This window comes from Bidens hawaiensis, unplaced genomic scaffold, assembly GCF_021521415.1.
Source record: "Bidens hawaiensis isolate Kalapana, Puna unplaced genomic scaffold, B.hawaiensis_p1.1 tig00036293_1, whole genome shotgun sequence".
Classification (NCBI taxonomy): domain Eukaryota; kingdom Viridiplantae; phylum Streptophyta; class Magnoliopsida; order Asterales; family Asteraceae; genus Bidens; species Bidens hawaiensis.
Window position 1 is genome coordinate 1 of NW_027496318.1, and position 55,470 is coordinate 55,470.

The 55,470-nt window shown below is 37.6% G+C and overlaps 1 protein-coding gene and 1 non-coding gene across 2 annotated transcripts; one reads left to right on the forward strand and one right to left on the reverse strand.

The window, feature by feature from the left end:
* Positions 1-15,420: 15,420 nt before the first annotated feature.
* Positions 15,421-28,104, reverse strand: LOC143588272 (alcohol dehydrogenase-like 7). The gene is made up of 10 exons (XM_077069326.1): positions 28,025-28,104; positions 27,711-27,847; positions 26,604-26,650; positions 26,193-26,518; positions 16,953-17,035; positions 16,690-16,765; positions 16,521-16,585; positions 16,205-16,300; positions 15,743-15,907; positions 15,421-15,605 (listed from the first exon to the last, which is right to left on the reverse strand). Exons 1-10 carry the CDS (start codon positions 28,074-28,076, stop codon positions 15,489-15,491), a joined length of 1,164 nt encoding a protein of 387 aa, XP_076925441.1. The 5' UTR covers positions 28,077-28,104; the 3' UTR covers positions 15,421-15,488.
* A 19,391-nt stretch (positions 28,105-47,495) lies between these two features.
* LOC143588278 (small nucleolar RNA R71) lies at positions 47,496-47,599 on the forward strand. The gene has a single exon (XR_013145077.1). It is a non-coding gene; the product is annotated as a small nucleolar RNA R71 (small nucleolar RNA).
* The last annotated feature ends 7,871 nt before the right edge of the window (positions 47,600-55,470 follow it).

Genomic DNA, 55,470 nt, shown 5'->3' on the forward strand with positions numbered 1-55,470 from the left:
TATGCAAAATATGGTGTTTTCATCTAGTCCTTCCGTTTTGTGTGAATTAAGACTTCAATAGATATTCTGAAAAAACTCATACACTGGATACTTTTGAGTGAGTCAGATATTTCTTGTAGGTTAGAAATTGTCTTGAATATTCTATTCGAGATTAGACGAAATGCTGCATAAAAAGAAAGATAATATATTTTCAACAAAAAACACAAGTAACCACAGTCAAAATCATAGCAAAACAAACCATATTCCTATCACCAAAATGCTAAACCTACCCAAAACCTTATCCTAACAAATTACCCTTTTCACCGGTAGAATTCAGCATTGGTCTTTTACCGGCAGACCCTAAATAACTGGAATGCATTCTTTCAATTTCAATTTACTTTGTTGCCTACAATTCGCAAAACCTATGTTGCCTCTAGAATGTAGGGAGAGAATCTTTCTCTTTAGCAATGAGCTGAGAAAAAAGTGATGCCAAAAGGAACAAATGTCACTATTTTATGGGATTTCCAAAAGCGCAATGAAAAGATAAGCAAAAAGATATGAACGATGTTTGGACAGTGGAAATTGGTCTCATTAAGGAAGATGTAGAGTAAGTCTAATCCAATCCCAATACGGATATACCGAACTAATGAAGGTGGGGCTATTAGGCTCAAAGCCGAACGATATATTAGAGTTGGAAGTTATGTTCAGAGCAGGGTTGAGGAAGAACTGATCCACATCTTAGATAAAACCGGTCTTGATGATCTGACCTTAAAGGAGTCATTAGGTTTGTAAAAAAAAAGCTGCTGATTCACCACACTTCGGGACGAAGAATGGAGCAAGAGAAAGAAAAAGAAGAAAATATCAAAGAAGAAGCTCGACTAGTCGTACCCCTCCAAACGCCTTTACCAAAATACCCGACAAAACCTATCTCCCACATACCAAAACCTTTAGAAATATAATATCTTTAAACGTATGCAGCACTTCACAAAGTGGGTGAATAATTGATCTCTCGACAAGCATATTCTCTGTAAGTCGTATCTTGGCTAAGAGTGTTTATACACACAACAGTACATGAATGTCCAGATATTAAACCGAGTGTGTATGAACATTGCGAGCATGTGACATTTTGCATTAGATGAAGCTCATAAAATTAAACCATAGATTTATATATCATTACATATACTAACACGTTTTGCTCTTATGAATTACTGGGACTTTCTGAAATTTCTCTGGATGTTTAGCTTTGGTTTACGTTCTGCTCGAAGAATTTTTCCAGAGTTTGCTTGAAGACAAACAAGGTTCAAGTGTGGAGAGGTTTGATGTATTAAGAATTAATACATAATATCTCCAAATATGCGTAATATCGGAAATTATATTAGAATAAATAACCACTAATATTTATAATTTCTATCTATAGGTAAATATAGCCCTAAGGAATAAAATAAGCTGATATATGAAGAAAAACAGAGATAAACAGTAAAAACAGACTCAATATACCCCATGGTGATTCAAGACATGGCCATGCCTAAAGCATAAGAAGTAAAGACAAAAATCGGGAAGCCAAAACATAGCCATGTTAACACCAACACACTCATGTTATCAAGAACAAGAGGAAAAGACAAAATAAAAGGTTCTGAAGCTCACCACGGTCATGTTTTCCCAAAACACGCCCAAGTTATTGGTACAAGAGAAACGGACAAAATTTGGACCGTTGTGGACTCACCACGGTCGTGTTAACTGTAGCTGTACGATCGGACAAGAAGCAATTAATGCAACAAGACAAAAAAGTCACCATGGCCGTGTTCTCCCAGATCAGCCTATAAATTGAATGAAAATCTTCCACATTCAATACACTTTACAACCTCATTTACTCCATTTCAACCACCTTTTTTCACCACCATTAATTAGGAAATTATCATATCCATCCAACCATTGAAGATTAAGGAGATTAATCTCTTGGAAGAAGTCATTAGCATCAAATATTAGTCATCCAAATTGGTTAGATTGTTTCAATTTGATCATGTTTGTATCTATTACTTTAATGGTTAACATTATGTTTATTATTAGCAAAACTTTCATAGTATTATCTTGGTTTATAATGAATTTTAATTGAAGTTTAATAATATTAGTTAAACATGTGATCGGTTTTTATTAAGTAATGATTATGTTGCAATTATCACTTGATGAGGAATGTTAAAATACTCTTAAAAGATACCCCAAGTGCCAAGCTCGATGATAAGCCTAGAAATTTCTAGTCTTCTGAGGTCTTGGCGAACCTTAAAATAGACACCAAGTTCCAAGCTTAACGATAAGCCGGGGAACTGCCACTCTTGTGAGGATTTGGTTAATAAATTAATAATCTTTAAAAGAAATGCCAAGTTCCAAGCTTGATGATAAGCCGAGGAATTGTCATTCTTGTAAGGGCTTGGTTGGAGATAAAAATGTAAATCCTAATACTGACATGGACCAAGTGAAGTATTAGTGCTAATTAATCATTTAAAAATGGGAATGACTGACAATATTGTGAAAACAAATTGTTGACGTTCATCCACTAAAATCGACCAATTACTTGTTAAGTGAGTGTGCAACATAACCTACTTTAAGCAACTTTTGGGTGGCAATTACATGAGTTCTATAATTGTTCAAAACTTGTGTGGATTAATACTTGGTAATGCAAGGATAACCCTTTACAACTCAACTAATCTTAATTGGTATTTTATGTATGATACAAAGGTTATTTTTACTAAAATATCAAGGGCAATTCACTTAATAATTTAAGAGACTGCCTCATCTTTAAAGTGAGTTATCTTATAAACAACTATTGTAAACCACTCGCTTACATAAAATGATGTTTTAGTGGAGATCATGAAGTTATGTATATCTCTTTCTTTAATTATCATGGATCAACATGACTTAGGAATAATGTGTTAATCCCACATTTAATCACCATAGCAAGCTCACATCACATGTTTACTAACTAATTCTTGAAACAAGTTAAGAGTAGTTTGAACCAAGATGATAAACCTTTATCTTTGATCTTCTATCTAAAAATATAAAAGACCCAAAATTATTGTCTTTTAATTTATGTCTTTAATTTCATTTTATAAAATTTACTTTTCAAACCAAAGCCAATATGATATTTACTTCCGGTTGAAATAAATACAACGACTTAGTAGTAAAAATCAAAGAAGTGTTTCCGTTGATCGATACTTGGTTCTTACATATACTTTACTACAGATACAATAGGTATACTTATCTATTTGTGTATGGTTTAGTTAAGATAATAATTGGTTTTATTAATTTAAAACTCGACATTGTGTGAACAAAACCTTTGAAAAACTTAACACTTTTTCTACACTACCCAAAAGCACACATCTTTACGTCCATGTTGTTAACCGTTAAGAATGCGAATTTGAAGAACAATCATTCTATACCATTGGAGAACTTTGTACAATTCTAGAATTAAGTTTAACTTTATAAGTATATTGGTAACAAATTTCTATATTCCCTAACTTATAAAAAAATATGATTTAATCATAAAGGTTTACCAAACTTTTAGTATACAATTATAGCCAAAGAATGTGATAGCAATCAATAATGAGCAGCAAAGAATGCGGTTACATTGGTTGCAAACGCTGTGTTGAAAAGTATCTAAACATTGTATTGTTTATTTATTCTTTTCTGTAACTTTCTATTTTTTAGTAGTTTGTTTCCGTAGCAATATGAATTGCAATTACATACCATTTTGTTATCCAAAAAAACATATTACGAAATATGTTGCCGTTTTAAAATTTTATATGTTTATTGGATCATTTCTATATTTCCATATGTGACACCACATGTCACTAACCTAGTATATAACTAATCAATAATAAAAAATAATTACCATAAAATCATCCAATTCAACCAAAGAGAAATAAGTAGTTCTTCTTGTTTAACGATACATTCAATGCAACAAAAAGAAACGATTCTATGAAAATAATTAATCACGAAACTGAATAGGTAATTTGGTGAATAGGTAATTATAATTTGATAAGAAAATTGAACGTTAATGTTTTTTTAATGGATTGATTATTGATATAATACACACATATATACACACACATAAAGAGGTGAGATCTAGAAAGAACTCTTTTTAAAAGAGAACTAATAAAGAATTAATTTTAACTTTTAAAAAAAAAATATTTTGTAATTTTTTTTCTTTCATCATTTTAAAAAGTTGATATTGTTCCTAAAAAAAACTTTGGATGTAGTGCATATGTATTGCATCTATACAATAGTGCTTTATTGCTAAGGATGACGAACCTAATGAGAAAAGCCGAAACCCGACGTAATTGGGACGAGTAATACCCGGCGCATTAGGGTTTTGGACGGGTTTGTATTTAGTTTTGAAATTCTTCGCGGGTTTGAGATTTGTAATATACCCGATTAACCAATAACATTGACCCGTTTATACAATTATATACCCAACATACCCGACATCATTTGTGTGTGTAATATTTATGGGAAAATTCCCAAAATAGCCCCTTTTAGAGATAGAAGTCCCAAAATAGCCTTTTTTTCCTCAAAATCTTTTAAATTTGGACTGTCAAGACGCATTGGGAAAAAATATAAATAAAGACGAGATTTCGAAAGAAAGTCAGGTAAAAGACGAGATTTGGGGAAATAATGTCGGTAAAGTCCAAATTATTTGTAATCTTTGAGCAAAAGTTAAAATTTTTCAAAATTTTTTTTACTCAAAAAAACCGTCTTGAAAGACTGTTTTTTTTATGTCTCCTACCTTTCCCGTTCATATTTTTAAATTCTTGGAAAAATATATTTTTGACAATTATACCCTTGAACCACCACCACCACCTTGAACCACCACCATCACCGTTGATGTGGCCGGATTATTAGATGATGAAGATGGATACGGTTAAGCTTCGTGACGGCGAAGTTATGGTAAAAGTTACGAGCCAACAAAAGGGGACCAGAATGATGAAGATGAAAGTAGCACAAATCTGGTCCCATTCATCCAAGTTGACAGTCCAGCACAAAGCTGGTCCCAAGTTTACATATCCGAGATGTTTACCAACTTTTACTGTGAATGTTACGAGCCGTGAGGTGAAGTTAAGCTTCGTGTTTAGGTGATTCGATGAGGTTAGGTTGAATATCGAGACTTGGAGTGTTGAGACGGTGAACGACGGACAGTGTGGACTGTACAGGACGTAGAAGACGCCGCCAGCGACGGCGGCGAGGATGATGAGGATAAGGAGAGTGAAGGTGAGCCATAAGCAGAGTGAGCAGCAGCTGCTACGGCGGCTCCGGCGAGGCTGTGGACGGTAGACTGGGCGGGCGGGTGGTAGTGACGGTTAGGGGTGTTCACGGTTCGGTTCGAAACCGTGAAACCGCCCAAACCGGTCATCAGTTCGGTTTAACGGTTGGTTTTTTTCTTCAAGTTTCGGTCGGTCGGTTTTAACAATTTCAAACCGGAGTGAACGGTTTGGTTTACGGTTTATATCAAAAACCAACCGTACAAAACCGAACCGGACCGTATAATATAATTATATATATATATATATTTTTAAATATTTTATGTTATATATATATATATATATAATTTCAATATTTATGTTAAATATGAATTAATAGTGCAAATACAGTAGCAAGTTGCAATGAATTGGCCTTTAAATTTCCTCATTAAAGTATTAAACCTTAAATCAAGATATATATTATGATCTCAGGCTCAGAATCTCAAGCCACTTATTCCGATGTATTTTCATATTTCTTGACAGATTGTATTTAAACATGATCATGGACGAATTGTATTTATATATGTTAAACATTTCAAATTATTCGAGACTCAAACCGCGAAACCAAACCGGAACCAAACCGTAATGAACGGTTTTGTTCGGTTTGGTTTAAGAGTTCAACGGTTTGGTTTTGGTTTACAAGAATCAAAAACCGTTACCAACGGTTCGGTTCACGGTTTGACCCAAAAACCGCGAAAACCGGACCGTGAACACCCCTAGTGACGGTGGTGGTGATGGGGTGGGGTCGACGGCGTCGGTGATGGTGGTGGTGGTGGTGGTTCATGGGTATAATTGTAAAAAATATATTTTTCCAAAAATTTGAAAATTTGGACGGGAAAGATAGGAAACATAAAAAAACAGTCTCTCAATACGGTTTTTTGAGTAAAAAAGTTTTTGAAAATTTGAAATTTTGCTCCAAGAATACAAATAATTTGGACTTTACCGACATTATTTCCCCAAATCTCGTCTTTTATCTGACTTTCTTTCGAAATTTCGTCTGTATTTTTATCTTTTCCCAATGCGTCTTGGCAGTCCAAATTATAAAAATTTAAAAAAAAAGGACTATTTTGGGACTTCTCTCTCTTAAAATGGCTACTTTGGAAATTTTCCCAACACTTGTACATATATATTTGAACGTGCATAAGTATAAGTGGATATTTATTTCCTTCTTGGTAACAAAGTTACATGTATCCCGCCCAGGCCTTTCTGCTTCCCATAGTTCTTCACATCTCAATTATTCGCATCTCGACGGCTCGCTCCACAAATCGCCTTTCTGTTTACTGATATGGTATTTGTATATATGTCTTCATACTGATATGGTTTAGTTAAGATGTTAGTTAAGAGTCGATGTTGCATTTCTTGTGGTATATATTTGTGTGCGCCACTTAAATGGTGTATTAAAGATTTTAGATTTAGTTAAAATATGATGTTAAGTTATTATGATATGATCATTTGTGATTATAGTACGATATGATTTAGAAATACAATTATTATTATATATAACATTTTCAGAGTTTGGTGCCGTTAAGTGCCGATTGGATCATTTAGCGGCACCATGTTGGCTGATGATTTTTATTTAAGTTTGGTTCCGCTAAGTGCCGATTGAGCTACTTGGCGGCATCGTGTTGGCCGATCATTTTTATTTTTGGTTTTTTTTTTTGGTCGGTAATGAACATAATGAAAACTGACTGAATATCAATTTTGTTTTTTTATCTCTTTTAATATTTTGTTTTAGTTATGGTACCGTAACGAATGTGACGGAATCCAACTGAATTCGCGTAGACTCGCCACATTTTGTTTTAGCTCCAGTATCATAATGGAAACCGACCGAATACTGATTTTGATTTTTTAGTCCCGGTACCATAAAAGCATGACGTAAACCGACCGAAATTGCGTAGATTCACCGCCTCAACGTCCGGGATCGATAACGGTTGGGTTTTACTAATGATCGAGTTTTTGTTGACCGACGTCACACCATTGGTCAACCCCAATTTCTATAATGTTTTTGTTTTATTTTTTGTCTTAGTTCTAGTACAATAACAAACTTAACAAACACGTAACAAAACCGACCAAATTCGCTTCAACTTACCGCATCAATATGTGGGTTTTACTATCGTCCAAATTTTACCGCCCGGCGCAACACGCCGGGAAGAACACTAGTTATTATTTATTATATATAATAATTAAGTGCCGATTGGGCCACTTGGCGGCACCGTGTTGGCCGATGATTTTTATTAATTTTGGTGCCGCTAAGTGCCGATTGGGCTACTTGGCGGCACCGTGTTGGCCGATGATTTTTATTTAATTTTGGTGCCGCTAAGTGCCGATTGGGCTACTTGGCGGCACCGTGTTGGCCGATGATTTTTATTTGGGAAAATTCCCAAAATAGCCCCTTTTAGAGAGAGAAGTTCCAAAATAGCCCTTTTTTCCTCAAAATCTTTTATAATTTGGACTGTCAAAACGCATTGCATTGGGAATAGATAAAAATAAAGACGGGATTTTGAAAGAAAGTCAGGTAAAAGACGAGATTTGGGGAAATAATGTCGTGCAAGTCCAAATTATTTGTAATCTTGGAGCAAAAGTTCAAATTTTTCAAAAACTTTTATACTCAAAAAAACCGTTTTGAGAGACTGTATTTTTATGTTTCTTACCTTTCCCGTCCATATTTTCAAATTCTTAGAAAAAATATATTTTTGACAATTATACCCCTTAACCACCACCACCTTGAACCACCACCATCACGTCGGCCCCACCCATCACCACCATCGAACCACCACCCCATCACCTCCTCTCCACCACCGAATCACCACCTCGAATGCATTCGAATCCCGTCATACCTCATGCGGAACCACCACCACACCATCACCAACGAACCTAACCTAACCTAACTGCGTCACCGGCGAATGCGGCAATACCCTTAAGTGCACCGGCATCGGAATAAAGGCAACAGGTGGTTTGGTGACTGCCTCCGGAGTTAATGATCTGAATGCTAACTGTCCGCCGGAGTTACCATACCAGCGGTGACAGATCTGCCACCTGTCACTGGAGATGGGTATACCGGCGGTGGCCGACGGCTATGGTGGTAGTGACGGTGGTGGTGATGGGGTGGGGCCGACGATGGCGTCGGTGATGGTGGTGGTTCAAGGTGGTGGTGGTAGTTAAGGGGTATAATTGTAAAAAATATATTTTTCTAATAATTTGAAAATATGGACGGGAAAGGTAGGAAACATAAAAAAACAGTCTCTCAAAACGGTTTTTTGAATAAAAAGGATTTGGAAAAATATGGACTTTTGCTCCAAGATTACAAATAATTTGGACTTGCACGGCATTATTTCCCCAAATCTCGTCTTTTACCTGATTTTCTTTCAAAATCTAGTCTTTATTTTATCTATTCCCAATGCGTCTTGACAGTCCAAATTATAAAAGATTTTGAGAAAAAAATGGATATTTTGGGACTTCTCTCTCTAAAAGGGGCTATTTTGGGAATTTTCCCTTTTTATTTTTGGTTTTCTTTAGGTTTTGTTTGTTTGTTTTTTTGCTTTAGTTTCGGCCGGTAATGAGCGTAATGAAAATTGACTGAATGTCAATTTTTTTTTATCTCTTTTATTATTTTGTTTTAGTTTTGGTACCGTGATGAACGTGACGCAATCCAGCCAAATTTGCGTAGACTCGCCACGTTTTGTTTTAGTTCCAGTATCGTTATGAAAACCGACCGAATGCTGATTTTGATTTTTTAGTTCCGGTACCGTAAAAGCATGGCGTAAACCGACCGAAATTGCGTAGATTCACCGCCTCAACGTCCGGGACCGATAACGGTCAGGTTTTACTAATGATCGAGTTTTTATTGACCGACATTACACCATTGGTCAACCCCAATTTTTATAATGTTTTTGTTTTATTTTTTTGTCTTAGTTCTGGTACGTTAACAAACTTAACAAAACCGACCAAATTCGCTTCAACTTACCGCATCAACGTATGGGTTCTACTATTGTCTGAATTTTACTGCCCGGGGCAACGCGCCTAGAAGAACAATAGTTATTATTTATTATATATAATAATTAAGTGCCGATTGGGCCACTTGGCGGCACCGTGTTGGCCAATGATTTTTATTTAAGTTTGGTGCCGCTAAGTGCCGATTGGGCTACTTGGCGGCATCGTGTCGGCCGATGATTTTTATTTTTGGTTTTCTTAAGGTTTTGTTTGTTTGTTTTTTTGCTTTAGTTTCGGCCGGTAATGAACGTAATGAAAACTGACTAAATGTCAATTTTGTTTTTTATATCTCTTTTACTATTTTGTTTTAGTTATGGTACCGTGATGAACTTGACGGAATCCAGCCAAATTCGTGTAGACTCTCCACGTTTTGTTTTAGTTCCAGTATCTTTATGAAAACCGACCGAATGTTGATTTTGATTTTTTAGTTCCGATACCGTAAAAGCATGGCGTAAATCGACCGAAATTGCGTAGATTCACCGCCTCAACGTCCGGGACTGATAACGGTTGGGTTTTACTAATGATCGAGTTTTTATTGATCGACATCACACCATTGGTCAACCCCAATTTTTATAATGTTTTTGTTTTATTTTTTGTCTTAGTTCTGGTACAATAACAAACTGAACAAACACGTAATAAAACCGACCGAATTCACTTCAACTTACCACATCAACGTATGGGTTTTACTATCGTCTGAATTTTACTGCCCAGTGCAACGCGCCGAAAAGAACACCAGTTATTATTTATTATATATAATAATTAAGTGTCGATTGGGCAACTTGGCGGCACCGTATTGGCCGATGATTTTTATTTAAGTTTTGTGCCGCTAAGTGCTGATTGGGCTACTTTGCGACACCGTGTTGGTCGATGATTTTTATTTTTGGTTTTCTTTAGGTTTTGTTTGTTTGTTTGTTTGTTTGTTTGTTTTTTTGCTTTAGTTTCGGTTGGTAATGAACGTAATGAAAACTGACTGAATGTCACTTTGTATTTTCTCTCTTTATTATTTTGTTTTAATTTTGGTACCATGACGAACATGACGAAATCCAACCGAATTTACGTAAACTCGCCACGTTTTGATTTAGTTCCAGTATCGTAATGAAAACCGACCGAATGCTGATTTTGATTTTCTAGTTCCGGTACCGTAAAAGCATGGCGTAAACCGACCAAAATTGCGTAGATTCACCGCCTCAACGTCCGGGATCGATAACGGTTGGGTTTTACTAATGATCGAGTTTTTATTGACCGACGTCACACCATTGGTCAACCCCAATTTTTATAATGTTTTTTTATTTTTTGTTTTAGCTCTGGTACAATAAAAAACTTAACGAACACGTAACAAAACCGACCGAATTCGCTTCAACTTACCACATCAACGTATGGGTTTTACTATCAGCCGAATTTTACCGCCCGGCGCAACGCGCCGGGAAGAACACTAGTTAGTTATATTTGTCAAAACCCGATAGAAACCCGATGGATTTTGAGTTGGGTATAAATGGCAAGTATTTTAGTCAAAACCCTATAAGGTTTCCCCAAAACTTCGATGGGTTATTACCCGATAAATATCCGACAGGTTTGGACAGGCTTAATAATCGAGTATTGGTTTTGGAATACCTAAACCCGACTCATATCCGACCCATTATCATCCCTATTTATTGCATATAATACAAGACAATTGCATTATACAATACACATTATTGTATATATGAAAATACAAAGTTATTGCCTGTATGTAATACAAACTATTGTATATATGTAACACAACACTAATGCGCATATGCATTATATTGATTTTTTTTATTTTTGTTTTTTGCATATAATATAGCACTATTTCACATATACAATATAAACAATTGTATATATGTTATTTAACACTATTGCACATATAAAATACACACTATTTTTCATATGCAATAAAAAAAAGTCGATGTATTGTATATGTGCACTAAAGTAAGTTTTTTTCATTATTATTTTTATATATATTTTTTCTGGTGAAGAATTACAACACATAAGAAGGATAAAAGAAAAAAAATTAATTGTTTTTTAATTAAATTAAAAATATTTCTTTATTAGTTCTCCAGTTTTCTCTTTAAAGGGCTCTCTCTTAATCATCTCCCTATATATTTATATATATAGGGAAAAGTTAATATACAAATGAAATTAACGTGCTAATTGTGAGAATCAAGTAAAGTAATTACATATACAAGTAGTGTAAGTAATTATGTGATTACATCATAGAGTAATTATAATTACTCTGTGATGTAATATATATTTATATATATAATTATTTTGGGTTCTTATTGTAGATAATTGGGTAAATAGGTCCATATTATTAGGTAATCGGGAATATTAGAAATATCAAACCTGTTTTAAACCCGCAAAAAGTTTCAAAGCTAATCCCAAACCCTTGTGGGAAGGGTAAGACACGTTCCAATTATGTCGGTTTTCAGGTATTCCCGTTGGGTCAGATTTCACTGACATCCCTAATCCATTTCCATATGCTTGGTATGTTATTTCATGTATTATATTACAATATGCCTAGCAACCTGGCTCTCATAGAAAATAGGTGTCGGTATGTCAAAAAGAAGACACATATAACATTTGTAGAAGCCACCACACTCACAAGACTTCGTTTACAGTAGAAGCCAAGGAACGATATCCTGCTTCGACAAAAGAGCGAGAAACAACGACTTGTTTCTTTGTTTCCCAAGAAACAGGAGCGCTTCAGAAAAATACTTGGCACGAGAGCACCTTATGAACTGACAACCAAGCCAATCCACATTACAATATGTTGAGAGATAGTTATTACCTTCATCACGTGGTAGCACGATGCCTTGACCAAGGATGGTCTTCAAGTAACAAAGCACACAATGAGCGGCATAAAGATGACTTTGTAGCAAATCGGCAACGAATTGGCTTAGAACATTGACTGCATAGGTGATGTTCGGTCCAACGGTACCGGTTACTATCGACCTGCAATTCATTTTCTCCCATCCAAATTTTAGGTTGCGTTCCATAGGGAACGGGCAGTGCGATACCCTTGTAGCCCACAATCTTCAAGAATGTCAAGTGTGCATTTCCTTTAACTTAAGACTTACAAAGACTAAGCCTTTAGACGTTCTATATAGCCGCCTCAATACCAAGGAAATATTTAAGGTTCCTTAGGTCTTTGATATTGGACCATTTGTCAAGTTCATTTTTCAAGGCTTGGACGTGCTGACGGGCATTACCAACCACGATAACATCAATAGGTAACGGGGACTGGGATAGACTACAAAATCATGTGAAAGTAACTAGAAATCGACCAGTTGATTGAATCATTTTGGTACCATAATGGGACAAACTTTGCCATTTGGATATTGGTATGCCGATTTTTTTTTATTGTTTTTGACATGATTTTCTAGTAGCGTAATGAATTAAAAGTTTAAAATATGTTCTTCATTTTAACGATTGTCACTCATGTTTGTCATGGTTGTTACTCTAAAAGCTTGTGATACACGAAAAAATAAAGGACAAATGCAAAAAAAAAAAAATGTTTTTGTTGTGGAAATCGTGTTCATTACACGCTAGAATGTCCCAACTAAGATGCAAAGGAGTAATCAATGATGTTCGCATAGGAAAACAATATAGAGACTGGTTGGACTCCGCACTCCGGCGCCCTAAATCTTACATGGAACGACATTTCCTACATGAATGCTTCAAACAAAAATAATATGAGAAACAACTATGATTTATTTACTATGTATTGTTTAGACTAAACTTTTGTGTTGAATCCAGAAAACATGAAAAAGAAAATACGTTTATGAGAGGGATCGGAAAAATTAAATTTATTATTTATGGAAAGACAAAATATGATATGGTTCCTGTAGTTCATAAAGATTATGAAAAATATTTCTTTGTTTGTATTTGTTAGAGATGAACCACAAGTTATCAGCCCAGATTCAAGGGGGGTGGGTCATTTTTCACTCTACAATAATCGTATGTGGCATTAATCTCCTTTAATGGTGTCATTTGAACACCACGCCCTACTCCTTCCCTTCATGCATGATCTGACCCAAATGAGGATGGTCATTACCCTCAATTGAAGGGTGGTGACCACTTTACCAATCACATTTTTTTGCTTATTTTTTTTTCTTCTCTTTTTTATTTTTTTTTATATTAAATAAAATAAAATGATGAAGAATGATGAAGAATAAAGGAAATGAACCATAACCGGGGTTAAGGGTGAGGTTGAACGATGAAGGAAAAGCTGAGTTGATCGACATTGAGGTGACGCAGACGTGACAAAAGAAAGGAAATAAGGGTAATGACCTATACCCTTTAGCCTAAGCCTACTTTGAGCAATTAGACTTTATAACCCAATAAGACATTGCAAAACAAAACCAGTCCTAGGTCAACTTGATTATCCAACTAATATTACTAGTATTTAAGATTGCATGTCTTTCTAAGATATGTTATATGTAGGTATATGATGGAATGGGGAAACATAAGGAGAAGTTTAGAGCATAATTTATGGCTCTAGTAAAGTGGTTCTTAGCAGATTATTTGATGATAACCAACAAGAAACCCATAGCACCGAAACCCAAGAATGGATAAGAATTCGAATTGATTAACTTGTTTAGTTGTTTATGCTAGTTCAGGTGAACAGTAGATTTAGAGAAACTTGCAACAATGTGGCGCATGGTGGCATTTGGGATTTAACTTTGATATTGCAATTGAACTCAAGATGATCTATATAAAGTATTTGGAAGCCCTCGAGTGGTATCATCTAGGGGTGTCAATTTCTGACACGGCCAGATACCCGACACGGAAAAATATAGGTTTCGGTTGGGTTGACATGACCTGTTTTCTTAAAAGGGTCAACCCCCGACACGTTTAAAAAGCGGGTCAACCCAAACCCGACATGTTAAAAAGTGGGTTGACCTGTTAACCCGTTTAATAATTTTAGAGAAGTTAATATTTTGATTTTAGAGATAAAAAGTTTTAAAATTTGAAATTAAATACTTAGATTTTTAGTTTTCCCTGTATCAATTAACATTTAAAAGTAAAATTAATTTCTTTTAAACTACTTTTATCTAGTTTTTACTTCTAATATTTTTATTTTATTAGTTCTAGCCGTCCATTCTATATCATTTTCATTTGTTTGTTCTTATCTTGAACTGAATATATGAATATAAGTTTATTAATTGAGAATGAGAGATAAATACACCGTAACAATTAGATCTATCACAAACTCTTAACAAGTTTTATACGATTAAGAGTAATTAAGTATTTAATTTATTACTAAGTGTATTACTCATATTCGTATATGAACGTAAAATGGGTTGACCCGAAACACAACTCGAACACGGCACGAATTTAAATGGGTCGACCCGACCCGACACGAATAAATATATGGGTTGGGTTAGGGTTGAAGAATCTCAACACGCTAACCCGCTAATCCGCAGACCATTCCCTTCTCCATTCAATTACCGCATACCAAGCAGACCCATAACGTTTATTACTTAAAAGTTATTTGTTTAAGAGTTAAGACTTATGCTATATTTGGCTTATGTAATTCAATATCTACTATTTGGTACCTTGAAACGGTTTAGTAGTAGTCTCTCTACTTGAATCGTAGCATACTTCACCGTTTCCTCAACTATTTAGTAGGATTGTTTCTCTCTTATATTTCATTTTGGATTCTTTGAGTGCCAGCATCGATTTCGAGCTCAAAGAGTTTCTCTATTTATGTTTTTTTTCGCTTTTCATGCAACATTGGTACAATACTAATATTATTATTTCGAAAGTTAAAATTGGAACTATACATAGTCATATTTTGTAAGGCTAATATTTGTGACTTGCGATATCAAATTACGAAACCCATTATTTATTCACGGTCAAGATAATAATTAATGTCAGCGAGAAATCCGGATACGAGACGAGGGCTTCGAACGCTCGTTTAACTTCAACTGGAAAGCTTCTAGTTTATGTGTTAGGAGCTCACCTTGGGTAGGATCGGTTCGTTTTAATATTATGAATCTTTTGTACCGGTTACGAGATCGTTTACCCTTTATTATCTTTACATTATATGTTCGATCGTTTGTTTATACCACACGCGTCTCGAGCACTTATCAAGAACAAAGCCGTTCGTTGTCGGATCCGGTTTCGGGATCTACATATTTAAATACAAATGATGCAAATAATAACAACTCATGGTAAAGAACAATCATTTGTTGTAATGAACTTGGATCATTTGTTCATCCAAATCACACACCGTAAGCTCTTAGCTTCAAGAAGGAGATCAAATGCCTTGTTGATGTCTTCGAAGTTGACCTCATGTGTCACGAAATCATCGAGTTGTAGTTCCTATTTAAAGAGATTACAAAGTATTATGTTCATTCATTCCCCATCACTCAACATTATTAAAAATGAATAATAACATCAACATTTATAACTTAGTTGTAGTCTTATATAATGATTGCTAATTTGCAAAGGCATACTACCTTGGCCATGTAGCGTTTTATGAGGATTGGAATATCAGATTTTGGTTTGAGACCTCCAAACAGGGCGCCCATTAGGGTCCTTCCGTTGTCAAGTACGTCGTAAGAATCGAATTTCAACATTTCCCCCGGCTGGTTATATCCCAAAACAACTGTTTTTCCCCATGCCTAAAGATTTCATTCATAGATAAAGAAACTTTCATTAGTGCATAATATTCACTCTTGAAATGAAGAAAAAACATGGAGGTCAGTATCCCATGTAATATTTATTACTGTGAGGCTAAAATGATCATCATAAAAATACTAAGATCCAAAACAAAAGTCCATCAATATGGAGATGAAAAATTGCGCGCGTAATTGGGGTGAAGAGTAGATACTATAGCTAACGTAAGGACAGTGTTACCTGTTCTTTTAAAATTTTGCTATTTACCGGGTATTCAATTCAGAGAGAGAACAAAAAGAGACCTTTCTACAAGAAGCATAAGCTTCCTGCACTAGTGACGTCGAACCTACACACTCGAAGCAGTAGTCGGCACCCCCATCGGTCATCTCGATTATTATCTGTTTCAAACAACAACTGTATGTTAATTGCATTAAAACTTTCATAATGAAACAAAGTTTAAAGTGCACATGACTTTGAAAAACAAGCATGCATTAAGTCATTCAACATTTTCATTTTATGTTTGTGCATCTCCTTAGAAAGGGAGTTGCACACATAATGAATATAAACAAATAGAACCTAATTAACTAGCACAAACCATGGCTCTAGTGGTTAAGTTACCTGGCTCACAGTTTTGTCCCCGCAACTTCGCGAGTTCACGAAATCAGTAACTCCGAATTTCTTTCCTATGGATACAAATAGGTAGTCACACTTACTAAGACCTTTGTTAATCAAATCCAAGTAAAACTAGATCACCAGACGATTCAGAATGCATATTACATGAAATTACCTATTTCAAACTTGTTCGGGTTCACATCAACACCGATGATCCTCTTAGCTCCACATAGCCTTGCTCCTTCAGCGACCTGATCATCGTTAGAAAAAAGGAAACTTGCATAAGAAATATGTCATGATCGTCGCTATAGGTTCGTTGTATCAGACAAAAAAATGCTGCAGTGTGTGTATGTGTTTATTATGTCCCATTAAGTTTATTGAAGCTTTTATGTGTAAGCTTAAAGGTTTTGAAAAATATACTGGCACACACAATCATACCGCTAGCCCAATTGCTCCCAGTCCAAATATAGCAACTGATGTCCCGGCTTCCACGTTTGCTTTTTTCCACGCGGCACCAACCCCTGAAAGAATTATGTATTTTCTGTTAGACCCCTCAATCTTTACTGCCTGCGATCAAACTTCTATTTCTTGGACACCATAATCAACCAACAAATATAACAACAATATATGGACAATATATATTGAAGAAGCAGGAACTTGGATTTATTTAAAACAGCGTATGTTAATGTTGATGCTTACAAAACCTCCTGAATATTCATCCTATTTATACTACTTGAAAGGACGCGATGTTTCACAGAACGGTTATGAGATAACCGTTTGTAACTGTCATCACTATATTCATGCGTCCGATTGATAATATTTGTTTGTTGGCAAGCAGCCCAAACAAACATTAAACAAGCCCACTATAGGACTACTAAGACAGCCCTTAACGGGCTTCATCAGTTTCTACCCAAACGGGCCCAGACACAAAACCAACTAAAAACAAAGTTAAACGTACTGACAAATAACGAAAGATATTAAAACTAACACCAAACCCAAATGAATTAAGGACTACATTCCCCCCCCCCCCCCAATTCATTTGTCCTTCAAGTTCTTCACTCGTTTGGATCTTCATTAATGAACATTTAGGCGAGGTCGTCTTCATCCGTTTCCTCGTTATCCAAACCTGGCTCCTTTTGAATTTGAACTTGAACATTATTTGACCCACTTGGTCCATAACCTGGCGGAAAATCTCCAACTGTACTTGTGCTATTTTCCCCCATACTTGGTTTGCATCTTTCTTCCCTTTGTTTGTTTCCCCAAACTTTGCATTACTTTTAACAATGTGATAATGCCAATCTATCAAATCGAGATATTTCACATAGGCCAACTTCAAACTCTTTCCATCACCAAACTCACATCCCAATTGAATAGCCATAAGATCCTATTTATGCTCTTCACTTACGTGCTTATAACCACCTTCAATATTTACCAAAACGTATAAATTCAAAAGATCAAATTTCTTTCCATTTTCCAATATCGGTAAGCTTTCTTCTGGCTTTTCAATCTCCAAGTATTCTTTCACGAACCAACTTATTAATCTATCGAATTCTTCTTGAAATACTTGTTCAGTCTTAATGAGCCTCTCATGTATTTTCACCAAATCTAGAAAGTCTATAATACTTTCCCGTGAGATATCTTCATCAAATCTTCAATAGACAAATAAGGATCATTTGAGACATATTTCCAAACATCGTCTCTAAGGATATGATGTGTAACATAAGGTTTTTCTTTGACGGCTTCCAAATACCTTGCCAAAGCCTTCTTTGCCTTCACAAAACAAGCTCATTCCTCTTTACGGGTTCTTCTTCCGGTTCCAACTTAATTTCTTTTTCATGAAACGAACCAAGTTCCTTCATAATCTCGTCGAACTTCCGATTATATGCTTTGGTCACCGACTCATCACTTGATTCAGCCCTTTTAGACTATAAAACCAACACATGTAATCTTTTTCCAATTCAGATTCGTTTCTTTCACCGAAAGTTTCTACCAACCTGTTATTCCCCCGAACATCTTTTACAACACACACCGATCACCAAGAATCATCGTCTCGATTCCTTGAGACAACAAATAATTCATACTTAAGATGTTCTTATCTGTTTCCGGGTTATAAATAACACATGGGATTTTCTTTAACCTTCCATCAACCGGTACTTTTACTTCTCTAAGACCATGAGAAAACACAAACTTTCATGATTTCTCTTGGTCTTGAATTCCAAAAATTCGTTTGAACTTTACAAACAAATTTTTATTACCAGTAAAGTGATTTTTGGCATGAGAATCAACATAGCAAATTTCACTAGGGTTTTTACCATCTGTTCCAATAACGGAAAAATTAATCCCGGGTGGTATCACACAATCATCAACATACTTGCTTGGGCAGAATGCAACGATATGACCGGTTTTCTTGGCAACGAAGACATATTACCTCTGGTTTCCTCGGTCTTCCCATTGATCGGTTTTTTACTATTTTCTACCCTCCAAGATCAAACTCGAACATCTCTCTTTCCTAACCCTAGCATTCCAGTGACTGGTCTCTTCGCTTTAAACCCTAACGACTTAACTCCCGCTTCATAAGCAATCCCTTTTCCCTGTCTTGCGATTTTATCCTTTGTCATGCCCGGTTTAGCCCCAAAAGAACCCTCAACCAAATCCATACATAACAATTAAACACCCATCAGCCTCACGCCATCACTTGGCCTTGCCGACTTATCACAATCTTGGGAATCTTCAGCCATGTGGGAGATTTCACGATCAGAGAGATTGGTATTATCACATTGTTAAAAGTGATGCAAAGTTTTGGGAAACAAACAAAGGGAAGAAAGATGCAAACCAAGTATGGGGAGTGCAAGTACAGTTGGAGATTTTCCACCCGGTTACGGATCAATCGGGTCAAAGAATGTTCAAGTTCAAATTAAAAAGGAGCCAGATTTGGATAACGAGGAACTGAATGAAGACGACCTCGCCTACATGTTCATTAATGAAGATCCAAACAAGTGAAGAACTTGAAGGACAAATGAATTAAGGGGTAAAATGTAATCCTTAATTCATTTGGGTTTGCTGTTAGTATAATGACTTTTGTTATTTGTCAGTACATTTACCTTTGTTTGTTTTTAGTTGGCTTTGTGTCTGGGCCCGTTTGGGCAGAAACTGATGAGGCGCCTTAGGGGCTGTCTTAGTAGTCCTGTAGTGGTCTCGTTTAATGTTTGTTTGGGCTGCTTGCCAATAAACAAATATTATCTATCAGATGCATGAATATAGGGATGAGAGTTACAAACGGTTATCTCATAACCGTTCTGTGAAACATCGCGTCCTTTCAAGTTGTATAAATAGATAAACATTCAGGAGGTTGTGTAAGCATCAACATTAACATACGTTGTTTCAAATCAATCCAAGTTCCTGTTTGTTCATCCTATTTATACTACTTGAAAGGACGCGATGTTTCACAGAATGGTTATGAGATAACCGTTTGTAACTGTCATCCCTATATTCATGCATCTGATATCTGATGATAATATTTGTTTGTTGGCAAGCAGCCCAAACAAACATTAAACAAGTCCACTACGGGACTACTAAGACAGCCCCTAACGGGCCTCATCAGTTCTGCCCAAAAGGGGCTTAGACACAAAACCAACTAAAAACAAACAAAGTTAAACGTACTGACAAATAACGAAAGACATTAAAACTAACAGCAAACCGAAATGAAATAAGGATTACATTTTCATCTACTAGTGTTCCTTTGAAAAACGTATAAATGGTTATTAGTTTATCAAATGTGCTAATTAATAGAACAACACCATAAGTATCTGTGTTCACATGTTTCATCTTCAATAATTCATTTATTCGTCGTGTTCTTGATATCATGTAAAGAACCCCATTAAAAACTCCTTAAGCACTCCCCTTAATGTCCACATCCAACTTGTTGTTGCTACTTGGGCTTTTCACCCCCTAACTCACGGATTGGGCCTGTGGGAAAATTGGATAATGTGAATGAAAATTTGTTATATTATTAATATTAAATTCTTTATGTCACTTATTTGATTTATTAGAATTTATATTAATATTAAAATCTTCATATGGTGAAAAACTCTTGAGTAGAGCTCTTTATGAACTTGATTAGTTTTTATTAGACTTTATGTCTCTAATTAAATTTCTAATTAAGAGAGATTATTCACAATCTATAATTCTTATACATAGTAGGCTATGTGCCTCATTTTTGATAATGCTAGAAAAATATAAGCTTGAAAATACAAGGAAAATGTATGTATACATGAAGAGTTCTTGGTGAAGAAGAAAGTCTTGAATTCCCATATGTTGAGAACCTATAGAGATGATTTTCTCTATTCGATTCATCTACCTTTTCATTCTTTTTTTTTCACAAGTTCTAACACTATAATTACTTGATGTAACCTCGGGCGCGTGGACATCTCCGGCAGTACAAACTGCTTCGGCTGTTGTAACCTGGGAGACAGACGCGTTGTCTTATGTAGAGGTGCGAAATCTGTTTTAAGGGAAGCGTGTTGAACACGTCCTCAGACTCAACCGTCAACTTTTGTTTTGCTCATTCTTGCAGCCAAAGAGACTACTAGAAGTTGTTTTGTCAGAGGGATCACAAGATGTTGCTGAATAACAAGTTGAAGACTTTATCATTTGAAGTTCTTGAGTTGATTCATTTAACATATTTGTTATATGTTCCATTGTTTATTTTTATTTTGTATTACGGTATTTATACTATTTATTTTCTCATGTTAATAATGAGAGTATCGTTATTATTTGTATTAATTTTAATATAGTAAGTGACCCATATTCCTACAATCTTAAAACAGATTTTCAAGAGATTGTTAAGGCAATCTTAAACCTTTTACTAAGGATATTGGGTTCACGTAAATATTAAAATTATTTCGTGATTGTTGCGACAATCTTGTATATGTGTTTCTGAAAATATGCATGTAGTACAAATTATTGTGTATGGATTTATAGATATGTGATACAATCTTAAATCCTATACCATGATACAAGACGAATGATTTATGATTCAATCGTTCGATTTAACACGATTTTTCAATCGTTATTTTTTCTAACTTGTATGTTAGACCAGGTTTATTGGTGTAAATCTATGTTCTTTGTGAACATTAAATTCTCGAACGTGCATGTTAGACCGGATGTATTTTATAAACAATACATTTTGTAAATGTTTCATTCCTAGCATGCGTGCTTGAAATTCTTACAAGTTATAAATATTATGGTTTAGAATGTTTGTCCAAATGTCTCGTTTCTTAAATCGGGTGTGAGAAGTAGTTTATTTTATATAAACTAATAAGCCTCATAATGATTTTTGTAATCATTTAATTCTTAATAAGCGGGCTAGATTTGGTTTATTTTTATGAACCAATAAGTTTTATAACGGTTTATGTAATCGTTTATTTCTAACGAGTGTGTTAGAAAATAGTGCACGGAGACATCCATTGGATGCATTTTGGTGAAATACAAACATAGACTTCCATGTTTGGGTTATAATGAACTAGTACATATGAGACTTTCATGTGTCTATTAAGATTCCTCTCATTAAGTCACCAATAATCATAGCCTTAATTAAGTGTTAATGGAAGATTTAACTAAGTGTCAATGAAAACTTTAACTATGTGTTAATGAGGTAACTCTTGGGCTAATAAGGTTTTATGAACTAAAGTTTTCATGCTATACCATAGAAAAACAAATAGTTTAAAAAATGTTTTGTCTCAATGTTTAATTTTTCTAATAATAAGTGTATTAGAAAGAGTTATTTTATAACTTTAAATAACGCTTGTCTAAACATTTTAATAGTCTAACGTGCGTGTTAGAGTCGATTTCTTTTGTGAAACCAACGGTTTTAAATCTTTTCAAAAGAAACAAATTATTTTATAGAATAAAAACGATCAAATAAAAACTTGGTGTTCTTATGAACATAAGTTTTGTTAAATTTCACAACGTGCTTTTAGTTAACACCTTGTTGTTGTTTTGGAGAAATTTTGATTATTTAAGTATATAGTTTCAAGATGAAAATGAGGATCCTATCCTTATGAGTTCATAAAGAACTATTGAGGGAGTACCTCAAGTCGTGGCATAAAAGGATATCATTACGATGATTTTGATCGGACAATGAATGCGTTGAAGATAATAACACTTTGAGATTTGTTACCTAGATGTCGTCTTTTTATCCGTTTGAATTAGTTTTAAAAAGTGTTTTACACTTTTTTTTGTATGCTCGGTTGTATTGTTATTTTGTGTTCAATATCTTCGGATAACACATGCAATTATACAACGAAATAAATCAGCATTTTAACATAAAATGGATAACTTTAAACGGATAGTGAAAGAAGAATTTGCATAAGAAACAACTTGAGAGTTATGGTATTGACTAAAGTCTAAGATGAGACATCAAATGTATAACTACATTATGAGAGGTTCATGGAAGAACATGGTGAGTGTATTAAAATGAAATATACAAGAATATTATATTTGAATCCTTGAAATTCACTAAGTATGAATTATAACATATATATGAATTAATATATGTTAATGAGAAATTAAACTTCTTCGAAATTCATTAAATGTGAATTATAACATATAAGCTGATGTATGTTAAGAAGAAATTAAACTTCTTGGAAGTTCAGTAAGTATGAATTATAATATATGAATTAATATATGTTGATGAGATATTTGAAATCCTTGAAAATTATTGAAGGATTATATCTTTGAAAATTCACCGAGTGTGAATCATAAATACGTTGATCATATATAAAGAAATATATGTTACTATTGTAAGTGAATTTAAATAAATCTTAAGAGATTTATTATGATAAGCTTACAATAGCAATGAACATATAGATGTTTTTACTCCCATCCATTTTTGTTTGAACTATGTGAAAGTTTGTCTTTATTTAGGGAGAGTATCTTAAAAATGTATAAATCATTTTATGCAAATGTAAATTCCAAAAGTTTGATTGTCAATCAAGTTGACTTTATCTCGACATAATAGTTACTGTAGATGAGTAATGTTCATCTTGTTGGTGATGAATGTATTCATCAAAATGATTTGGATTAAGACTTACGTGTAAAGTCTATATAAGTTAATGGTGAAGCCTTGAAGTTAAAGGAAAAAGAGTTATGTTCCTTAATTGAATGAAAAATTATGTATGATCTATATACAATAACTTGTGAGACTTTCCTGAATATTAACGTTTTGGGATTGTAAATAAGTCTCATAAGTTTGTCTAAGCTAAGGGGTGAATGTTTGAAAGTGATATTGTAATAATATTATGGCTGTGAAGAATCAGAATGATGCATCTTCTGAGGATCTTAAGAAGATCTTAAATTTCTAGGTTTGTCTTAGAGGGTGATTTAGAATCCTTCTAATTTGGTGATATTTAACAGCAAACTTATTAATGTGTTACTTTATTAGTAAGCATTGATGAACTCATTGATACAAAGACGCGGTCGTCTTGTTCAAATCATGAGTTTCGAGTTGTCTTCATAAGTAAAGTTAAACAAACTATATCAAAATGCAAGAAATGTGGGGGAAAGCCATTTAAGAAACTACTATTTAGAAGTATATAGAAATGGTAATTGATATGATTTATCAAACTTGTGTTAAAAGGAAGAACCTTCTTTACCCCGTTCAAAAGTTGGATGATGTTATCCAATAGCACTTAAATGTGGAGGTGTCTTGCATTTAAACTTGGAAGGTTTAGCAATGAGGATTATTGTATAATCAAATCTAACATTGCAAACACACAACTAAGTGGAGGATAAAAAGGTCGTAGTGCATAACGGAGATGTGTTAGCCTTAATGATAAGTGTATCTTACAAAGACAAATATTATAACCAGATTCAGGTGGCCACTGAGGTTATAGTCTTAGAAAGTTGACATTAGGCAAAATTAACTTATATGTTAAGAACACATCATGACAACTGATCTCAACTACGCAAGTTATCTGTGGTGACTAGACAAAGTCAACGATAATGTTATGGATCCAACAACCTGAGGGTTTAGTAGAGATCATGTTGTGGAATGAAACTAAAGCCCATGAAGAAAGGGTATATAAAGGAAAACCTAACTTAGTTGACTGGAGATCCCAGATCTAAGTTCAATAGAACAACCTAATTATATATCCAAGGGTGGTCACTGTGGGGGCATAACTTATGTATAATTTAACACATAAGCTAATATATATATCCTCCTAAATTAAAAAGAGGAGTCTAATTACTTCCTAGTCCATTCCTATAACAACAGTGACATGTTGTTAGGCTAAGCATAATGTATGGTTAATGATTTATAACCTTAATGCTTTTAATGGTTTAAGGATAATCACATATGTGAAAGAGAAGTGGGGTCGCTTCAAATGAAATTGTGGGGTGCGCAATTCCTAGAGCTTTCACAGAACCAGGCTAGTGTTCTAGGATCATAATGGACACGACAATGAGGGGATGTGCCCGGCTAGGGAGAGTATTGTGTGAAGTGTATTATCGCCTACACCAATGGGGGTTTATTCAAGGACACCGTGTCTACTAACCGCTAGGAGACTAATTGTACTTCACAAAGGAAGGTTCAAAGCTAACACCTACCTATCCTGCAATACTCAACTGTTGAGGTTAGATTGGATACTTTGCTTGTTTTGATCAATTTCCATTCATGTGGGGGATTGCTGAAAAATTGGATAATGTGAATGGAAATTTGTTATATTATTAATATTAAATTATTTATGTCACTTATTTGATTTATTAGACTTTATATTAATATTAAAATCTTCATATGGTGAAAAACTCTTGAGTAGAGCTTTTTATGAACTTGATTAGTTTTTATTAGACTTTATGTCTCTAATTAAATTTCTAATTAAGAGAGATTATTCACCATCCATAACTCTTATACATAGTAGGCTATGTGCCTCATTTTTTATAATGCTAGAAAAATATAAGCTTGAAAATACAAGGAAAAATGTATGTATACATGAAGAGTTCTTAGTGAAGAAGAAAGTCTTGAATACCCATATGTTGAGAACCTATAGAGATGATTTTCTATAGTCGATTCATCTACATTTTCATTCGTTTTTTTCCACAAGTTCTAACACCATAATTACTTGATGTAACCTCGGGCGCGTGGACATCTCCGGCAGTACAAACTGCTTCGGCTGTTGTACCCTGGGAGACAAATGCGTTGTCTTATGTAGAGGCGTGAAATCTGTTTTAAGGGAAGCGTGTTGAACACGTGCCTCAGCCTCAACCGTCAACTTTTGTTTTGCTCATTCTTGCAGCCAAAGAGACTACTAGAAGTCGTTGTTGTGTCAGGGGATCACAAGAAGATGTTGCTGAATAACAAGTTGAAGACTTTATCATTTGAAGTTCTTGAGTTGATTCATTAATATATTTGTTATATGTTTCATTGTTTATTTTTATTTTGTATTACGGCATTTGTACTATTTATTTTCTAATGTTAATAACGAGAGTATCGTTATTATTTGTATTAATTTTAAGATACTAAGTGACCCATATTCCTACAGGGCCTTTATCTCGGGCCAAACAGCATTTAAGCCAACACCGAAATGAACCGCCTAGGTTCTTGTGTAACTACTAAAATGACTAATATTGAGATAAACACATAATACTAAAGTAAATAATGAGAAAAAAAAATTTGCATATTACCGGCTGCAACTCCGCAAGTAAAGAGGCAAGCTCTGTCTGGCGGTGTTTCCGGATCAATTTTAGTTACATGAGCAATGTCAACCACTGTGTATTCACTGAAACTTGATATAAACATGAAGTGGTATACGGTTTCCCCTTTGATGTCTGTAAACCTGCTTGTCTCCTCTCTATCAACCCATGGGGAAATACTAAAAGATAGTTTTGAACATAGGTTGCTTTTTGCGGACAAGCAGTCGGTACATTCACCGCAATCTGGCAAAAAAATTGGGATCACAGTGTCTCCTTCAACAACTTCATGTACACCTTCTCCAACACTCTCTACAACCCTGATTTGTGCATAAAATGAAACCATTATAATATGCTGCTCATGCATTTTGAAATAGCGAGTTACTAAATTTGATAAATTCTTACCCCATTGCTTCGTGACCGAGTATTCTGGGGAAAATAGACGGAGGATGCTTCATCAAACAGAAAAAAAGTTCAAAAGAAAATTAATACAATAATTAGCATGCATTGACAGATGATTGGCAGAGTATATTAAATACAAAGAGTTAGCAGAATCTTACAGTATTTGATTCTTTAGGAGAGTTGTTTACATGCAAGGGAAGCTTACAACAAGATGATTGTTCTTATTAGTTTTTAATTCAAGATGATTGTTATTTCATTCTTTCTTTAGCCTATTTCAATTTTTATTTTCATTGTAAATCGCTTGAAATCCAATATTCTATATGATTTTATTAATCATGTGATATTTGGCGAAGGATGGACGAAAACACAGGAGACGAACTCAATACACAAAAATTTTCATAAGCGGGGGTCAGACTCAAAATTTTCGACATAAATGATAAATTTACATTACGTGTAACAATTTTCAGAAGAAAATTAACGGGGTTAAACTATAGAAAAAAAGACAGAGAGACCCCGGGTCACTATAAAGCTTCGTCCCTCCATGTGATGTATTTAAATTTCAACATCCATCCGTAATAGGTCCTACAACAACAAATTAACGCCTAGGTGGAATTTTGTCGGCAATGAATTTCCATTAAATTTTTAAGTCAAATTTTCATTTTCAAAATATGATAATATATTTTTCCTATTAAAAATTTTGATGGAAATCATGGAATAGGCATTCGTTCATAAATAGAGTTTTTTTAAAAAGTATTTTGTATGATGTCAGTCTAGGGCACTATATTATAACAACAAAATAGCCGACGAATGTAAATAGACAAAAATATATGTTATTTGATTTCGAAATATGTAATCATTCTCGCAAGTTGTTGGTGTACATATTTGGAAGACGCGAAACGAAATATTTTGTCACACAAACCGGCGTGTCTTGTCAAAACGATGGAAGATATAAAAACCTTAAGTTTTCTTTAGATATAAAAGCATTGTTTGGAAAGATTTATGTAGTTTTTTTTAGTAACCTTTTTGGTTTCTAGCGTCTTGCTGGTTGTTAGAATTAATGAAATTTGCCGTTCCAAAAAAGAAATTATTTCGAAATCATTAACGTTGTACCTTGGACTTCCAAAAGGTAACATCCACGGGACAAAGAGAAGTGCATATGATTTTGATCCGAACCTCACGAGGTTTTGGTGTGGCCACCGTCACTTCTTCAATCACCAAAGGCTCACCCGGGTTTCTAGCAATAGCCGCTATAGGAATTAAAAAATAATCAAAACTCAAAGTTTTACAGATGATCGGCATGCATATATAGCTTCACATTTCAAATTACATATTATTAGTTTTTCTTTTCTTTTCTGTTTCTTTAATTCGAACTAACTCCATGGATTTATGGTTTTGATGCATGCATGGGTTAAAGAGAATATTACCTCTACAACGAATTGGCTTGCCGGCTGTGTTGCTGGACGTTTTTCCGGCCATACTCAAGGACAGACCTTTTTTTCTATTTTCTTTTTTTTTTCAGTTTCTGGTGCACTAAATACGATGATAGAGTTGTGTCTTAAAACATTTATAAGTGATGAGTTTTATGGTGGTGGTGGTGACTGGTAGGCGTGAGTTAGTTAAGCTGTATTTTCTTTTATTATATATAATGTATACAAAATTTATTATTTATGATATATCTAGTAAACACCTAAAAATAGAGTGATGTGTATAAGGGATAAACATGATCAAAGGATAATGCGATGGATAGTTTGTTGTATAGTTTGTTAGTAGCAAATTACTTATATTTATCATTTTTTAAAGTTTTGGCTTTAAAAAAAAAGTTTAGGTTGTTATAAAAATATTCAGCATTTTCTAAACTAATTATTTTTATATAAATTGATTATTTATGATGTAGCTAGTATTGTAAACTCTAATAGTTTTGTAATGGAGTGGAGCAAATGGGTGCCAATAAAGTATTAAATTCATGTTTGGAGGACGGAGATGGAAAAAATTCCTACCCAAGAGGTGTTACGAAGAAGAAATGTTCACGTTTCCTTTCGGTTATGTGGCCTTTGTGACTCAGAAATTGAAACTACGGATCTCATTTTCATTGGTTGTGAGGTGGCTTCGGCGGTTTGGGGGTTTGTGAGTTCGTACGTGTTAGGTCCCTTTTTATGTATTTAGTCTTTTGTATTGTTTCGGTTATGTATTTGGGCTGTTTGGCCACTTTTGTATGTAACAGGCCCAAAGGAATGGCCCAAAGGAAATATAATCAAGCCCATTGGGCATTTGGAAATAATATAACTTCTCATGCATGCTCCTCTATAAATAGAGAGCATGCCATGAGAAACGAGAACCTTTTTGCCAAACTATCCAACTTTTACATACTTGTATTCTCTCTCTCTCTCTCTCTCTATATATATATATATATATATATCTCGAAACCCGAGTATAAACTCTCTCAAGATCCGAGACCACTTAGGTGACTTAGTGTAATTTCCGCTAGCACTAAGTTTGGTTGATCCAAAGATAGTTGTTAGATCCACCCGCCACGGGACCTACAATTGATATCAGAGCTTCGGCTCACTAGTTGAGGGTTTTTGGATCACAACCTTGGGTTTTGATCTTGAGAAGAAGAAAGATAAGTCTCTTGCAAAGAAAGTTACAAAAACAACAAAAAGACAAAAAGAATCGGTTTCAAGTTGATAATCATGTCTTAGAGTGTGTTCTTGGTGAAAACAACAAGTGTACTAACCTTAGATCTAAAAGTTGTGGGTTTAAAAATGTTAAAATAGGTGTTACGGGTTTTTTAAATTGTTAAAATTGACAAGTAAATTTTTTGCTTCGCATGGCATGGAAATCAGTGTAACAGCCTTTGACCAGAACTGACAAGATTAGGTGGACAGATCCCAAGAAAGATTGATTCTAGAAACTGAACTATTTTCGCATAAGAAAGTTTTTCGCTTCGCATAAGCTTTTCGCATCGCTTGGGGTTTCGCATTGCTTGGCCTTTCGCTTCGCTTAGCTTTTTGCTTCGCTTGGCGTTTCGCTTCGCATAGAGGATTTCGCCTCGCTTCACTGTTCATCAGAATTAGTTTCGCTTCGCTTGAAACTTTTTCGCTTCGCACAAACTTGTTTCGCGCGAAATTCTTGACCGTTTTAAAAATTCAAAACTGTTTAAGGGCTGTTAAGTATTTAAGACTGCTGAGATCATGATGAGCACTGATTCTGAGTTGTTGAAGGGGTATTTGATGTTAGAAAAACAAGTGGGAACACCCACAAAGCCTCCAAAGTACATGACCTTGGATGCTAACTTTGCCAATTTTAAATGGAGGTTCATGAACCTTATCTCGTCGAGTGACTCTGACTTAATGAGATGCTTTGAACAGGGTCCTCATGTTCCCGTGACTGTCACTCAAGCTGGGGAACAACTTAAGACTCCTGAAAATTATGATCAAAATGAAAGGGACTTATTAGCACAAGACAAGAAAGCATATCTCACTTTAACCGTTTGTCTTTCAAATGAGATCAATGAAACTCTACGGGAACACATAAGTGCCAAGGGGTTGTGGGATGCATTTGTTGAGAAGGTTGAGGGTAGTGCTAAAATTAGGGAAAACAAGAAAGCCTTATTGAAAGAAGAATTCAATATGATCAACCATCGTCAAGGTGAAGCTGTGTTGGACTTGGTAAAGAGATTTGAGAAGTTGATGGTAAGAATCAGGGCTGCAAGCGTCAACATTCCAAACGCTGAGGTCAACCACAAGTTGATGAATTCATTGCCGTACAGCTGGAGTACCAATACGGTCACAATCAAGAGAACTACTAACCTGAATATGATGACAAACACTAACTTGATATCCACCATCAAGTCATTTGAAATGGATGAGCAAATGAGAATGAATAATCATCTAAGTTCTCTGAATCAAGCTGGAGTGAGTACTCCTTCATCTATGCCCACTACCTTCATAAGCAAAACCCAACAAAACATGTATCCTGTGACCACTACAAAGTACTCCTCAAGTGTGCCTCCACAGACAACTGCTTTTATCTCAACCGGCAATCAGTTCGACTCATCTGGTTCAAGTTCATTTCAAAAGGCAGTTGACAGTGCGGTTGAACAAGCCTTAAAAGCTCATGATATTTCATCATCGTCAAAGCCCCAACCAAGTAAGAGCTCAAGCTACTGTGAAGCTCTCCCATTGTTAAATGACTCAAACGTCACAATCGTTCATGCATTCCTGTCAATTCACGAAGAGTTGATGCAAAGGAATTTGTTGCCACCACAATTTGAGACTGGAGATTTGAAAGACATTAATCAAAAGAATTTCAAGAAAATGGACATCAAGTACCAAATGGCCATGGCTGTTCAAAGAGCAACCAACTTCATGAAGACTTATGGGAAAGACAACTTCAAAGCTTCTGATCAGAAGAGAATTGGTTTTGACAAGGACAAGCTTTGATGCTACAACTGTGCTGAAATGGATCACTTTGCGAGGGAGTGCACAAATCCTCCCAAACCAGCAAACGATATTTGAGTGACTGAGGTGACCGATGAAGAGAACAGTAAGTCAGCCGGGAAGAAGCATGAAGTGCACAAACCAAGCAGCTCTGCTCCAAGAATAGGAGGCTATCCACACAAGGGCAGCTCAAGCTTAACCTCAAGAGCCCTTGTCTCCCAAATGGAGATCCAGACTGTGGATTGGGATGTTCGATTTCAGGAGCTAAACAACCCACTAAACATGGCTGGCATGGCTTTTTCTGCAAATAATGAAGCTTCTTCATCCTCTGCTGCAAGTTCCGATGCATCACCCCTCGATGAGGTAAATCAAAATCTTTGCTCTAAAGCATGCATTGATAAGTTCACATATTATAGACATCATCAAAATGAAGTTTTGAAAGAAAATGCAAAACTTCGTGAATTAAATGCTGAATATGTGAAGGCTGACAAGATTTACGTTGAGAAGATTGAAACTCATCGTGATGATGTGGCAAATCTTAAACTTAAAATTTTTCAAAAGGAGAATGATGTTATATATTATAAAAACATAATTAATGAATTAAAAGATGAGATTGAAAGGTTAAAACTTGATGCTTCTAATAAAAGGGAAAAAGAAAAACAATTTGAAAGATTTGAAGCGTCATCTGAGAAATTAGATGATCTTATTGGAGCCCAGAGAAGTACTAAAGTGAAAGCGGGGCTGGGGTACGATTACACTGTCGTACCACCACCTTTGAATGACAACTACACCAGTTTGCCCCCACTTTTGCTATAATATTTCTCCCGAGGAAGAAATGTCATATGGGGTTGGTAGAATACCAAAACCTATGAAATTTGTTTCTGCAGTACCACAAACTATTGCTCCAGTTCAATCATTTGATAAATCTAACTTCAATGTGTCTTATGTAGCAGGTGATGTAAATGATGATGATTGTGGGAAGGTTAACTTGGGTTGTAGGCCAAAAGGAGAGTTAGAACCACGTTTTGAATCTTGTGTGGATCTAACTAAAACTATTAACAATCCAGTTTGTAATAAAGTGTGTGAATCAATGTTGGGAAGTTTGGTGTCTAGATCAAAAGCTGTATTTTGTGAAACCTCTAGTGATGAAAGTTGTAAAGATGTTTGTAATCAAAGTGAATGTTCTTCATCTAATTCGGATTGTGAAACTATTTTTGATGAAACAATCGAAGCTAAGGTTGATGGACAGAATAGTTCTAGCTGCTCATCAACTGATCATCATGTTGAGAACTTGAGAAATCAGAAACCTTGTTTTGAAAATGAAAAACCAAGCATTTCCTATATATATGTGCCAACAAGGAAAACCTCATTTTCTCAAAATACAAATTGTAAATATAGTTCTCAATTTTATGATCAATTTGATAGTGCCTATTACTACTCTCGACAGAAACCTAGGCAATTAAATTATTTTGCAACTCATCATTCAAATGTTTACAATTGTAAGTCAGATAGAGGTTACCAACATGTTAACAAGTCCACATCACCCAATCCCACATATCTCAGTGATTATGATGTCTATATGTGTAACCAACGAAAGTGTTGCTTCGTTTGTGGAAATCCATCTCATCTTGCGAGACATTGCAAGAACTCGCACAAGCAACAAAGAGAACTTATTAGTGTGTTTGGTCAGACATTTCCTAAAGTTAATGTCAAAGCTAAGAAAATGTCTAACCAAACTCACTCCACTTCCAGTGAGACGGATTTCAAACCCAAAAGTGGGAAGAAAATAAAGAAACCATTTTGGCTAACTCAAAGAAAAAGAAAGAGGTTGGCAAAGGGTTCAAAAGCTGAAAAGCCAAAGGGCCCTTCAAATGTTTTCAACAAGAAACACACCGAGGAATTTATTGTTAAGTCCAAACTAAAGATAAGACACTCTAGAAAACCTTTCCAAAACCAAGGAAATTTTAACTCAAGTTCCTCGAGGGATTGTTCTTCAGATTCTGATTCCCCAAAAGATTATATTTTTAAGAGTCATAAAATTAAGCTTAGTGATTTTCTGTTTAATTTTCCCGAGAAAAGTGTGTCTTGGGGCCTGGAAGGCCTGTCAATAGTATTTGGTACTTGAACAGTGGCTGTACCCGACATATAACAGGAGATGAGTCCCTGTTGTTTGACATCAAACCATTCGACATCGGACATGTTTCCTTTGCTGGTGACGTAGGAGGAGAAATCACGAAACAAGGCAAGGTCTCCAATGGAACATTGACATTTGATGAAGTCAATCTTGTGGAACAGCTCAACCACAATCTGCTCAGTGTCTCCCAATTCTGTGATAAGAAATTTTGTCCTCTTTTTACAGAATATGAATGTCTCATTCTTAAACCAGGTTTTAAGGTCCTTAAAGAATGGATTTTGTTGCGTACTCCGAGGCACAATGATGCTTACATTCTGAACATGAGAAGCAATTATACAATGCGCTCTGCTTCTTGTCTGTTATCCAAGGCCTCGGAGAATGATTCATCTTTGTGGCATTGGCGTTTAGGTCACGTCAACTTTAAGAACTTGAACAAGTTGGTTAAAGGTGACCATGTGAGGGGTTTGCCTGTGAAATCTTTTCATTGTGTTGAAAAATGTTTATCTTTCTCAAAGTGCAAACAGCACAAACTCCCTCACAAACCCAGAACTGTCAATTCCATAAGCTTCACTCTTTAACTGCTGCGTATGGACCTCTTTGGTCCCATTCAACAAATGGCAATAGGTCGAAAAGCCTATTGTCTGGTTATTACTGATGATTTCTCGCGTTTTAGTTGGACTTTCCTACTAGGACACAAAGATGAGACGGCTCAGTTTCTACTCAGGTTCATCATTTTGGTTGAGAATCAAACCGATAAAAGAGTCAAGTGCATCAGAAGCGACAACGGAACAGAATTCTGCAACAAGACCGTCAACGACTTCTGCCACAACAAAGGGATCCTTCGTCAATTCAGTGCTCCTTACACTCCCGAACAAAATGGGGTGGCTGAGAGACGAACTCGTACATTGGTTGAAGCTGCAAGAACAACATTTTCATACTCCAAACTTCCTTTATTCTTCTAGGGTGAAGCCATCAATACTGCCTGCTTTACCTAGAATCGTGTGTTGCTGAATAAGAGATTAAATAAGACTCCTTATGAAGTCTTTTATGGAACCAAGCCAAGGGTTAACTTCTTCAGAACGTTTGGATGTCCCTGCACTGTGCTCCATACAAATGTTGCTACAACCTCCAAGTTTGCTGAAAAGGCGGATGAGTGTTATTCTGTTGGCTATTCAGCTGAAAAAAGTGCTTATCGCGTCTACAACAAGAAAACCAGAACAATCTTGGAATCGTTCAACATTGATTGGCAAGAATTGAACTCTACTGATGCACAAATTGGATGTTCAACTATGAAGGATTGTTCAAGAAATTTCGAGGAATGTATACAACACCGGTTGTTCCTCCTATTCCCACCGTTGTGACAACACCAGCTCAGGCAGAAGCTGATAAGCTTATTTTGATGCATGCCATAGTGAGAGGTCTGACAGATGTTCATATTGCTGCACCCGCACCAGTACTTAATGCACCTGCCGCAGTAAATCAACAAGCTGAGTTTAATGCAGTGCAACCTTCCCCATTTTCTACTTAGATGCCCACTATCGAAGATGCTTCTGATTCAAATACCGACTCATATGTGTCTGCTGACAATGTGGAAGAACATGTAGAGAATGTTCAGACTGATCAAGCGATAAATCCACCAGAATCGGTTCCTACACCTCTCTCTGATGAAGATAATCATGGATCTGCTAAGGAAACTGTTCAAGTAAATGTGCAGAATGAACCAGTTCAGTTTGGAGCTTCTGGCAGCACTGACTCAACAACAGTTCCAGCCATCGTTGTACCTTTCTATGACAACCTATGGGAAGTTCCCATTGCACAAGAACATTTGGTTGATCAACAAGAGGGCCCCACCAATCCTCAACCACATGCTCCTGTCAATGTGTCCACTGTATTTCATCCCATATAGAGCTTATCCATTGAGCTTGAAGCAACACCAGTCGAGCATGTCGAGGAAATTCCTCAGTTACCGATCCATCAACGACATCCGACTGAGAACATCATTGGAGATCCGCCCGCTGGCATTCAAAAACGCAATACCTCTGGTACCATTAACAGATGTCTTTTTGCTTGTTTTATTTCACAGGTGGAGCCCAAGGACTACAAAGTTGCATTGAAAGAGAATTCTTGGGTGGAGGCCATGCAAAAAGCACTGTTACAGTTCAAGAAGCTGAATGTTTGGAGGCTAGTGAAGAAACCAGAACATAAGAAACCAATCGGAACGAAGTGGGTGTTTTGGAATAAAAAGGACGACAAGGGGGTTATCATCAGAAACAAAGCCCGGCTTGTTGTGCAAGGCTTTTGGCAACGTGAAGGACTTGATTACGATGAAGTTTATGCACCGGTAGCCAGATCAGAAGCAATTCATATCTTTCTGGCATACGCCTCGTACATGAACTTCAAAGTGTATCAAATGGATGTGAAGTTTGCTTTCTTGTATGGGAAAGTAAAGGAAGAAATCTATGTTAGTGACGTGTGTGAATATATATATAAAAATGTAAATAAAAGTTTCACACAAATCGGGTTTTAAAAATGGTTTTCACCAAAAACCAAACCACACACGAAAGGCAAGTGTACCTATCGTTTGTAGCAAAGTATCGGTAAGAACCGAGTGTCAATCCATGGACACGGCGAACTTTTGATAATAAATCTTTGTAATTAATTTAACCAAACAAGCAATCAAATTGATTTTTCAAATTACTAAACTAACATATAACAATAACAAAGCAAATAAAGTACAACTAACAATCAATCCAAACAAGGCTACTTAGACTATGCATCCACTTACACTTAGTGACAAAATGACAATGATAATGGCAAACATCATGTATTAAGCATCAATATCAAATTCCAATCAAGGCAACCTAATACTAACAAAACATCATGATGGGTGTTTTTCAAGATAATAACCATAGATTAGTAAGTTTGTCAAAACTACCTAATCTCATAATTAAAGGAAAGCTAGCATGAAAACAACAAATTAACCACCTAAAATCATGTAAAATAGACAAGCTCAAGAACACTAGTTAAACACATGAATCTTTTAAATTAGCAAAATATAAACTAAGGATTATGGCCTTAATCTCTAGCAAACATCAACCAACTCAAAGAATCATGTTATCACCATACAATTTTCCAATATCAAGTGATAGGTTTCATGCTTGTTAAAATTCATAACCAAATTAATTTCCACTAGTCATTCCTAACTTAGTGATATGAACAAAGTATGCATATACAAGCTAAGTTCATAAACAAATACTTAACAAATAGTTTTCCAACATATTATGGTCAAGCATCTATCACTAACAAGACTAGGAGTTAAAACAAGCATTCAACCATTAAACTTTATTCAAGAACATATCATAAACTTGAAGAACACCAACTTGCCAAAATCATGCATAAATAAATATCACATAAGTAAAAGCTTCAACATAATCTAAGTAACAAAAGTATTAGCCCATAAGGCTTGATACAACAAACAAAATCAAAGTAGTCTTACAAAGCATTGTTAAGAACAAGAAATTGCAAACTAAGATGAATGATGATTGCTACTTGAAAGGATGATCACACAAAGATGGAGGCCTTGAATTCTCTCTAACACACACACAATAATTTTTCCAGCAATTCAGAGAATTCCCCTAAGGCTCCACCCTTCAAATGAGGATAATGGAAGTGTATTTATGCATTCTGGACGTCTGGCACGGGCAGGTGCACGGGCACGCACGGCCGTGCACTAATGTGGAAAGTCAACCCATTGCTTTAGTCTGACCAAAAAGTCAGATTTCTCTGTTCGGGCACGGGCATGCACGGGCTGGTTATTTTGAACTTTCTCAGCTGTAGAACATGCACTGGCACATTTCCAGGTTGGCACGGGCCCATGCACGGGCTGGCATGGGCGTGCAGGTCTGGCAGATTGCTTGTTTTTGTCCCCGAAACGCCATCTTTTCATGTTTTCTTTGTCGGGCGGGCGCCCGGACCTGCAAATTCACAAATAACTCAAATAAGTACCTAAAATAATGAATTTGCATAGAGTTCGGGATGAATATGAAGATAATTCGATGTAATACGATGTACACTTTGTGTTACATCAAACATCCCACCCTTTAACTTTGCTTGTCCTCAAGCAAATAAAACAAACTCCACAATAGCAATAATAACCCGCAAGCAATAATCATTCAATTCTTTAATAAATCAAGTAAGCATTGTATATATGTCCAAACAAGCCTAATAAGAATGAAGACATAATCTAGAGAACATCACAATTTGTCATCACATTCCCACCTTGCAAACCTCACAATGTTCACTCATACACTCGGCTATTTTTAGTGATCATGCGTGTAATAGTGCATGTTAAGAACACTCGATGCCAAGACGATGACTAAGCAAAGCATAGGCTTGTTTAAGGGTCAAATCAAACCGACACATACATGGCATAAAACATGAGTACTCGAGGGTTATAACTTGGCTTAGGGTTAGGGTAAGGAATTTTTGGGAAAAGTGGCTAAACGGCTAGAAAATCCGGAACTAAGTTAGCTACAAAACGAAATCTACCTAACTAAACCAAATGGTTTAAACGGGCTAAGAGCTAATGAACCCAAAATTGCTCTTTGAAATCAAGTTTCACCTAATATATGATGAACTAACTTCATAACTTCTCTTCTTTTCTTCCAAAGTTTTTTTTTTTTTTTTACCAAAAGTAATAAATATCTACATACAAACTTTTCACTTTGGGAGAAAGCATTGCGCTTCTAAAGTTCCCAAGTGAATAAAATACAACAAAAATGAAATACAAAAAATAACTAACTTAGCCGAACCGGATTTCTAACCAAAAATGGGTGAAAATATAAAAGGCTATATGACTAAGTGGCGATAAAAATAGGGCGAAATAATAAAAACACGAGAAAAGGCCAAACATGGGCTACTATAAGTGGAAAAATGGCTAGACAAAGGGTTTATCTTAAATTCCTCAATGGTTTATGCCATGTATATATATATGGTTTTAAAATGCAATCCCAAAAATAAGTTCTACCTTACAATAATCACTCGGCTCACTCAATTACCCGCAAAAACATGAGAAAAAATATGATGAGGCCAACTCATGAAACGGGCGGAACGGGTAACTTTTGCAAGGTAAGAATGTGAATCTTGTTTGTCATGCTTAAAGGTATGTCTTTTTAAAGATTTTCGGCTTGAATGTCTTAAAGATTTATGCTTTGACAAAACAATTAAAGTTGAATTAAAATTGCTTAGTGGTTATTATTTGCTACAAAAATTTTCTTAGGAGTTTTGCAAAAAATTTAACATTTAGACAAACAAAATTCATAAAATTCCCAAAATTCCCTCCCCACACTTGAATTGTGCAACGCCCTCGTTGCACAACAAACAACTATAAAAGTAAGTGCAAAAGAGAGAACAGAAAACTCCCCTGAAAACCGCAAGGCTGCCAGACAAGAGACCCGGGAGGGTCAACAGGGAAGACCATGCAACGCCAACCATGCTAATAAACATCCACAACATGCACCTGCAATAGAGCAAGACAAAACAAGCCACACCAAACAACATAATACACAAACACAATCCATATCATCATTCCAAATAACATCCATCACAAACCAAAGTCATGAACAAAGGTCTACACAAATCAAACGTAAATAAAATCACAAAATCTACAAAGATAGCTTAACTCTTCGAAAACAAACAAGAATAAAACAAACACGCAAAATCTACAAATTCCTAAACATGCTAAATTTTGACGGAGTCGATAGCTAGACTCACACTCCCCACACTAGATCATGGGGTAGAGGTCGACAACCTCCAAAACTGTCTCGACCGGCTCACCCAAATAGTGTTTTAAACGGTGACCGTTCACCTTGAAGGTGCGTCCATCCTCATGGCCAATCTCAACGGTACCGTACTTGAACACCTGTCTCACACTAAAGGGGCCGGACCATCGGGATTTCAACTTCCCCGGGAATAAACGAAGGCGAGAATTGTAAAGCAAAACACGATCGCCCACTTGGAATTGTTTTTGGTCCTTCAACCGGGCGTCATGAAGCTTTTTGATCCTCTCCTTGTAAATCCGTGAATTCTCATAAGCTTGGCCTCTCAACTCCTCAAGCTCATGCAACTAACCCATCCTGTTTTTACCCGCTCATGCAAGATCAAGATTTGCACTTTTCAATGCCCAATATGCCTTATGCTCGAGTTCAACAGGTGGATGACAAGCTTCCCATACACCAATTTAAACGGTGTCGTACCGATCGGTGTTTTGTAGGCGGAACGGAAAGCCCACAGTGCGTCATCCAATTTCTCGGACCAATCCTTACGGTTCTGACTAACCGTTTTCTCCAAAATCCTCTTGATGCCCCGATTCGTGACCTCAACCTGCCCACTCGTCTGCGGGTGATATGGTGTAGAGAAGCGATGATGGACACCATATCGGGACAATGCCTTTTCCAACTGGGCATTATAAAAATGTGTCCCTCGGTCACTAATCAGTGCTTTAGGGGTACCAAAGCAGGAGAACAACTTCTTCAGAAATTTCACCACCGACCTAGCATCATTTGTGGGCAAGGCTTGCGCCTCGGTCCATTTTGAAACATAATCAACGGCTACTAGGATGTAACGATGGCTAAAGAAGTCGGGAAAGGTCCCATGAAATCGATGCCCCAGACATCAAAAACCTCGCAGACCTGAATCGGTCGCTGGGGCATCTCATCTCGTGATGAGATGTTGCTTGCTCTCTGGCAAGCATCACAAGACTGCACCATGTCATGAGCATCACGGAAGATGATTGGCCAGAAGAAACCGGCATCAAAGACCTTCTTTGCCGTGGACGTGGCTCCATGGTGTCCTTCGGTCGGGCCCTCGTGGCAGTGTTTCAAGATATTTTGAGCCTCGTCACCATACACACACCTACACACGAGCTGATCGGCACCAACACGAAACAAGTAAGGATCCTCCCAAAAATAATGCTTCACATCAGAAAAGAATTTCTTCTTTTTCTGGTGAGTCAGACCCTTAAGCACGATCCCACTAGCAAGAAAATTCGCAATGTCAACGAACCAAGGATGATCCTCATCCCGTGTCTCGATATGCATAAGGAACTCGTGGGGAAATTGTCATTTATGTGAACCTCCACTTGAATAGATGAAGCTGAGCACTCAAGACGGGAGAGGTGGTCGGCCGCGACATTCTCAGCACCCTTTTTATCACGGATCTCAATGTCAAACTCCTGCAGCAACAAAATCCATCGAATAAGTCTCGGCTTCGTATCTTGTTTGCTGAACAAATAATGAAGGGCTGCATGATCCGTGAACACAATGGTCTTAGAAAGGACAAGATAAGACCGAAATTTATCGAATGCGAAGACAACAGCAAGGAGCTCCTTTTCGGTGGTCGTGTAATGCTCCTGCGCATCGTTCAGTGTCCTACTCACATAATAAATCGGGTGAAAGTGCTCATCCCGCCTTTGACATAAGACCGCCCCGACTACAAAGTCACTAACATCACACATCAACTCGAAAGGTAAGGACCAGTCGGGGGAAACCATGATAGGGGCATTCACCAATTTCTCCTTCATAAGCTCGAATGCTTAAAGACATTCGGAGGAGAAAACGAACGGGGCATCTTCTCGAGGAGTTTTGTCATCGGCGGGTGATTTGGGAAAAGTCCTTTATGAATCGCTGATAAAATCCCGCGTGACCGAGAAAACTCCTAATAGACTTCACCGAATTCGGTGGCGGGAGCTTCAAAATGGTGTCAACTTTAGCTCGATCAACCTCAAGCCCCGCTTGGAAAATCTTATGCCCTAGCACAATGCCCTCCTTAACCATGAAGTGGCATTTCTCCCAATTAAGAACAAGGTTGGCCTCCTCACATCGAGCCAACATTCTCTCCAACTTTCTCAAACAATGATCAAAAGAACTCCCGAAAACAGAAAAATCATCCATGAAAACCTCCATGGAGTCCTCAATCATATCATGAAAAATCGCCACCATACATCTCTGAAACGTGACTGGGGCATTACACAGTCCAAAGGGCATCCGCCGGTAGGCGAATGTGCCATAGGGACATGTGAATGTCGTCTTCTCCTGATCCTCAGGAGAGATGGGGATCTGAAAGTATCCCGAGAAACCATCAAGAAAGCAATAGTACATCTTTCCAAACAGTCGCTCCAACATTTAGTCAATGAAGGGGAGTGGAAAATGGTCTTTCCTCGTGGCATCGTTGAGTTTGCTGTAGTCAATGCAAACTCTCCATCCCGTGACGGTACGCGTAGGAATCAATTCGTTCTTCTCATTCACAACAACCGTCATACCGCCCTTTTTCAGGACGACCTGCACCGGACTCACCCATGGGGAATCAGAGATTGGATAAATCAATCCAGCATCGATAAGCTTGATGACCTCTTTCTTCACAACGTCTTGCATATTAGGGTTGAGATGCTGTTGGTGCTGCACCACGGGTTTGTACTCCTCCTCCATCAAGATCTTATGGGTACAAAAGGATGGACTGATCCCTTTTATATCCATGATCTTCCAGGCGATCGCGTGCTTATGCCTCTTCAGAATCGACAAACTAGTAGAAATGATAACAGGAAGGCGGGACCCATCCTCTAAGAAGGCATACTCCAAATGGGACGGGAGCTCCTTAAGCTCAATAGATGGTGGTCCACAATAAAAGGTTTTGCCTTAGGCTCGGCAACGCGATCAACATCCTCAATCCTCTCTAAACACTCAGGAGGCTCGTGATCCACACCACAGACCAACTCCTTAAATAGAGGTCCACAAACTAAGTCAGAAATCCCTCCAACACACAACTGAGTATCCAAAGAGTACTCCTCACACGTGTCCTGTATGTGCTCACAAACGCAAGAATTGACGGTATCAATGTAGAGCACATCATCATGATCATGTGGGTGGCGCATGGATCTCCCAATATCAAAGGTCACCTCCTCGTCTCCAACTCTAAGAGTGAGTCTGCCGGTGCAGACATCAATGAGAGCTCTAGAAGTGGCTAGGAAAGGTCGACCTAGGATGAGTGGTACATTTTTATCCTCATCCATGTCCAAGATCACAAAGTCAACAGGAAACACAAATTTGTCGATCTTCACAAGCATATTCTCAACTATACCTCTCGGGTATTTCACCGAGCGGTCGGCAAGCTAAATGCTCATGCGAGTAGGCTTAGGCTCACCCAGGTCTAGCTTTGCACAAAAAGAATAAGGCATCAAGTTAATGGTAGCACCTAGGTCGGCTATAGCGTTACTAACCGACAAACTACCGATCAAACATGGAATGGTAAAACTGCCCGGATCGGTCATTTTTTAGGCAGTTTATTCTAAAGGACCGCTGAACACTCCTCATTCAAAGTCACACAAGAAAGCTCCTCTAATTTCTTCTTATTCGAGAGGACCTCTTTCAGAAACTTAGCATACTTAGGCATTTCTTTCAACGCATCGAGAAACGGAAGATTAATGTGAAGCTGCTTAAAAAGTTCTAAGAATTTCCATCTTCTGCTTCTTCAAACGGCCTGGGTATGGAATGGGAGGAACATAAGTCCTGACTGGCTCACTGGTTTGTGCGGTACTTTCTGGGATTAACCTCGGTTGCACCTCACCAGGAGTCTCAGTCTCGATCTCATCAGCAATCGGTTTTAGTGTGGAAACCGATGCATCAACAGGAATGGTGGATCTACCACTCCTCAGGGTAATCACCTTAGCCTCGGCATTCAGATTAATCTCAGTGTTACTCGGAAGGCTACCCTGTGGTCTCGCATAGAGGAGCTAAGCAATCTGTCCAACCTGATTCTCAATGGTCTGAATGGACGCTTTCTGATTCCTTAACTCGAGATCGTGTCTCTGGAGAGTCTCATCAATCTTCAGGTTCCTCTGTTCAGCCAGTTTGTTTGAGGTCTCGGTTTTAGCCAAAAGTTGAGTCAAAAGATTTTCAACACTAGACCCACCGCTAGACTGACCACTACTGCTGGAACCCTGAAACTGAGGCTTTTGCTGGTAAGACTGGTTTTGGGGTTGACTTTGGTAATTTGGATTTCGGTCAAACCCCGGTGGCTTTTGATTCTGATTTTGACTGCCGCCACCGTCTTTCCAACTGAAATTTGGGTGGTTTCCCCATCCCGGGTTATAGGAGTTGCTGTAGGCATTGTTTTGGCAGCCCACAAAGTCAACATCCTCCACCACCATGGCCTGCTGGCACTGACTGGTCTGGTGTTTCTCGCCACACAGCCCACAACGAGAGCTAGACTTAGCCAGATCAGATTGCATCTGGTCAAATCTTTTGGTCAAGGCTTCTAACTGAGCGGAAACAAGGGTATTAGAATCGACTTGAAGAACGCCCTTCGTGGAAGGAATACTACGAGGCGAATTATATGCAAAACTCTTCTTAGCAGCTCGCTCCAAGACATCCAACGCCTCGTTGGGAGTACACCTTCCGAAATCTCCTCCCGCAACCTGATCAACGACCTGCTTCTGTGCTCCGGATAAAGCATCAAAGAACATACGAGTTAAGGTGAAGCTGCTTCAAAAGATCAAGAAATTTGGAACTCTGCTCCTCATCTCTGTCTCGGCGGAGTCTTCCGGGGTATGGTACTCTGGGCTTGTAGACTCTCGGCGGCTCGCTCGGTAGCTGCTGTCTCTCGGCCTGTGCTGAACTCCCTGGGCAGCTTCTCTGACGCACCTGGGCCTGTGGAGACTCCATCTGAATCTCCTCATCCACCTGCTCCTCTACAACTACTGCAGGCTCCTCGACGACTCCTCTCTGCTGAATCCCAGGCTCCTCTCGTGCCCCTGCACCGCTCCTCGTTGTCACAGATTTAGCGAATCCCTTTGGGTTCTGCTCGGTGTTACTTGGTAGTGAACCCTGCGACCTCTCGTTCAACCTACTCGCTATTTCTCCCATTTGCCGCTCGAGACTCTGAATTGACGCTCCCTGATTCCTCATGAACTGCTCGTGCTCGCGAAACTTCTCCTGCGTCTCCTTGTGTCGGGAATCCACTCGTGACATAAGCTGTGACAGCATCTGTGTTTGTTGCGCCATCATCTCCTCCAAAGTGGGCTTCTTCTCCCCACTACTCGCTCCCTCACTGGCATCCTGAAATAGGCTCTGACGCTGCTGATAACCGGACTGGCCGCTGCTCCTCCAGTTGGAGTTCTGATTGCTTCTCCATCCCGAATTATAAGAATTGAAAGAATTTGGGTTTCGGTTTGGATTTCCTACGAAGTCTACGGCCTCCTCTTGGGAACTGACTGGGCATTGAAAGGTATCATGCCACCTCTGCAGATCTCACACAACTTGCTCTTCGTCTGCATATCCTTTACCATCTTCGCCAACGCCTCGACCTGTGCCGTCAGTGCGGTGGTGGTGTCCACCGAATGCATGCCTCGTGAGATGGAATCGACGGTCTTACCTCCTCTGGCGGGTGGTCTCTGGTACCCACTCATAGCTAACCCATTGAATAAAGCGATACACTCATCGGGGTCTTTGGTTGTTAACAGATTTCCTCCCGCCGCCGTGTCGAGCATACTCTGCGTCGCTTACGTCACTCCATTGTAGAACTTTTCGACGACCGCCCAATCTTGCAAGCCGTGATTGGGGCACAACGCTAATAGATTCTTGAACCGCTCCCAGGTCTAGTAAAAACTCTCTGTGTCCTCCATCTGGAAAGAATGTATCTGGTTACGCAAACGAGCGGCCTTAGCTGGAGGATCGTATTTTTCAAGAAATTGGGTCTGCATGGCAGCCCAAGTAGCTATAGAGCCCTGTGGGAGGGACTCGAGCCACAGACTCGCTTGATCAGCGAGAGAAAACGGAAAGACGCGGAGCTTAACGGCGTCTTCAGAAACGCCCGCAAGATGGAAAGTGTCGCAGATACGCACGATGCGGGTGAGATGAGAGTGCGGGTTCTCATGAAGCAACCCGTGAAACTGAGCAGAATGAGCAATGGTATTCAGAATGTTCAACGGGATCTGCCAGTTCGTCGCAAATCCAATGGTGGGTGGTGCGATGCTGGATTTCGCGCCAGCATTGGCCGGTCGGGCCCGGTCTGCAACTGTCCTCCTCGGTGGTGGAATGTCGCCCATGATCCTATCCCTATCGTCGGGGTCAACGGATGAAGAAGTAGACGAGGGTGAAACGGGACGATGTCTCTCACAAAACTCTCTCTCTGGCTCGGGAAATGCTTCAGTGTCGGGTGGTCCACGAGATCAAGTCTGTCGCATAAAAACTATAATTAGGAATAAGATTATCTAAACTATTCTAACAAATAAGCAAAATAAAACAAAAAAATAATTACAAGTAGAACAAAAGATAAGTCCTAACTCGGATTGCTCTCAAAACGCCTAAAACCATTGTACCCGGCAACGGCGCCAAAAACTTGATGTGTGTCTAATAACCCTATAAAAATGACCCTCACAACTAAGCTTTAAATATAAAACGAAAATCCTAAAACCACACACAACCGGCAAGTGTACCGATCGCAAGTAGTATAGACCTAGGAAGTCCAAGTATCGAACAAGTGGACATGTCAGAACGCTAAAGATCACTAACCCTAGACAAGACCTACCTTAGAATAATAATTATATTGATTTTTGATTTTTAAATACTTAACTGAACTACGGGATTAACTAATAAAACTTACCAAAAATAGAAAACTTAACGGAAAACTAAATGTGTTGACTTTAGATGGAGAAAAACGTCTACCTATGTCTGAATCAAATTGTAGGCCTAACAAGCTAATGGATTGAATGATATCTAGACATCGGTCCCTAAAGATGACACGACTAAAGATCGCTCGGGCTCACAGGATTACCTCTCGGTCTCACACAACAAACCCTAACTACTCAAAATCGGCTAAAACGACCAAACCGGGAAACAATTGCTAACGTGTTCTAATGCTAGATCACCTCAAGGTCTCACCAACACTCGACCCTAATGGTAATGAATACTACACAACCAAGGATAGAGAAACAATTCAACTTAAACCAAAATAGATCAACTAATCGCTCAAAACACCTAAACCTGACAAGAAACGAACTCGCTCTCGCGCAATCCTTATTCTAGCATGCAAAGGCAGTGAGACAACCCTAACTTCCTATCACCTCTCGGTTTCAAGGAAGGTGTCTAACCGCTGTACTTAATCCAATAAATCATGCAACAAAACCCTACGGTTGTTCCTACCGCAAACAAACCCTAAACACCAAGTCTAGAATCAAACAATGCACCGATCAATCAATACAAAAACTAATCAATCAACACACGGGGTTTATGCAATAATTCACCAAAATTTCCAGCCACTAAACACAACCTATTTCATGTCTAAATCAAACTTTACAATAGCAATTCAAGTCTATCAATCAAACAATCCATAAAACCTATCAAACACTAACAAGAATCATCATTCCTAGGTAGAACTAACAAGTTTAGCCGAACATAATTTTTGGACAGCAGCAAACACTAAATAAAAGCATCATTAAACTCATACCAATCATCTTAACAAACATCCAATGATCAACAATAGTCAATAACAAATCAATCTTTCAAGTAATTGCAAAACTTGTTAACAATTAAACAAGAAAATCAAAGTTGATGAACAATGAAAGTATGAAAGGATATTGAGTATTCCGGCTGCTGTTTGCTGCTGTAAACTGACGGTAAACGATCACCGAGGCTTGTTCTTCCTTCCCTAGCCGCCACAAGTACAAACCCTAGCTCCACAAAACTTTTTTCTCTTTTCTTCCTTGCTGATTCTGGCCGATCGCGGCTACTGTAGCAGTATTAGGGTTTTTTAATTTTTTTTATGTTATAATATAATATGGTCTTGGGCCTCCATGATGCATACGGTCGGGCCTTGAGCTTTGTCTTGAACTTGTATGCGTAAAAAGGCTCGTAGAATGCTCGAAAAGTTCCAGTTTTCTTCTTTCTTTCACCCAAAACCTACAAAATTAATAAATGTATGTAAAACCTATCTAAATCGAGTTAAAACATAAAAAATATAATATAATACGTCAATAAAACGTGCGGAAAATATGAGTGTTTTACAACACATCACATCTGGTCAAATCTTTTGGTTAAGGCTTCTAACTGAGCAGAAACAAGGGTATTAGAATCGACTTGAAGAACGCCCTTAGTGGAAGGAATACTACGAGGCGAATTATATGCAAAACTCTTCTTAGCAGCTCGCTCCAAGACATCCAACGCCTCGTTGGGAGTACACCTACCGAAATCTCCTCCCGCAACCTAATCAACGGCATGCTTCTGTGCTCCGGATAAAGCATCAAAGAACATACGACACTAAAGACCGCGACTCAAACCGTGATGAGGGCATTTTCTCAACAAGCCCTTGAACCTCTCCCATGCAGCATGAAGTGACTCATCATCATCAACACGAAAACCAGTGATTTTGCCCGGTATCTTGTAGTTTAATCGGGTGGAAAGTACTGAAGAAGAAACTGCTCAACCAATTGGTTCCAAATGGTGGTGGAACCGGAAGGGAGTGCCTCTAACCACTCCAAGGCAGCCCCGCGAAGTGAGAACGGAAAAAGTCGGAGTCTCACGGCATCGTCCGTACACCCCTGGATCTTGAATGTCGCACATAATCGAAGGAAATGCGCAACATGAGAATGAGGGTCCTCGTTCAAGTGGCCATGGAAAGAAACGGAATTTTCGACCATATGAATAATACTCGACTTGACCTCGAAACTCACAGTAATCTCGGGCTCCCTAACACTGCTGCCGTAGCCATCGAGGGACGGTATGGCGAAATCATCCATGCGACCTTGATTGTTCGGATCCGCCATTTCTTCAACCTCGGGATTCGCGTCCTCCTCTACAACTTCGTTTTCAAAGACCTCGGCAATCTCGCGTGCTCTCCTCCTTAAACCTTCTCGAAGATGTTGCTCGGGTTCGAAAAGGGGGAAACAAGATCAGGACTGGGTGTGGGGGACATGCATCACCCGAAAGAAACGCGGAATGGAAACAAACAAGACACGAAAAACTGTCTAAAAATAAAATAAAACAATATGAATAAATATGAAATAGACTAAAATAACATATAGCAAAATTATCAACAAGGCAAATCAATTACTCGTATCGTTTTCAAAAGTAAAACACCGTATCCTCGGCAGCGGCGCCAAAAACTTGATGTGTGTGAATATATATATATAAATGTAAATAAAAGTTTCACACAAATCGGGTTTTAAAAATAGGTTTTCACCTACAACTAAACCACACACGAAAGGCAAGTGTACCTATCGTTTGTAATAAAGTGTCGCGCAAGAACCGAGTGTCAATCCATGGATACGGTAATTTTCTAGTACTAAATCTTTGTAAATGACAAACCGAACAAAGAAATCTTAATTTGAGTTTTTAACTAACTAAACTGGCATACAACAAAGCAAGTAAAAATACAAGAAACAATCAATCCAACAAAACTACCTAGACATGCATCCACTCTACCAATGTGATAAAATAGCAATGATATGGTAAACATCATGAATCTAAACATAAATACTAGATTACAATCAAGCAACCTAATACTAACAATTAATCATCATGATGGGTTTTCAATTAAGAATTAAACATAGACTAACTTGTTTGTCAAAACGACAAAGTCTCATAATCAAAGGAAAGCTAGCATGAACAACATTCTAACCACCTAAAATTACACTAAATTAGCTAAACTCATGAATTAAACATCAACTTATGAAACTTTAACTAGCAAGTCATAACCAAGTCAAGAATCATAACAACACTCATCAATTTTCCAATATCAAGTGTAGGGTTTCATGCTCATCAATAATATTATAACCAAACTAATCTTTACTAGTCATTCCTAACTTAGCAATGTAAACAAAGAAACATGAACATTCAAAGTTTACAAACAAACATCTAGAACATAGTTTTCCAACATGAATGCCTAAACATTTGTAAGACTAACAAGGTATGCAATTCTAACAAGCATGAACACCATCAATATCAACTCATAACTTCAACATTTCCTTGAAAGAAAACCAAATTACCATAACCATACATAGATAAAAATCACAATAGTAAAAGCTTCAACAATGTCTAGATAGTAAATGTTTTTAGCCCATAAGGCTTAATACAACTACAATCAATCTAGAAATAAGCTTACAAAATATGCTATTAAACATAGAAATGCAAACCAAAATCTAGCAAGGATTGAAGGATGGAATGATGAATCTTATGTTGGTGGAAGCCTCCAAGAATCCACTAAAATTGCAGCACTTGATTGAGAGAAAATCCCCAAGACTCCACACCATAAATGAAGAGAATTGAAGGCTTATAATTTGTCTGGTCACTTGGCACGGTCGTGCCAAAAAGTGCATGGTCGTGACCAGATGTAGTAAGCCAATGTTTTGCTTTCTCCCGTCCAATTTTGTAGTTTTCTCTGATTTGGCACGGTCACGCCAAAAAGTGGCACGGTTGTGCGGCTCGGCACTGGCAAGCATGGTCGTGCAGGTCTGGCACTGGCAAGTGCACTGGCAAGCATGGTCATGCAGGTCTGGCAGAATGCTTATTTTGTCCCCGAAACGCCCTCTTTTCATGTTTTCTTTGTCGGGCGGGCGCCCGGACCTGCAAATTCACAAATAACTCAAATAAGTACCTAAAACAATGAATTTGCATGGACTTCGGGATAAATATGAAGGTAATTTGATGCAATAAGATGTACACTTTCTGTTATATCAGTTAGTCAGCCTCCAGGTTTTGAAGATCCAGATCATCCTGATCATGTCTACCGACTTGATAAGGCACTTTATGGTCTTCACCAAGCACCTCGTGCCTGGTATGCCACACTGGCTGATCATTTGGTGAAGAATGGTTACAAAAGAGGAATCGTCGATCAAACTCTCTTTGTCAAGAAGGTCAAGGGTGATCTTATTCTGGTACAAGTGTATGTTGATGACATTATTTTTGGGTCCACGAATGAGAATCTGTGTAAGGAGTTCTCTGAGGTAATGCAACAGCGATTTGAAATGAGTTCGTTGGGAGAAATGACTTTCTTCCTGGGTCTTCAAGTTGAGCAAAAGACGGACGGTACTTTGATTCATCAGGAGAAGTACGTTCACGACATTGTTCAGAAGTTTGGGTTTAAGGACTCAACTGTTTTCATGACTCCAATCGCCACGCGACCAGTTCTCGCTCCTGATCCATCGGGAAAACCTCTCGATCAACACCTATATAGGTCCATGATTGGTTCCCTAATGTATCTCACTGCAAGCAGACTGGACATCATGTTCCCTGTTTGTCAGTGTGCCAGATATCATTCCGACCCGAGAGAATCCCATATGACGGCTATCAAGTGTATTTTCAGATACTTGAAGGGTAGACCCCGCTTGGGTCTTTGGTATCCAAAGGAGTCTCCCTTGGAACTTCATGTTTACACCGACAGTAATTATGGGGGATGCAATTTGGACAGAAAATCAACATCGGGTGGATGTCAATTCCTAGGAGATCGATTGATCTCATGGCAGTGCAAGAAACAAGTTACTGTATCCACCTCCACAGCAGAAGCCGAGTACATTGCCGCATCCAGCTGCTGCTCTCAAGTGATATGGATCCAGCATCAGCTGCTGGATTACGGTTTGAATTTCTATGATACAACGATCAAGTGTGATAATGAGGCGGCCGTTGCAATTGTCAAAAACCCGGTCCAGCACTCAAAAACCAAGCACATCGACATCCGAATACACTTTATTCGTGATTGTTTTGATCGTAAGCTTGTGAACATAAAAAGGGTCCATACTGATTTTAACTTTGCAGATCTCTTTACAAAAGCTTTCAGTCGTGCCAGATTTTTATTTCTCGTTGAATCTTTAGGCATGATTTCTTTTCAGTAAATTTTAACTTTTATTTTAAAATTGTAAATATTTTTAAAATATGTCATAATTTTAGAGGGAGAAAATTGAGTTAAGCTTAACTCAACAAAAAGATTTTCAATTTACTTTAAGAAAAACAAAATCGAGTCGCTCGAATTAACAAAAGGATTTTACTTTTATATATAATATTAATTTCATCTTTACTCCTATTTAAGAAAAATTTAAGAAAATTCCAAAAGTTTTATCCTGTTTAGAAGGAGCCCCTGCTTAGAGAGAGTCGGATATTTAAAATTTTCTATCAAGAATTTGATCCGACCTTGTGGAAAGTGATAGTACATTGGTATGTAATGATTCTAGCGCGTTAAAAGAGTAGAACAAAAGGCTACAAAGTCATTCATGGATGTGTAGATAGGCTTGACAAACAAATAAGTATTGGGTGATATAAACCTAAAATCTTGCCGATGCTAGTGGTTATACGTTTATGACATGGTTGCATGAGTCCGCTAAAGTCATATCAATAAAGGATGAAATGTAATTACACATGTCATACCCAAACCTCTCTTTACCTGATCACAGTCGTCTTATGAAATATGTGTCAATTTTTAATTTTCTCTTTGAGTCAAGAAAAGCCTCATAGAAACGCAAGAAAAAGAAAAACAAAAGAGTCAAGAAAAGAAAAAGAAAAACAGAAAAACAAAATGAAAAATCAAGAAAAAGAATCTTTTAGGATTTTCATCTCTACTTTATTTCTTCATTTATTTTGATTCAAGCCATGGACTCTCTCTGTTTGTAGTCATACAATATCTGATTGTTAAGGCCCTGAATCCTCTGATTTATTTTAATCTTTCTAAATCGACTCAAGTGTGCAAAGCACAAAGTGTCAAGTGTGCAAAGTCTAAAGTGTCAAGTATGTAAATAAGGGTTCTGTGATCAACTAAGAAAGGTTTAAGTCAAGTTGAGGTGATATGTCAACACAAACTAGTCCCGAGATATGATGGAATCAGTAGCATGTCTGATTAAGTGGGGACCACATAAGTACCGTGTCAAATTGAACCTTAAATGTATCACGTTAACATCAAAACACTTGTCAAGTGAAAAAGGTGGATAATGTCTGCAATCGATGATGAATTTGTGTCGCAATAATTTCAAAATGGAAACGCGATCTAAGGCTTTGCAAATCAATAAGATTTCATGTCGCGATCGTTCTTTGAAAATTAATCTAAGAAAAGATCTATGTAAATTAATTCAAATATAAATTTTAACTTCAAAAATGTTTTAATTTTCTTTTGTTTTAGTTTATTTTTGTTTTTATTTTCTAAAATATTAAGTACTCGTATAGTTTAATATTTTAACTTTTATTTTTAATTTTTATTTTAATTTTGTATATTTTTATTTTTATTTTTATTATTATTGTCTTTGTTTATTTTATTTTATGTTTTTGTTTTGTCAAAGAGATCGATCTTACAAACGTTAACAGTTACGGACCGACAAAAGAAAACTCAAATAAATAAACAATTGCTTGGATTCGGTGGGTAAACGTTTTTCGGGTTTGAAATCGCAAATATTTTGAAAACCGAGGACCGAGAGTGTATTTTTGGTGAATACTCGCGATGTTTTGACCTTATCGCGAGATAGGCTGACCCTATATATAAGGAAACCAAACTTCTCTTTCACGAGATAGGCTGACCCTTATATATAAGGCTGACCCTATATATAAGGTACTCGCGATGTTCATACGAACCGTCGGCTAGATTTAACTTCAGATCTTCATATATGTTCTCATAATCTTGCATATAAACTGTTGTTAGGCTTATAGAACTTGATTATCATCATTAAATTGTTAGTTTATAGGTTTGGTTGTACAGATTGTAGATCTAGGGTTATTTCATGAGTTCAAGGGTTCAATTGACCAAGTAAACCAAAGGGTTTTTGGTTCAAACTCTTCAGAAACCTAATTCAGGTCTAGGCGACACCAAAGGAAGAAAAAGGAAACAAAAATTGGCTAAATCAACCTTTTCGCATAAGAGTGTTTTTCGCTTTCCATGCCCATGCAAGCGAAAAGGATTTATGTTTCGCTTCGCATGCCCATGCGAAGCGAAAAGGGTTTCTGCTTCGCGTCGCATGACCATGCAAAGCGAAATAGATTTCTTTTTCGCTTCGCATACTCATGCGAAGCGAAACCGGACCCGATTTGAAATTCTTATGCGCAAAACTCATACTTAGCAAATTTTTCAGAATTTTGAAACTGATGTTACTGGACTGTTTGGACTTTGGACTGTTTTGGACATGTAAAACCCATATATTTTGGACCTATTGGACTTAATGAACTTGTAAATAAACTAAACTCATATTTTAACCTATTAAACTAAAATGAAGATTATAAGTTAACATTTTATATTTACATTAGTTTATATTTATCTAAGTTAAGTACTTGTGTATGTATATATCTATCTTGTTTAGTTTTTTAATTAATGATAATTCTCATGTTCTTAATGTCTGATTTCAGGGTCATAATCAATTTTGTGCTCTCGGGCTCCCCAAGTCTAAAGAGGACAAAGTTTTCACTTCTATTGTGAAAGGACTAAGACAGTCTCCTCTTGCACATGCTATCACAACCAACCCAGCTGTTTATTACAAATGGGTGTTGGATTTCTGGCCGTTTGCAAAGGCTGCTGATGATGCTTTGTCATTTACTACAAAAGTAGCTGGTAAGGAACTGACCATTACAGAAGGAGACATACGACAAGTATTAAAGATCATCGATGAGCCAGATTATAAGTATGAGAAGGGTGACAAGGTGAAGTTAGAAGCTTTTGTAACACAGATGGCCTATGACACTGAATGGAAGAGTTTGGAGAAGAAACACCTCCCACCCTATTGGAGATTTCTTTTTCACATTGTCACTCATTGCTTTGCTGATATAAGAGGAGGGTATGACAGCATGAGAGTTGATTGGGTACGGATTATGTATGCCTTGACGACACGGGAAAAGTTTAACTACTCGAGAAGGATATTCTTGTGCATGTTTACAAATGCAAAGAACGACTCTAAATGGCTCATGTATCCGAGGTTCGTTCAGATTCTTTTGGATGATATGATTCCAGATGTTCCAAGACCGGCGTCAAAGAAACCTAAAGACAAGAAGTCCCTTCCAGAGCCTTACCACGTGAATGAGATCAAACTATCAATCTTTGGTGTTTTGTTGACCACCACAGGGAAGGGACATCAGTATGTTGGACCAAGGCCGGGTCCTAAATTCGGGTTGTTTGAGGAAACGAAGCCTGCTGGGGATGAGGCGTCTGTCGATAGTGGAGAGATTGCTGAGCCAGAGATTGAGATTGAAGCTGAACAAGATTCATCAGATGAGCCTGCTGAGGATCGTACAAAAGCTAAGCACGATTTGAAGAGGAAGGCTACTGACAAGCCTTCTGTTGGTAGTGCTTCAGGCAAGGAGAAGGTTATTGAAGAGGAGGAGGAGGAAGAGGAGGAGGAAGAAGATCAACCGCCCTTAAAGCGTCTGAGAAAGGTTGGAGACTCCCATCAGTCCTCCAAGCTCATTGTCAAGCTTCCCACAAAAGGTAAGCCCTCTTCCACCTTTGAACCACCCGTAGTCACCAAAAGAAACTTTAGCCAAAGTACTTAGGGACCTAGACGTGGCCAAAATCCAAATTCCCACCTATAGGAAGCCCAAAACCAGAAAGAAAGCCAAGGCTAAGAAAGCCAAAACCATGCTCCATGACTCACCCGATTCCTCACCCGAACCTTCACCAACATACCAACCTATCTCAACCTTCCTACCTCAAATACCACCCTCACCACCTCAAGACCAACCACAAACCTCCCCACCACAATCTCAACCACAACCAACTACATCTGCTGAACAACCAACCCAAACCGATCCGTCCCAAACCACAACACCACCTACACAATCTACCACTGAACCCACTTTCACTTCAATATTCACATCTTCCATCTTTAGCTCACCCATCCGATCAACAAGTCTTTCGAGCCAAACCGTCATTACCTCACCACCACCAAAACAACCGACACCTTCAAACTTAGAACCCATACCATACACTTCCATATTCTCAAAACCATCCACCATCACAACTTCACCCATATCAACCCAATCACCACCCACCTGCACACCCTTATCACCACCCATCCAATCCATTACACTGCCTACCCAGACAACCACACCACCCATCATGTCCATCACTCCACCAACCACTATCTTCTCACCAAAACCCATTACTAAAGGGAAGTCTCTGACATCTCTAGTCTACGCCGATCCTATCCTCGATAGGATCGTCGCACTAGAGGAATCAAATGCAAAAAGGGCTGAACAAGAGATGGTTCTCCTCACATTCATCAAAGAAATGAAGAAAAAGGAGATTGAGAATGAAAAGGAGAAAGAATGGTTAAGGGCGAGGGTACAAGCTT

Bases quoted from the DNA above. Each gene is read 5' to 3' on its own strand.
- LOC143588272 (XM_077069326.1), bottom strand. From the start codon at position 28,076: ATGGCCGGAAAAACGTCCAGCAACACAGCCGGCAAGCCAATTCGTTGT. The intron at 27,848-28,024 runs GTAATATTCTCT...TAATTCCTATAG, and splicing joins CAAGCCAATTCGTTGTAGAG to CGGCTATTGCTAGAAACCCG. The intron at 17,036-26,192 runs GTAATATGCAAA...TAATTCTTTCAG, and splicing joins TACTTGCGGAGTTGCAGCCG to GGGTTGGTGCCGCGTGGAAA.